Source organism: Myotis nattereri, assembly GCF_964212035.1.
Source record: "Myotis nattereri genome assembly, chromosome: 8".
Taxonomy (NCBI): Eukaryota; Metazoa; Chordata; class Mammalia; order Chiroptera; family Vespertilionidae; genus Myotis; species Myotis nattereri.
Genome location: NC_138083.1, coordinates 28,330,452 through 28,402,540, shown reverse-complemented (window position 1 = coordinate 28,402,540; position 72,089 = coordinate 28,330,452).

The window sequence follows — 72,089 nt, the reverse complement described above, 5'->3', positions numbered from 1 at the left end:
TTCTCAGGTAGGTACTCTTTTAAAAAACACAGTGGTGAATAAGTAAGCAAGAAAAATCCCATTCAATAAATAGATAACCAAATCAGTGAAATAATTTATATAATGGTGAATGCTCTGAAGGGTATCTCCCTGGGCAGGAGAGAGTGAGGGCTGCTCTCAAGATGATAGTTCAGCAGATTCTGAAAAGGACATGGAGATAGCCATGTGAAAACTTAGAGGTTCAGCTCATAGCCCCCCCCCCCGCCCCCCCCCCCCCCGGAATTAGTGAAACTGTTAAATGAACAGTGTCCCAAGAGAAACTCTGATGAGTGCTTGGTTTTTCTTGGTAAGGGGAAAGGGACTCGGGATCCAAGTAATATTTGTGGGCACCCCACACTCTAGAAAAGAATTGCTGTCTTGCAGGCAGTCATTTGTCATTGATGGTAATTGTATCCATCATAATGCATCTCCAAAACTAAGCTAAATCATGTTGACTCATCTTCCCTACTCCAAGGCTCCCCCAGCTTGTTTCAGTTGCTATGGCTGCATAACAAGTGACCCTAAAACTCAGCTGCCTAAAACAACACACACTTGTTTGCTCATGATGTTAGAATTGGGCAGGGCTTGTGGGGAACAGCTCATCTCTGCTGCACTCGGGGTTAACAGGGAAGCTCAAGAGGGGACCTGAAATGGTCCAAAGGCATTCTCATTATATGTCTGGCAGTTGGTCAGAAACCTACCTGTAGCCTCTCCTTGGGGCCTGGGCTTTCTCAGGACCTGGAGGCTGGTGAGCATGCTGAGTGAGAGAGCCAGGGTGAAGGCTGTATGGCTTTGGATGACCTAGCTTCAGATGACATATCATGTCACTTCAGCAAACGTTACCGGTCACAGCAGTAATGAAGTCTTTCCAGATTCCAGGGAAGGAAATACAGATCCATCTGCTTTTGGTAGTCACAGTGTAAGAACATGTGGATGTATATTAGTGCAGCCTTCGTTGGAAAATATAATCATCCATAAAGTTCTATTCTTTGAGCTTCTTATCCTTCTGTTCTTCCACCTTTCCTCTTGTTTCTATATAACAAAAGCCCAAAAAGAGCATAGTGGGCAACTGCAGAGAGGAGAGCATTAGAAGCAACTGAGTGGGGAAAACCCCCAAATCCTTGTTGGTGAGCAGGCCGACGGGAAAGCCTAGCCTCATTTACTAGTACCGTGTGTCCTGTCTTTGTGATAAGTGTTGAATAAAATGAGTCATTGTCTATCATACACAGAACTGTTTGAAATATATACAAAGGAGATAGTCCAAAAAGGAGGGTGGGTAATTAAGACAGTGAAATATTTATTTGCCCAATATTTATTAGAGCAGCTAGGAAATGAGAAACAATCCAAATTACCAACAACAAGTGAATAGCTAAGCACATTAAATTATCTTAACATAATATAATGCTTCTTAGTCAATGATGGTACATATATAATCTGTGTCATTACATAAAAATGTGTACAAAATTTTAAAAAATGAGTTGTTGTCAACTGAGTTTAGAAAGTGTTGATTTAAAGAAAGTAAAAGTATTTATCTTAGCGACTTTAACATGTATATGTACATTCTCCAAGAGGGTGACATCGTTTGAAATTTTTCCCCAGCTTGTTTGCCCAGGGAATCCTTTTTGCATGCCATCCTTGGACAGCTCGTGGAACCATTTAGGAAATTCCATTTAGCCAGTTTACCCTAAGAGAGGTTATAGTAGCCCCACAGAGTGGGACGCTTCATGAGTTTATAAGGGGATGGAAAAATTCTTCTCTTCCAGGCTGACCCTGTGAAAGGAATGCAATGTCTGCTTTTCAACTCTGGGAGAGTGTTGTACCTTATGGTGCCTGAATGAAATAGCCGAGCTGAGCATGTTCAATAAATACGTTGTTTCTAGTGCACTAGAATTCAAAACCAGAGCCCATTAGCAGGAGTGCTTCAAGGGATTACCACTGACGTAACCTTTCAGGGGAAAGGCTGGTTCATCTACAAATGACTCAGGGCGTGATCAGTGGTAGGAAGCCATGCTAGGGAGTAAGGAACCAACTTCACGCTGCCTCATTTGACCAAGTTCATTACCCATGTGTGATGAAATGAGGCGAAGGAGAATCTCCTCCCAGATCACAGAAACATACATAAGAACTGTAGGTTAGAAATCTAGACCAACCTCAGGATGCCAAGATTCCACTTAGAAAAGGAAACACAACTGTGGAAATTAATGAGAAACACAGATATTCCAAGGAAGTTCAGAACCTGGAAATTAGTGAGGCCAAGAAAAGATCTAGAGGGACATGACAGAAGGCGAATTTCATAGGAGTTTGCAACATGATATTTGAGTGGAAAGGAGCTTGGTTTGGTTTCAGCAGCAGGAGGAAAATCCCCATTTCAAGCACTCCCACAGGCACATTTTCACTCTTTGCAATCCTGGGGAGGCCTCACCTGGAATACCATCTTGGTATTTGGCACCTTGTTCCAGTAGGCGAGTAGGGACTGCACTCAATTTCAACAAGACTCAGAAGAATGCTTTTGGGCCTGGGTACGCCGATTAAATAAATCATATCCTTTTGGCCTTTGGGGCATCTTAATTTCCAATGATCACATTCAGGAAGACTATGAAAATCCTGGAAGATCCTAAGGGAAATGTTCCTGCCCACAAGTGTATGAAGATGAAAACAGCCAAGGAAGGGAGGAGAACACTGCTCTTGGAGAGAGTGCAGTTTCAACCAGAGAGCAGAGAAGACGCTGCGTACTCAATCCGCATTCAGTTTTATATGCGGCCTCTTGTGGACTCTGCTTGGACACATCCTGCCACTGGACACTTCAGATCAGCTGCAGGACTAGAGCGTTTGATGATCTTTCAAAAATACGAATCCTTCCTGACACTGGCAAGGAAGCTTGGAAATATGAGATACCATATGTGATTTAATAGCAAAATGATTGTTAAGTGACATTCTTCCTTCTTTCAGTCTGACAAGAAAAATATGTTTACAGAATAGAACATATGAAACAAGTTATTCACACTTAGGTAAAAGTTTTGGATTTGGACAAATCTTCACTGTGATTAGGATATTAAAAGCACTTGCAAAATTTCTAGTATTAATTACAAATCCTAACCAAACACTGAAATAATACGTTTGCTTCCCTTTTTTCCCTCTCTGGATCCACTTTAAATGATGTCTTTTCAACATCCTAGTTCTATATTGGTCTGACTGTTACCCTCTTCTAGTTTCCTACTCCTTACTTGTTTGCTGATTTTTCTTCCTTCTCCTCCTCCTCTTCCTTTTCTCCTTCTTTTTCTATACTTGTCACTCCCCCCTCTCTTCACTTTCTTCTCCCATCTTAGGCTCTATATTCCTTTTTATTCACCCCTTTTGCTTCAAGTTGTTTCCCTTATCACCGTGGTTATAAACCACACTTTATATGCAAGAAATTTCTTCTTCAAAGGAATTTTCTAGCAATTGTCTTCCCGTTCTGAAAGGATCTTGTGCAAAAGAGAAAAATACCTTTTTAGTAGCTTCTTTATGAACGAACTATTTGGTGTTCAGCCTAAATTTGGAAGGAGAAATTGATGTCTATTAACTCATTGACCTGTATTTTAATATTACTCTTTGTAATGTAGGTACTAGGAAGAAGTATAAAGATTGATCTCCTTTTCCCAAAGAGCTTTTCAGCTAGCAGAGTCCATTAAACCCAAATGAGAATGTGATTAGGAGTCTTAAGAACAGGCACAGATCACAGATATGGTAGCCCGGAGGGTACCATGTAATATGAGACCTGTTTAGAAGTTACTGAACAGGAAGGGGTAATAAATGGTGTTGGAAAAGGTGGCTCGGAGCAGTGCAGAGGGATTTAAGTATAATGAGAGGTGATGTACATAGAAATAACAGCACACAGTTTGGAATCATATAGAACTAACTTTGAATCCAGGCTGCCCCACACACTGTTTTACCTGATTGAGCCTCAGTTTCTGATCTTTAAAGTGAGATTAATTAATATAACCTACATTTCACTGTTATAAGAACTAATAATAACAAGTTGTAAAAATTAAGTTAGGTGATGAATGAAAAATCCTTTGCATAGTGTCTGGTACTTGTAAAAGTTATAAAACGTAAGGGCCCTCATTAATATTATCATCACTCTGGAACCTAGCACATTTATTGAGAAAAAGTGGCTTTCAAATCATCTTTTAGCAATGATAGATATTGTCTTCAAAAGGAAATGAGGTGATACACAAAAAAAAATATATATATATAGCTAATAACTCTCTTAATTTTCACTCCTTTTCAGGTTTAACTGATTTGAAATAATGAATGAATCTAGACTAAGCTTTGAATAAAGAAAATTTATCCTAAAGTGCCATTAGATTTTTTTATGGGAATACATAAAAGATAAACTTTATGGCACAAAACTGGCAACAGTCAATGAATTGAGGACACACAAATACTGACTGAAATGATTCTTGATGTTTGCTATTGCATTGCTTTGCCTTATCAGCAGTGCCTAGACCAGAGCAGTCATCAATTTGAAGACAGGCATTGACAAAAAAATTATTCATTTCTGTAGATCCTTTTGAATTTTGAAAATGATCTGTATGTTAATCAACACTAACTTTATAATAATTCAAAGTGTGTATACATTTTGGGAGAACACCCTGTATGTATAAATAAATTGCATTGTTAGTTCCAATTCTCTACCCTTTTCTATAACCATGTTCTCCCTCATACATGCAGCGCTCCCCTTCTGCAGGATGCCTATACTCCTCACTCTTGGTATTTTCTGTGGCCACTGGGAATGGTGACAGTTATGACATAAGCATGTTCTTGAAAAGTGCTGTGTGATTGGGTTTGCTTATTTTTCCCCTCAACCATACTCATGAGAAGAATATGCCAGGACAGCCCATAGGCCCCAAGAGGAGAATAAGTTAACTGGAGCAGGCACACCCCCAATAACCCAGTGGAGACCAGAAGAACTATCCATCCAACTACAATCTAGAGCTAGCTCTCCATCAACCTGCAGACATATTTGAATCCATAGAGTATGAATGAAACTTATTATGTAGCATTATTGTGAGTTGGGTACATGCAGATCCTATAGAACAGCTCGTGGCATAGAGTAAGTGCTCAAAAAATAGTGAAACTTTTAATTTCAAATATTTGAAACAAAGAAAAATAAAAATTAATCCCCCTATAAGTTATTCTTGAAAAGGAGTATTTTTTTGTTACATTTTGACATTTGAAATCAGCCTTTATTGGCAGGAAACTTTGTAGATTAAAGACAGATATTTTAGATGTTTCCATAGATTGGTTCTTAGGAATAAATGAAAACACAATTAAGTTGTGTCAATGGGAAGGTGAGAGCTAAAGATGTGTACAACTTTAGCAACCTTTGGCTTTAGAATTAATTGAATCATTTTTTTTTCAATAAAACTATATTTTATTTCATCTCATATTTAAACTTCTTTGCAGTAAAGGTTGGGTTTCCGAATTATGCTGAGGGACAGAGGACAAGCAGCTTGATAATGATAGACAGTGTGTTCACAGGTGACAGCTAATTCAGTATGCCAGCTTCCAACTACTGAGTAATAGAAACACCCAAGCCAGGAGGACATGTATGTGCTTTAAGACAAAAATTCTGATTGGTTGTGACTGGTCCTCATCTTATCCTCAGTGACTCTACCATTCTAAGAGATGCTCATGTTGGGAATTATTTACCCTCTCTGTGTCACCAAAGGTGCATAATAAAACATCCATATAAATCAGATCACATCACTGTTTTGCAATGATTCCCATACCCCGGCAATCTCTCTCAAGTTTACTATCCCGGACAGCTCGAGATTCTGCTAACATAAATCACGTGAACCACCTGTGGGGTAAATGCTAGAGAGAACCAGGATGAAATACCTGTTATCCAAACTAACCCTTGTTCACAAGTTATGCTTCTCAGGCCCGTTTCCTGGGGCCTGTAACATGGAGAGTTCACCTGAATTGCTCTTTTCTACTGAAAAATCAGGGAGTTAGGAAGGGGCTCAGATATTCTGACATTTGTTTAGCAAGTGAAACCGAGTCAGCCCTGGGTCACAGTGGACCACACAGAGCCAGAGGGAAGGGAAGCTGCTGTTCTTGAACAAAGGCATCATTTCCTGGAGGCTGAAGGGGAATTTCATCTAAAATTCCCTTGCTGGCCCCACAGCGAAGGCAATAAAAGTCACTAGTGGTGCCTGGCTCCTTTTATTCTATCCATTTGTGTACTTTTGATTAACATTATACATTCTTGTATTTATTTTGGATTAATTTTTCTTTTTTTAAATAGAGCCATCGGCTCCTACACTGGAAGCTGACAGGGAAGTAGTGATGGGTGCTTTTGATTGGATACCTCTTTGTACAGGGATTGGCACACTAGCACATTCCTTGTAGGTTTTCAGGTTGGTCGGTAACTTCTGAGATAAAAATGAGTCTCCCTTCTGCCCTGGTCGGTGTGGCTCAGTTGGCTGGAGCACCGTCCTGTACACAGAAAGGTTGCAGGTTCAATTCCCCGTTAGGGCATATGCTCATGTTGCAGTTCGATCCCCGTTTTGGGTGTGTACAGGAGGTAACTGATTGATTTCTTTCTCTCTCTCCCCCTCTCCCTTCCTCTCTCTCTAACTTCTATAAAAAACATAAAAACATATCCTCAGGTGAGGATTGAAAAAAAAAAGAAAGAAAGAAAGAAAAGAAAAAGAGTCTCCCTCTCCTGTCACTAAGTGGATTGGAAGCTACGTGGATATTACCGATCAGAAGAGAGACCCTGGACTCCACACTGAAGGCTGCAGGCAACTGGATAGGCTTCTCTTTTCCTCTGATGCCCTGCTCCGATTGCATTTGCCACACAGGATCCTTTCTGGCCATGCCACTTCTCTGCTTAACCTTCCCCCATCCCTTCCACCCAATGGCTTCCCACTGCAGTTAGAGTGAAATCCACACCTGATGTTGTCTTCCAAGATTCTACGTGACCTGATCCTTGCCTACATCTTTGAACTCACGTTCCTCCAGGTCAAGCCCACCTCAAGGGCATGGACTTATAGTTGCTTCTCCTTGAGATATTTTTCCCCATCTTTTAAAACCACATCCCTAATGTCACCTCTTCGAAGACACTTTCTCATCTTCATCCCTCTTATCTATGTCATTCATATCATCACATCACCTGCTCTGTTTCCTTTCCAGCATCTATTCCTGCCTGTCATTGTCTTACTTTTTCACTCATTTGCTTATTTATTGTCTCTCTCTTAACAAGCAAAACATAAACTCTAAGATGGTGGGAACATCTGATATAAATGGCTATATCCTCAGTATTTGAAATACCCTTGGGTACAAAGTCATCACTCAAAAAATAGATTTGTTGAATAAAGTAGCAGATAAATTATTGCTGTCATATTATTAATACACTGTAGCCAGAATGAGTGGTTTTAAGTAGCCTAATTTTATCTCTACGTCTACTAAAGTCTGTCCTCTGGGCATGTCATGTTGTCTGCCCCCCCTTCCCCTGCTGTGCCCACACATATGTACCCTTTGTCCAGCTAGCCCTTTGAAACTCCTTTTCTTACCATCTCCATCATCCCTCTTGGCCGTCCCAGAGAAGTGAGTGCTTCCTCTATTCTTCTTTAAGTTAGAGCACTAGTCACACTCGGTAGTCATGTCCCCTAGAAGCAGAACAAGTTCTGTTTCTCTGACTATCTAGAGCAGCGGTTCTCAACCTGTGGGTCGTGAACCCTTTGGGGGTCGAACGACTCTTTCACAGGGGTTGCCTAAGATCATCAGAAAACACATATATAATTACATATTGTTTTTGTGATTAATCACTATGCTTTAATTATGTTCAATTTGTAACAATGAAATTGGGGGTCACCACAACCTCATGTTGTGGTGATTGGTCATGGCATTAGGAAGGTTGAGAACCACTGATCTAGAGTGTTCAGCACAAGACTTAACCCCTTGAGAGACTTAATGCCTATCTGTTAAACCCATGAATCAGGATGTTTTCAAACATGTCAACTTTATTACCTTTCCATGTTGTACATTAAACGCCCATGACGTCCCACAGGAAAGGCATAAGTCATCAGCCTGATTCTTTTTTTTATCTCCCTGTTTAGCCTGGTAATTAACACCCTTAGAAGTGCGTATGTTTTGCCAGGCTGCAGCTGAGGCTTTTGCGTGGTTAATCTCCCTCTGCACTGCTCCAGGAGGTGGGAGGTGTTGGAACCATTACCATACATTTGACAAGGCTAAAGTTAAATTGCCCAGCAACACTCAGTCCCTAAATGTTGGGGGCAGGATTTGAACTCAGTCCAGATGGCAGAACCTTCACTGCTAATCTTATAAGGCAAGTTTGATATAAGTGCCACCAGCATTTTTTTGCCCTTTCCATTGTCAATATTTTACTTTAAACGTATGATTAGGTTTCTCCCCTTTATAAAACCTCTCTGACCTCATGAAGACCCAATGAACAAATTCTCAGCTCCCTGTTGCAGCAACCAGCACTCTTCCCACCGGTTCCTCGACCTGTGCACAGTGCTCCAGCTCCTCACAGCGTTTTGCTGGTCATTAAACACACCCGATTCTTTCTTTCTTTGTGTATTTATCTTGTCTGGGTTCTATTCACCTCTCTGGCACCAGCATATATTCTTTTCTTTTTTTAATATATTTTATTGATTTTCCACAGAGAGGAAGAGAGAGGGACAGAGAGTCAGAAACATCGACGAGAGAGAAACACCAATCGGCCACCCCCTGCACACCCCCCACTGGGGATGTGCCCACAACCAAGGAACATGCCCTTGACTGGAATCAAACCTGGGACCTCTTAGTCTGTAGGCCGATGCCCTATCCACTGAGCCAAACCAGCTAAGGTTAGCATATATTCTTTATCACCTCTTCTGAGGAGCTGGTTGTGTCCCCTTGATGCGTCCACTGCACTATATTTACCACTTTGAATTGTGTGTGTTCATTCCTTTCTCTGTCTCTCTTATCGGACAAATTTCTAAGATCAAGGTCTGGTTGTTTGTGCCTATCCCAGTGTTTAGGACATGCTTTGGAGCATGATATATTCTCAAAAACAAACAAACAAAACCCTTGCTAAAAATAAAGAATGCACCCAGCAGAACAGCTGACATGTAAAGGTGAAAAGCTCCAAGTGTACAGGCTCTTTGGAATACTGTCTGGCCATATCTACTGCAGCTGAACGTGCCACATGACTCAGCATTCTACTCCTGCGTATATATACTAAAGAAATGGGTGTTTTGATCATCAAAAGACTTGTTCAAGAAAGTTTATAGTAGCGTTATCCCCAATAGCCAAATACTGGAAATCACTCAAATACATTAATAATAGAACGCATAAATAAATGGCGTTATATATGAACAAAGGAATACTCTACAGCGATGAGAAGGAACAAACTAGAACTTGGATAACATGGATGAAGGACGTGGATGAATATTGCAAACATATCTTTAGCCAACAACGGCAACAAGCCAGATACAAAAGAATACACCTGTATGACTCCGTTTATATAGAGTTTAGAACTGGCAGAACGAATCTATAGAATTAGAAGTCTGGGGAGCAGTTACCACTGTGGAAGGAGCAGTGACTGGAAAGGATACAAGGGTGTTTCCTACGTGCTAGTAATTAACCTGGGAGCTGGGGATACAACTATGTCCACTTTGTGAAAGTTAATCAAGCTTTCAAACTTCTCTGTGTCCATTTTGTACTCAATGAAAGTAGAGACAGAGAGTACAGGAGGAAAGGAGTAGGGAGAAATGAGGGAAGGAGAGAAAGAAAAGGAGATAAATTAAAAAATATATATTTTATTGATTTTTTACAGAGAGAAAGGGAGAGGGATAGAGAGTTAGAAACATTGATGAGAGAGAAACATCGATAAGCTGCCTCCTGCACACCTCCTACTGGGGATGTGCCCGCAACCAAGGTACATGCCCTTGACCAGAATCGAAACCAGGACCCTTGAGTCCCCAGGTCGACACTCTATCTACTGAGCCAAACTGGTTAGGGCAGGAGATAAATTTTTAAAATATATTTTTATTGATTTCAGAGAGGAAGGGAGGAGAGAAAAACATCAGTGATGAGAGAGAATCATCAATCAGCTGCCTCCTGCATGCCACACTGCCCTCCCCCCAACTCCCCCCACCACACACACACTGGGTATTGAGCCCCCAACCTGGGCCTGTGTCCTGACTGGGAATTGAACCGGAAACCCTGGTTCATAGGTCCATGCTCAACCACTGGGTCAAGCTGGCCAAGTAAGGAAGAAATTTTATGAATAGTAAAGTTAATAAAAAGTTCTGCATTTTTTATGAAATCCTAAGTCTTACAATTTACTTCAACTCTTTATTCAGAACCACAAAATCTGCATCTGAGAGGGCACAAAATCCTATTTCGTTGGTTTGTGAGTCTTACCAAGCCTTGTTTCATATCTCAAATTATATACAAGTGAATTCCCCACATTTTTTAAGCACAGGGTGGTACCTCTGAGAATGGATGTGTACTTCTAAGCATCCACCAGCTACCAGGAAGCAAATGAGCAATTCTAACTCACTCAGCTTAAAACATAATTTTATTTAGTTTCCCAGGGGATCCCTGATTGTCAGTTGTACTTGAAGGAAGTGGGTGTGAACAGATACAGACATTTCTCCCTTTGCATGTAGTGGAAATGATAGGTGTGCACACCTCCTGCTAATTTGCAGTGACTGGATTCTATTCACAAGTTTACTATGATAATACACACATTGCAATGGCCACATTTCTTTGTAAGTCACAAGGCTATATTTCTTCCCCATGTCATAGAAGCCGGATTTGAACTGTATTTGTTGGCTAGGGTAATACAGGAAGATCAAATGCAAGCTGTGTCAAACAGACCGTAGTCCTCTGCTGAGGAAAATGACTCTTTTTTTTTTTCCTTTTCTGAAGGCAAGTACGTGAGAATTTTAGGAGTTATGATGGTGTTGAATTTCAGATCGGGTAAACTGACAAAAAAAGCCCTGCTGTGAATTGGAGTGCTTCATTTTGTATGTTTTGGCAGCTCCTTGAAAGCAGAAAGTAAGACTCGGACTGTCAGCCATCGTGTTTGATATTCCTTGATGTTGATACTGGATATGAAAGAACATTATGCATTTGATTTGAAAGCTCTGTGTGTGTGTGTGTGTGTGTGTGTGTGTGTGTGTGTGTGTCCTCGAGTTAAGAATAACTCGAGGACAAAGAACCACTAAAAAAATCACAGGTCATAAGTCAGCAAGTAAAAATATTTGAATGACATCCCCTAGCTGCTAATCTTTTCTAGAAAGGCACACACCTTTACTTTTATAGACAGTTAAAAGCAATTGTGCCTGTCCTATATGCTTATAATATGTATAATTATCTTTGTTGTGCATATGAGACTATGTGTTCATATATAAATTCAATCATCAGAGCCTCATCTATGTGATGGAAACATATTAAGCAATGTTTTATTAGCAGAATGCTCAACAATTGACCTGCCTCTTTTCCCTTGCTGCTTAAACAAAACATTTCTTCTAAGGTATTGAGAATTATTTGGATTCCTTACAGATACAAAATCTATCTCTTCTATTTTGTGCTTCAATAATACTCCAACTCAAAATGTCCCTGGGAATTAGTTGCCGTTAGTTATTATCAGTTAAATATTAACGTGCGTAATTTTAAAAAAAAATTCCTGTAGATTGGTTCAATTGCAAGGGGGTAATACTGAGAGATCTGTGGAAGGAGTGAGTTGCAAGGAGAAAGGGAGAAGGAGATTTTTAGAAGATTCCTTTTAGAATCTGATAAAGACCATGGTTCCTTCCTCAGGAAAGAAATGCATATGCCTGCATGTAGATATAAATGTTGATTACCATGTTTGTTTGGATTCCCCCAGAACCAGAGGCAAGGCAAAGCTTTCAGAGCAAGTACTGTACATGGGCAGAACAAGGAAGTGTACTGAGGTTGACATGGAGTAGGGGGAACAGGCAGGCAGTCAAGGGTGGAAAATTATTTCCGCAAAGGTGATTTAAGCCCCTGAGAAGTTCTGGAAAATGGTGCAACACACACCTCAATATTATCCCAGCCAAAGACCTCAACACTTATCAGTCATTGTTTATGAATTCACAGAGGCAACTGTTGGCAGTGTGCAGGGCAAAGCGGGTTCTTGCAGTCCAAGGGCAGACTCATGACAGAATGCAGGTCTTGGCCATAGGTAGTCAAGCTGGCGTGCACAGCAATGGTAAAACAATCAAGAGAGTGTGGGTAGATAGACTTTGCTATGGATATAGCTCATGTCCCCTATTCATTTGATCCCCTAAAGATCACCTTGGACCAGTTTTTTAAAGAATTTTCATTGTGGGGAAAGGGGCATCTCAAGGTCAGAGGGCCAATTTTGAGATGACTTCACCTATTAACATCTTTGAGAAGGGCCAACTTATATGCCCAAGAATATTTTCAACTTATAAAGTTGTTCTAGAAGGAAGGGCTTCAATGAGTCAGTGAGCACCTTCAGAAAGATTGTAAAGAGTCCTAGGGACTCTTTAAACTCCTCTGACTCACTGTTTCTCATAGAGGCAATCATGTGACCTGTCTTTATGAGAGAGTCTCGATCTAAGGAATGGTATAATAAAGGTCTTTATCATTCTGGGGAAGAAGGGTGCCCAAGCGCATGATGCCATGAGACCAGTAGCTTCAACGCCCCTGTATGACACTCTTCCTATTTGTAATCTCCTCTCCCCCAAGCAATGAGTTGAGTCAACAGGGCAATCCTATCTCAGACTTTAGGAAACTGAGGCTGGAGCATCAGTTGATGTACCAGAATCACCTGGTGAGTCATAGTAGGAATTAGGTGCTAGAACATCTCAATTCCAGGGCATCACCTGGAAATGGGTGTTGTTAATAATAGGCCTGGTCCTCTCAGGAGCCAGAAGGACTTATTCACAACCTGGGAAGAGAATCATCAGGGGAGGTGAGTTAACTCTTTCAGGCCACCATTCCATGACAAATGCCAGCCTAAAACCTTGGAAAATGGGAATAGAGTTTGCACTATTTCTATGTTCACCGCACTAGGATTGTGAGTTGTCTGACCCATTTTATACTCGTGTCATTGGCTTAATGTTGCTTAATGTTTTTGGCATTAATGGACAGAATCAGGAACCCTGCTGAGGTCTCTTAAAATGTTTAGATGAGTGAAGAAAATGGCAGATTAGCTTTGGTAATATTTGGCAATTTCTTATCATTTTTTAAATATATATTTGTAAACTTACTGTACAACCCAGAAATCTCACTCCTGGGTATTTATCCAGGAGAAATGAACATGTAATGTTCAAACAAAAGCCTTGTGACTATTTACAGAAGCTTTACTCATAATTGCCAAAATCTAGGAACAAGCAACTGATGAGCGGATAACTGGTATACCAATAATACATTGTGGTGCATCCAATCAATAGGGAACTACTCAGAATAAAAAAAAAATTATGAACTGCTGATACATCCAATAGCATGGGTGACTCTCTAATACATTATATTATGTGAAAAAAGCCAGATACAAAGGCTATGCATGATATAATTCCATTTATATGATATTTTATAAAAAGCAAAACTATAAGGACAGAAAACAGATTAGTGCTTGTCAGGATCTGGGGATTAGAGAAGAAGTTGACTACCAATGATCAGCAGGAGGGATTTTGTGGGTTTGTTTGTTTGTTTAATGAAGGAGCTGCTCTATATCTTAATTATACTGATGTTACATGACTATATGCATTTGTCAAAGTTCACAGAATTATATACTAAAAGGGGTAAATAAATTATATCTCAGTAAACCTGATTCTCCTTCCCCTCAATTAAGAAAGGAAAAATGGTAGATCCATGCTAGGTCACAGAGGTGGTGGTGACATAGGGGGAAAATTGGAAAGAGAGAAGTTTCATAAAAGCCATACAGAAGTCTGACAATAATATAATAATATGTCATGGTAATATTATATTATTACATTACTATATTTTCTCAAAAGCAAAGCCTCTCTCTCCCCCTCCCTTCCCCCCCCCCCCCCCCATCCTGCCACCACTCTCTTTCTCACACACACAGAATAACAAGCTTTGCAAAGTGCAAACATTTCCATTGCTGCCAAAGGTCAGGCTGAGGGTGAAGCTCGAAACCTCGAATTTGTCCAGCTGTCATCCCCCAGTCTCAGTCAACGCTGTGAATGTCCAGCTCTCTCCCGAACATACCTACAAATACATCTACTTGGAAAATACTGGCACATAAATTTAGAGAGGTTTAAAGTGGGAATGAATACCTCAACCTACGGGTGGAAAAAACCTGTGCCTGCTCCTTGTGGCCAACCCAACCTGTTTGAACTGCTAAAAACACTCAGGGCAAAACAAGGAGAGCTGAAAAAAAAATAAGCTTTTAAGAAAACAGCTCTCTCAATATTCCTAAGTTTAATAGCTCAATATTTAGCATGCGTTTCATAACTCCAGCTTTTTTGGGGGTGGAGGCAGGTAAGGGAAATGGGAATATAGTAAAGAGTTTTCAAAAACACTTGCTATTTGTAAGCCTTCTTTTTTTATGTACCATAACACATGCAGCCTTCTTAGGCATGGGGTCAGGATGTTTCCTTGCAGTGGAATTGAACACTAATGAGGAAAAGTGGGAAACTGGGTTAGGCTACGATGGAAAATATGAAGAGCCCTGAACGTGGCAGGCCAGGGTCTGACAATGGTTCCAGGGTTGGTGGAGGAATTCTTTTTCCTTTGCCTTTTTTCCTCCAAGTAGCTATCAGGGTTCCTGATGCTGATAATGAATTATCAGTGGGTTCTGCACCCAAGAAGCTTACAGTCTAGTCATACAGACAGACAGGCAGATGAATACTCAGTCAAACCAATGACCAATGGTCACGACAAAGTGAGACAGGGCTGCTGAGAAGGGGCAGAGTGGTCAGGAAGCCAACTGGATTGGAGACCATCCCTGTTCGTCTTTGGAACCATTGCTAGCTCTGTGGCTTTGGGCAAGCAACTTAACCTCTCTGCCTCTCACATTTTTCATCTGTCAAGTGGAGATAATAATAGCACCACCCAAAAATGTGTTTGAGGATTAAATGAGAAACATATGCAAAGCACTGTGAACAGTGCCCAGCAATAGTAAGTGGTCATGAGTGGTATTAGCTGTGACAGGGATTTCATGGGAGGGGAAGGGGCTGGGCAGAGGCCTCAAAGCACCAGGGGTGTTTAAGCTGAGTTTTCAAGGAAAAGTAAGCACAGGTCACATAGGTGCAGAGTACCTGCTTGTGGGGCTTAGGAGATGTTTCAAGTAAGGGGAGGTGGATATGGAAAGGGTTGTACGTGGGAGAGAGCCTTATATGTTTGGGTTAAGATCAGAGTAAGACCTCTGGGGCACCTACAGAGCGATGGAACCAGGGTAAAAGCCCCTCCCAAACGTAATGCGACATCAGTCAGTGTTAAACCATCAAGCATGGGCCACATTCCTGATTGGCCTTTCACAACTAGATTGAATGCTTCATTTTGAAATGTTAAATCTCAAATTTCTTCAACAGAGTGTTGCGTTGTTGGTGTTGGTGTTGCTAAGAATGCGGAATCTTCCCGTAGGGTCATTCAGGGACCTCAGAGTCAGCTATGGATGGTGTGACTGGGTTTTGGAAGACGAAAATGTGGGTAGAAGCCAATTGTGAATGGTTGGTCTTTGGGATCTTCCAAGGAGTCAGACAGGGAAAATTTGGTGAAAATTTTCACACTGGTTGAGTGACACAGAAAGGTAACTCTAGTGGCGTTGTCGGATGAATTTCAGTGGAAGTCCCCATTCAGAATGGGGGGTATTGGTGGGAGATCAAGCTACGTGAGAAGGCTTTTATTAATACAAAAAGACCCTTCGGTCTTAGAGGGACAGGGTCAGGAATGGGTTGGGAGGTCCAATGAGGAGATAAAATGAGAAGAAGCCTGAGACAAATTATTAGGAGGCTATTGAAATATTACCTCATTAACCTTCTTATTTCCCCCTGCTCACATTACTATCAGGTTTAATTTCACCTTGTCCCACTAATATATATAGTGGGAGGGGTGATATATCCATGTAGCAGCTGTTCATCTGGGAAATAATACAATGATTTATAAATAATAATATAAGAATAAACTGTATCATATATATGAAATAAGTTGAAAAATAGGTACAACTATTCTTAAAGGTTATTTTACACTTACATCAGCCCATTCGAAAGCCAGAAGCTAACCTCCTTTTTATTCCTTTTGAAGTCCAGAATTGGGGCAGGGTAGAGACAGAAGAGCCAGGTGAGGGTGGGAGCCTTTTGACTCTGCACACTTAGTGGTGTGGACCTTGAATCAGCCTTCTGGTCCCATGTGTACTTGGTGAGAATGTTGCAATCTCATCTTAGTTTGGAGCCAAATCTCTGCTTGTTTTTGATATCTAGAATTTCTACTTTGGTTTGTACCCCATGTTTGTTTACTAAGTCACACACACACACACACACACACACACACACACTTACACTCACTCTTATAAAACACGAGTGAAATAAGATTCAGGGGAGTGTGGCCACCTAAAGATTTCAGGATTAGGTAGAAGCTACCAGCAACCTAGTGTGTGTGTGATTTTTTGTAGTTGTTCATGTTCTTATACAGGATGTATCACCATTTAAGTTTCTAAAGAGAAGAATTCAAGACTTACATGCCTTCCAAAAAAATCTATAAGTTCATGTATGGCTATTTAAAATCTTAGGCAAGTTAATTTTTCTAGACTTCAGTTCCTTCATCTATAAAATGGGAATAAAAATTGCACCGAACTCATAGGGTTCTTGTGGGATTAACTGAGCTAATGCATGTGCCTGATGCATAGTAAGTGCTAAATAAATGTTAGCAAGTGTTATTTCTTTTTCTGTTTTTAACTAACACTTCCTCACAGGTTCACAGTCCAGTGCAGAAGCAAACAGAAATCTTTACAACATAATGATAAGTGCTGCAATAGAAGTTAGTGCAAAGAAATGTAGATAAGAGAGTGAACAGGGAGGTGAGGAAGGCTTCATGGAGGAGAAGTGAACTTTGATCCATTTCCTGGAGAAGAAATCTGGTTTCAACTAGGGAGGAAAGAAGGCACTGCAGGCCAAGAGAGTAGCCACCGCACAGAAAGGGGCTGATGGTGATGAGCCCACAGGGTCCCATGTGTAGTGGTGGATGGAGGGGAAAGAGATGTGGGTGACGGATGGGTTGGGGGCATGTGCGGTTCCAGGCAAAGAATGGTAAACCAAAGAGTGTGCATCTCCATGTGTTTGTGGATTTCTGAACCTTCTTCTTTCTGGGAATGTACATTCCAAAGTTGAACATTATTCCATTATTTATAGAAAAGGCGTCAGTAGTATCCCTCCACCCCACATACCCATTCCTGTGACATTGATAACCAATGATATGTCTCCAGGGGAAAGAGCTTCAAATGCAGTCAGACTACGTACTATGATATAAGTTGCTGTGATGCCATTAACATGGACAGCCAGTTACCTGGACATTGGCCATGAATTCAGGGCTCCCCAACCTCCAATGATCCTATGATAGTCAAGAATATGCAGTGTTGCTCCTTATGCATGTACCACCCAAGCTGGACCTAGGAAGAAGGTTCAAGGTCTCTGGACTCAGAAAGAACTGGGCTGTAATCCTGGCTCTGCTGTTTCTTTTTCATTTGATCCACAGACCCATTCTCTCATCCTACCTGCCCTGCTCTTGTATCATGAGGCTGACCCCTCTGGACTGTACTCCAGGCTCCTTCACCCTCTGGCTTTGCTTGGGTTCAAGCACTGAGAGGGCTTAGGACAGCTGTGGGCAAACTATGGCTCGCGGGCCGGATCCGGTCCATTATAAATGAATAAAACTAAAAAAAAAAAAAAAAAAAAGACAGTACCCTTTTATGTAATGATGTTTACTTTGAATTTATATTAGTTCACACAAACACTCCATCCATGCTTTTGTTCCGGCCCTCCGGTCCAGTTTAAGAACCCATTGTGGCCCTCGAGTCAAAAAGTTTGCCCACCCCTGCCTTAGGATATAGGAAGGCAAGAAGAGAGAGGGGGAGGGGCGGTATTTATTCCTCTCTCTTCTTCCCAGGTTCTTTCTGGTTCTGGTGGTGGCTGTGCTCCTCAGTGACTACAGCTCTTGCCAGGTGGCTCCTCTTGGCTCCTGCCCTCCCCAGGCTCCGGTGACATCCATTTCCTCCCCCGGCCCCCTTCAGCTCCCTGCTGTTGCCAGTCCCAGTGCCTGGTCACCATCCCCTGTTGGTGCTTTTAGTTCTACCCACACCTCCAGAAAGAGCCTCTTTATTAAATTATTCCCAGCTAAATCCTTCGAACATGTCATCTCTTGTCTGCTGAGACCCTGACCACATCAACTATGTACTGGTTGTACATGACTTTATTCAAGGACCTTAACCTCTTGGAATCTCAAATTCCCTGTTTGCTAAATCATATTAATAATGTTCTCTGCCTCATAAGGTTGTTTGGAGGAAACAATGAGATCATATGTTTTGGTATAATATTTTTAAAACTTCCAGTATGTTGCCTGACACACAGAAGGCCCTCAATAAATATTAGCTACTATTGCTATTGCAACTATTACCAAAATTATCACTATTAATATTCAGTAGGTTTGAGGGATGGCCGATCTGGAAAGTACCTGGGGCGTTGCCAAGGACAACCCCATTATTTTATATTTGAGGAAACTGAGGCGCGGAAGCCTGCCCAGATTCACAGAGCTAATTAGTGGCAGCGCTGAGGTAGCATCAGCCCGCACTGAAAGAAGGCCAGCTGTGTTGGCATCAATTCTATGTAACTTCTTTAATGAAGATGTTGATCCCTTCGGTGACGTCACCCACTTGTTTTAGAAAGGAGTTACATAAGCCTGGCTGCCTCCACTAACACTTTATTTGCTCCCTCTGAGAAGAGCATCGTACTGTCCCAAAATAAGCAAGAATTCAAGAGAAAACCCCTGTTTCGCTGCTCCTGCTTCCCGCTGCTGACTCACTGACTCCTGGGCCTCGGAGCTCTCGCACATCAATCACTCATCCTCAGAGGAGCGCGCTGCTGGGTGTCGTCACAGGCTCCGGCGCTGCCCATGCGGGAGCTGGGCAGTCCCCCCGCCCCAGAGGCTCCGGGGCACCGCGGAGGAAGGCCACCTTCTGCCGTCCGCTACCCACCTACTGATCACTTCCAGCTGCTGCCCGTTTGCTTTTTAGAAGCCACGTCAGGACATCCTGGTCGACGCAGAACCCAGCAGACATGCCTTTCAGCCACACGTTTTGGAAAGAACTAGATAAAAAGTGAACGTGTGCTCTAGGACCCTATTCCTGGCATTCGGCTCTTCCTAAGCTTTAAACAGATACACGGACCTTTCAGCTCGGTGACACCCACTCCCAGGGCCCATGGGGCTTTCCCTTCACCTATAAATGCTTCATTATCTTTCCCCCTCAAACAGTAATACACTTTAAATCACCTTCTTCCCTTTACTCTCAAACATGCTCTGCGCCCAGCCGGCGTGTCTGCCAGTGCCGAGCTGACATGACCAGGTCTTATTGCACAGAAAGCCTGTGCTAGATGCCCCAATAAGTGGTTGACTCAGGGGGAAAATATTAGTCAAACCATTTGTTTCACTGAATTAAGGAATCAGTTCGGGAAAGCAGAGGAGCTGGTGGGCCGGAGGGGGCCGAGCAGTGTGTCCTGGGATGATCCCTCTGCTTTCAGTACAAGGAGCACCGGGCCCTGAGGGCGATCCTGGGGGAGCCGCTGTGGCTGAAGCAACATTTCCCCCAGCAGCTGTTCTTCACATTTTAAAATTTTTTTTATTATTTATTTGTTTATTTATTTATTTATTTTATTGATTAAGTAATTACATATGTGTCCTTATCCCACGTTACCCCCTATCCCCCACTCATGCCCTCGCCCCCCCTGTTGTCCGTGTCCTTGATTAGGCCTATATGCTTGCATGTAAGTCCTTTCATTGATCTCTCCCCCTTACCCACACCCTCCCCTACCTTCCCCCTGAGGCCCCACGGTCCAATCGATGCCTATCTGTCTCTGGATCTGTCCTTGTTCATAGTTTATGTTGTTCTCTATATTCCACAAATGAGTGAGATCATGTGATCTTTATCCTTCTCTGACTGGCTTATTTCACTTAGCATAATGCTCTCCAGTTCTATCCATGCTTTCGCAAATGGTAAGAATTCCTTCTTTTTTACAGCAGCATAGTATTCCATCCTGTAGATGTACCACAGTTTTCTAATCCATTCATTTGCTGATGGGCACTTAGGCTGTTTCCAGATCTTAGCTATGGTGAATAGTGCTGCTATGAACATAGGGGTGCATATATCCTTTCTGATTGATGTTTCTGGTCACATTTTCAGTGGAGATCTGAGCCCCTTCTCAGGCCACCTTCAACCCCGCCACAAGCAGTTTTCATCTTATCATGCTTGACAGACTGAGCTTTCTCTTCTTTCTTTCCTTATTTGTAATGTGATCTTTTCAAGCAACACTTTTGTTAAAAACCCGAAAATATTGGGGGATATTTGCTGCAGCATCTAAAGGGCAGGAATGAAGAGAAAGCAAAAAAGTAATAACAATAATAATAATAATAATATAAAAAGTATTGAGAAAATCAGTGTGTGGAAATTTCAAAAGTGGCCCTGGCCGGTGGCTTAGTGGTAAGAGCGTTGGCCCACACACCAAAGGATCTTGGGTTCGATTCCCTGTCAAGGGCATGTACCTGGGTTGCAGGTTCAATACCCAGCCCCTGTCGGGGCATGTGTGGGAAGCAACCAATCGATTTATCTCACATCGATGTTTCTTTCCCTCCTCCCCTTTCTCCCTCCTTCTCCCCCTCCCTCCCTCTCTCCTTCCCTCTCTCCCTCCTCTGCCTTCCTCACTCTGAAAAGCAATAGGAAATATATCCTCATGTGAGGATTAATTTTTTTTTTCCAGAAGTAGAGGAAAGAAACAATCTCTAACATGCCTACAGTATGTCATGCATTTCACTGCATTCATTTAATGGTTATAGTAGTGACCCTGGGAGCTCTGTGCTATCAGAGCACCTGTGTGCAGTGGTGTAGGTTATTATATAGTATTAATAAGTCACAATGTAGCACTCACTGATCATCCTAAAAATACACCCAGAAATCTTGCACAGACCTAGTGTGGGCTGCTGCTGGTGGTATGTTGTGTTTGGGGGGGGGTGTGGGTCTGGATCCTTTCACCCTTCGCCCACCAGCACCACATGAAGTGCCAGCCCTATTAGCCCCTTGGAAGCCCCATATCCTGCATTCAACATGAAGGCCATGTAGTAGGTCCTGCTGCGGCTCAGAGTAATTGGGAATTCTCTGTGCCTCACCATTCTGCTCCTCGGGCTGCCAAATGGTGATTTGTAAGCTTTTACACTCTCGTGCTGTTTTGCTGTTTCATGTTGCTATGCCCAAGGCATTTTATATTCAAAGGGAGAAAAGAAGACACGAGAGAAATCAATTCTAATTTCAGTGAGGCATGGCGTCACTAGTAGCCTTTGGGGAAAGCTACATGTTAAAAGTATTTGAGTGGCAGTGTCTTATGGTTTAAGTCCAATGTCCCATTTTAGAGATGAAAAAAATGGAGGCCCAGGCAACTCAAGTGGCTTGTTAAAGTCACAAGGACTGGTCCGTCTCCTGGGTCTTTCTTCTGTACTGGGAGCTTGTGTTCTCTCTGGCCCCACCAGCAGAAACACCCTCTGCGAGTTTGGGAAAGTCACACGATGTCTCTGTATGTCCCCCAGATGCCGCCTCTGCCATTCTTTGTCCTGCTCTGTGTCCAGGAAGCTAGGACCCCTCCCTTTGCCCCCTAGCTTTCAGCTGATGTCAGGGCGAGGCTGGGGTATTTATTCTTCATGTTCCTTCAGGTCAGGTTATGGTTTTATCAGTGGCTCTGCTCCTGGGGAATGGCCATGGCTCCAGTCCTGTGGCCTCCCTCCATAGCTGTGATCCATGCTGGGTACCAGTCACACTAATCTTCCCTTCCACTCGAAGTCTGCGACTAGCGAAGGCTCCCACTGCCTTTAGTCCTGGGATGGCTCTTCCAGCTATTTCTCCATCCTGTCCACTCCTCTGTGTGCAGTCCCTCTATCAAAGTCTTCTCCATTCAACCATCTTAATGGGCTGGGGGCATCTTGCCAGACCAGAAAGATACACTTATGGCAGAGTTTTTCCCTTTGAGAAATGGAGATAAAAACTGTCTACTTGGGGTTTTGACAAGCATCAAGTAAGGTCATGTGTGTACACATGGTAGGTCTGGCCCAGGTCTGACACCTCTGGGCTGAGTCTTCCTGTGTTCATTCTGAAGGCAGGGCCTCACAAACGAATTCCTTGGTCTAGACATACGGCAGTGAGACACACCACATTCCAGTTTTATACTCCAGGCAGCTGCTAGCACTGATCGGCAAAGGATGCCCTGCCTCTCCGGTCTCCACCTTTTACTTGAAAGACAAACCAGAGTGACTCACTGGTGGCCTAATGCAGCAAAGAAGGGAAACAAGTTCTCAACAAGTGGGGTGTCACCAACTACGCTCCATTTAGGGTTCTGAGCCGAGGAGCCATGATAGGCCTTGGGGAAAAGACAAATGGGGGAAGTCCACTCCATGGGCCCTGCTCCACATTCCCCATCTGCTCTGCCAGTCTTCACCCTGTACAGCTGCTTCTCCTCGGCCTCATCTCTAGCATAATGACCCTCAGTCTTCCAAGGACTTCACCAAAGACAGCCCCACGCCCTTTAATGTCAGCCGATTAAACGCAGTGAAATGCCATTAACATCTATGGATGTTAACCACTCTATCAAGGTGTGGGGAAGACAAAAACGATCAAGACATTGTTATTTCATCTGTGCCAACAAATACCATTGTGATTATCTGTGAAATTACCTGATTAAGATAAACATTCCAATCAGTCTGCTAATCAGAGAGGGCCCTTCTAGTTGGTTCTGGCTGTGCTTTGTTAGTGGTTAAGAGTGTGGACTTTGGAGCAGTGTGGCCTGTGTTCAAAACTCTCAACCACATTCTTGCTCTGTGACTTTGAGGAGGTGACTTAACCTCTCTGTCTAGTGCGTGCTGGAATCAACTCAAGAAAACGGATTGTGCATAACTCTTTCCAACTCTGCAGTTACCAATATCAGGTTGGCAGTTTAAAAGCTCCCATGACATAGTGAAGATTTAACCCATAGAAACTGGCAAATGTTGGGACTTTTTTGCCCGGAGAGTCAGTTGTTGACAGATACCAGCACACTACTACCTCTTGCCCTATATTTCTTTCCCTCTAGAACTAAACAGTCCTACTTCATTGGGTTGCTGTGAGGATTAAATGATATTGAAGACATTCCTGTCACATGGTGTTTGCTACATATATATGACTGGGCCCAGTAATTATTGTCATAGTCAGTGGAGTTTCTCCTTGTGATTCCTTTGGGTAATGACTCAGCAACCGGGCATTCTAGAAGTTGCAGGCTGCCCTGGCCAAGAGAGATGAAGTTCCTTCCATTTCCCTATCTAGAAACCTCTAAGACGCCGTTTTCTAAAACAAACTAAAATAAAACAAAGCAAAAAAGTCATTCTTTGCTTGGGAATGACTCAGCTTCCTTTGAGGGAGGCACAGCGCTGCTTCCCAGGAATCCATAGTGATTAGTGGAAGAAGGAATAACCCTCCCGATGCCCCACCCCCCACCATCATCAGGCCTCTGGGGAAGGGAGAAGCTTGCTGATTAAGTGCTGACCTGCAAATCCGCCAGCACAGGTGCCCAACAGTGTCACTCTTGAGAAGCTGGAGTTGAGTTTCTGGGGTTCCTGGGGTTGGGAGGGTTCAGGACATACTGCAGGGTAATAGGAAGGACATGGGGTGAGAAAAAGGTTCCTGCCAAGTTACGGAGAGACACATGATAGCTCAACTGGGAATGGAGAGTCAGGTTTAATATTGTTTCTGCTCCACACTTAATAATTGAGGTCAATGGTTTATCAAGTCGTCACTGAGGGCCACAGGGAGGCCAGGCATCTGAGTGCAGAAAGGCAGCAGTGAAGGCTGAGGCTGCGGGAAATGTAATCAGAGATTAGAGCACTCACCATTACCTGCTGATGCGATGGGGAGGCATTCTGAAGACCTGTGGCCCTTGACTTTTCACTGTGCCCAAACTCTCACTCTTACATTAGCTCCTGAAGAAACTTGGAAACATGTGCATTCCCACCAAGTGAAGGCAAAGTTGCCCAAAAGACAAGTCTTCCATTGGTACAGAGGCTCGCATCTGATCAGTTGCCATCTGCAGGCCACATCTGGAAGCAGGATCTAGAAGCTGCACAGTGGATGCTCCTACTCCCTTTAGATGAGATGTGTGTACAAAGCAAAGTGGAAAAAGACTTGATCAAGAGTATGCCTTTGGTGCAGTAGGCAGCCAAAGTAGGGACCCTAGGAAGTCAGAGGGTGTGTCTTCTCGGGGGAATAAAGTGCTGGGTGCAGGGAGGGCAAAACTAGGCAGGAGCCTGGCCAACATGCAAAATGCAAGCTTAAGGCCACGGTGGGGCCCGCAGGAAGCACGAGGGACACAGCTGCTTGGTGGACCTTTTCCCTCCAGGCTAACTGATGAGTTAGAAGGCCCAACAGGAAAGAAACTTCTGATAGCAAATGGGTCAAAAACGGGAAGGGCACTGGGAGGGCAGTAACCATGATGCAGCTCTGTGGCCTTGTCGGCAGCAGGCAGAGTGTATTTTTGGCTTGTGGATCTCGTGAGCAGAGAGAAATCAGGAAAGGGAAGCTGAGCATTTTAATCCTATGTAGACCATGGACTAATCCTCCCCTATTTAGTGCTCCGAACTGAGAAGCTGTGGAGACTTTTTGAAGCCTTAAAACTGCAGACATCAGTAGGTAGATGTCCTGAGCTCAGAGGGAGGTGCATCCATCATCCACTCTGCCTATAACATGCTCCCAACTCTTCCCAAGAAGTATCAGTAATCAGAAGTGCTCATACTAGTGCTTTAATGTAGCTTATATCCTCTCTCTCTCTCTCTCTCTCTCTTTCTCTCTCAGAATCCCACCCTTCCTCTCTGAAGGACATATGCCATTGGACCAGAGGTTTTGAATCTTCTAGAAATCACTTTAGCATGCAGGAGAGAAGCAATCTTTCCTCCACCAAGTAAATATCTATTGGGCACACTAAATGTTGGGTATATGCCTCACACTAGGAAGGGGTTTCCTCCTATTTGTAGTACCTTGTGTCTGGCTTTTCCAGTAGACTTTAGAACTCGTCATCATAACTCCCTGAACCCACCTCCTTCTGTTTTTCTCCCTTGCGCTCTGAAAAGCAAAGTAAATTCAAATCCAAGGTATGAGGTATATAAGTTTCTTTTCTAGGGATTCAGTCTGTATTTTTTGCCCCTAAATGTGGCCTGCCACCCACTCCACTTTGAATCAACACCTAGGAAATATTATTTTGTCATCTGTGAAATGATGAAATCTCATGGATCACGCCTATGAGATCATATGAGGAAGCAATGAAACAATGCATAGAAAAGTACTTATAGAGTGCTTGGCACTTAGAAAGCACTTAGGAAATTTTAGCTGTTACTGTTATTATTGTTGTCAATGTTATTTAAAACTGACCAGAAATGTATTGAGTATTGGTCTGGGACAACAAAGTCAGGGACCCGTTCATACATATATTGATGAAGGTCTGAAGAAAGGTAACTTCCTTCTCATTTGCTTGTTCCTGATAGACAGGTCTATTCACACTTCAAACTGGATTCCTGACAAACTTCAGTGAATATTCAGCTTTTAGTTTTCTTTCACAAATCTACCTCACATGCCTGTGTTGGAAGGTGAAGATGGTATCGTTTTCATTTTGAGAGAAAGAAAAGAGTGAGAATGTGCAAAGGAACAAATGGATTTATTTCGGTGAACAATGTCTTCTCTTGGTCTTATAACCTGTGGCAAGATTTTTATGTCATTATAGAATTTTCAGGTTTTTTTTTTTTCCTTTTAAAGTGTACCTTCAGAGGAAGCAAATCTTTCTATTGACATTGAACATGAGTCATAAAAGAAGTGCTTTCCTTTTGAGGGATTTTTTTTTTTTAGTTTTTTTTCCCCATTGAGTTTTAGCAACAGGAAAATATGGACTTTAAGCATCCACAGGGATATGATAAAATGGAAACATACATCCCCTGTTTATCCATTACTGCAGAGCATGAGAAAACTCACAAATCACTCATAGACTTTCTAGAAAGTCTGAATCTCAAATAGCCTCTTGCTCCCTTTGTTTCCCTAAAACCAAATGGGTATTAGTGTTTCAAAAAAGTGATGTTGATAAAAAGCAGTTGATGGAAGGCCCATATTGAACATGGGTCAATTATTTTTATTGCAGAAACACTAGAGAGTGGATGAGAGACGAATCCATGTGCCCGGAAGCCCGCCTGCACCTGCACACGTTCCTTGGCCTGCACTGCCAAAGAGGCCAGCATGCTGGCAATTGATTGGAAATCCCTCCTCACCTTCTTTCAACCATGGTCACATTTGTGCAAATGCAAATTAGCAGCTGGGCATAGTCAATAACATATGAGGTAAAGATATTTATCAGCCCTTTGGGAAATTAGGTGTCTTGCCCAACTTTGTGGAGAATACTACATGCAAACCAACTTTTAGAATCATTCAGCCGTTCCTTCAGGGTCTTTGAATATATTTTGACAAAGTCAAAAATTCTGTTTTGTATCCTCAGCACCTACAGCATCAGTTACTGTTGAGTAGAGACATGACAAACACTACAGGATGGAGGGGGTTCCATCAGTAGCACAGGTACCCAATTATGTTAGGGTGCTCAGCTGTCATGGCCAAGATGCCTGCCTTCAGTTAAAGTAGTTGTCCCCCGAGGAGGTAAAACAATTTGGCTTCCCTGGCCCTCTATTTCCTCCAAGGGATTGGTCATTATCTGGTTATTTCCAGTTCAGTGAAGGAGAGAGGTCAAAGCCATGTTTTGTTGACAAGGGATTTCTTTTCTTCTGTGTAAGATAACTGCTTTTTAGGATCCCCCCTTTTTTTGTTTGTTTTTCTCCTGTTATTCTTTCTTTTTCATCGTTTTATACTTATAGTTGCCCACCAGAAAATATATGAAGGAAAGGGAAAAACACATTTCCTGCCCTAATTCTGTCTTTAGTGTATTCCCCAAAAGACCTCATTATACAAAGGCTATTCAGATGCTCGATTCCTTGTGGGTTTCTATTTTTTTTTTTTTTTTTTTGCTCTCTCTGACTTACATTTTCATGTTTATTTCAACTTTGGCTATAATTTCTTTTACTCTCCCAGATAAGGTGAAGAATAATACTAATATATGTTCTTTTAGCTGGGCATTACCCAAAAGCACCCAATTTCCCCTGAGATGTCTTGCTCCAGCCACCTTGCAGCATGGCTATTTTAACTATTTCATGGGACTATTAATCATGTACCTACAGGAAATAAATAAACCTTGAGACAATTTAGCTCAGCAAATGTGTACTCATCATCTCCCATGTGCCTGGCTCTGATGCTAGGTGTATGGAGGGTGCAAAGATGAGTATGGCAGAGGCTCTGATGGAGGAGCACAAGGTTAAGGTTAAGGTAAGAAAGGCCCAAAGTGCTTAGAGGATTTAAGCAAGGAAAAGATTATGTATATATGTGGAGGTGACATGTTTGTCAAGGTCTTTGGGGTTTAACAAAGTAAAGTCTTTTCATACCCTTGAATACTGGGTACAGAATTCAAATCTCCCGCTCTTGGCAATGGAGTGTCATGGAAGGCTTATACGCCAGGAAACCATGACCCCACTGGTGCTTGGTGGAAGATGAATCTGGCAGGAGTAATCACGGTGGTTGGTAGATGGGGAGCAGGGGGATGGGACCTGAAAGGAGCCTTCTCGGAGTCCTGCTCCTGGTTGTAATGCTTCTTTGCCAATCCCCAGTCCATGTGGTTGGAGCAGCTCACAGCTATAAAAACGTGTTGACCCAAGAGGTTTAATATTAACCAAAGTTATAGTCAAAGTCAATTTGGAGGATTCAAGAAAAAATCTGATGCTAATAGAGAAATAGAAGTCAATATTTGTAATGTGAGTCACAGGCTGGAAATAGAAAAGTAAAACACATCAGTGCTGCAGCTCCCCGAGGGCTGTGGGTTCCCCGGGGCAGCAGATCTGTGAACCACGCTTGACTCCCCTCTAGGGCTATTTTAACATTTCCTCTGGCCCCTTCCTCTAATTCCTAAATTCCAGAGCATGATATTCTAGTGGAATTTACCAGATAGCCAACCCCGATGAAGTCATGGCTTGTTTTGAGAGGGTCAATGGAAAAAGATTTTTCCTCCCAGCTGTGTATAACCTTTCTCTCTAGTGATGTGACATGGAACTAACTTATCATGATTTTATTTTTTAGTCCACACTTCATTCCATAGTGGTTATCATTGTTTAAGTCCTAATCTCTGTCTGTTGCCTATTTTGGGAAGTGAAGAGAAGATACAGCAAACAAATATATTCTGATATTTTAATATATATTTTATAAAATAATACGTATTTTTGTTTTATCAAAGGTTTGCTATATTAACACCAAAAAGGGAAGATGTTTTCCATTGAAGAGGTCAGGCAGATTGAGAAGCTCCTGGAATTTTTTTAATTAAGTATATTTTATTGATTTTTTACAGTGAGGAAGGGAGAGGGACAGAGAGTTAGAAACATCAATGAGAGAGAAACATCCATCGATCAGCTGCCTCCTGCACACCCCCTACTGGGGATGTGCCCGAAATCAAGGTACATGCCCTTGACCAGAATCAAACCTGGGACCCTTCAGTCCACAGGCCAATGCTCTATCCACTGAGCCAAACCGGTTAGGGCTGAAATCTTTTTGATAAGATGATCTTTCTGAGCATTGATCTGGATTTATTCTGGCTCTAATATTAATCCCAGACTGAGGCTTGTATGTGCTTTACTGAGAAAGTTTGGAAAACTAGAGGATTAATGAGGATAGAGGAAAAGGAGAGCATAATTCACATATATGTGAGTGAGATGTAGCAAGCATACCCTCTGAATAGACATTACTCTCTTAACACAGTGCCTTAGCCAGTTCATGGTATGTGATATGCAACAAGAAAGACAAAAATTAGCTGCACTTTATCCAATATATTGGAGCATCTTGGAGCCAGATAGCATCTTATCATTAGTGCCCACAGGAAGAACAACTCATTCAAAACTTAGTCTTCAAGGGCTACAGTGGGTTTGATTATAGTCTGATATTCCAGCCCAGACTGTCCTTAAAATGAATCCTCTGGGAGGCTTGAGAAATAAATGTGTTATACTCTTACTGTCCTGCTTCCTTTTTATTTGGTTTGCAGGAAGTTATAAAGGTCAGCTTGAACAATATCTGCTTCAGTGACGTGCTTATGATAGCTGGTTATGAGATTAAAGATGATCAGACAAGGAAGAAACAGCAAATGGTGATGATGGATGGGGCCAGGGCAATGTTAACTGGCAATTGATGACCAAAGCTGGGCAAGTAGTTTCAATGCTCTATCTCTGAGTTAAACATTTTTTCCTTCTTCCTATCCAGACCTGGTCAAGATTGGGTGGTTCATCGTAAGTCACCGATCCCTGACCCAACATCTGCTTCTTCATCAGCACCACGGTCATAACCACATCTCACTCCCAGCATGTTTAGAGAACTAATTAACGCTTATGAGGTGTTTTGAGATCACTGATAAAAGGCACTCTACCTGCCCAGGGTGTTATTATATTATTTTATTTTCCTCTTCATGGTCAGGATTGAGCCAGTGATAATCTAGAAATGAGACAAATTTGTTAAATGTGTAGTGTGAAGGCCATCTGAACAATTGGATTTCTATTGGACTAGACATTGCACTTGAACTATATATATATAAGAAGAGATGCTGAGCTATGCTTGGGAAGTCTCAAGTGCTTTCAGATTTGACTATCAGGTTACATTTCATGACTCTTCTTAGACCTCCTTTGAAATGGTAAATCATTAAGAGCACAGCATCTGCACACATTGCCCATAAAAATGAACTTAGTACTTGGCTTCAGAAATGCCCAAACTACACCTGACCTTGTGCAGATTTGTTTCTGTTCCCCTACAACAGTGGTTCTCAACCTTCCTAATGCCGAGACCCTTTAATACAGTTCCTCATGTTGTGGTGACCCCCAATTTCATTGTTACAAGTTGAACATAATTAAAGCATAGTGATTAATCACAAAAACAATATGTGTTTTCCGATGGTCTTAGGCGACCCCTGTGAAAGGGTCGTTCGACCCCCAAAGGTTGAGAACCGATGCCCTAGAAGATTGTGTGACAGTCATTCAAATCCTCCAGGATAGGATCCTCCTCTTACTAAACTCAGAACTATGATGCATGTGAGGTGAAGATTAAGAGGGCTTTTTTCCCTCCAAAGAAGGGGCACTGGCCTGAAAGCTTGATGGTTATGATAGGATACTTCCATCAGATGTTTTGAAAGAAAGGTGGAGATGACCAAAGGGCAGGAGGTCACCTGCGTAATAAGATCCACGTGAGACATTAATTAGAATGGAATGCTGAAGGAGAATACATATGTCCTGACCATGTAATTCCCATTAAAATTGCTCTAAGTTGATCTTCATCTTCCTTGAGATTTTTCCAAAAGGTCACATCCCACCTCCTCTGGAAATCTTTATAAGTTCATGGAGCTAAAGCTCATGGGATCAGCCAATGTTTTGAAATGAATACAAAATGTTATCTTTCTTTACATTTTTTCCTGGGGATATAGTTTATCCTTATTTCACTATATTCCTATCACGGTGTGTGACCCTTAGGAACCACTGTGCCATGTGAACTGGTATAGAGGATTCAGGTGTATTTGAGTAAAATACGGATGATATTTATATGGAGTATAGATTTGTCTCTATGTGCAGATTGGCATATTATTTTAAGATAATGTTTGTGTTTTCCTTGATGCCACATCCTGTTTTTTTATTGTCCTGTAATACTTATCCAATCACAACTTCTCAACCAAAGTCTGAAGTTGCGTACAAAGTATACGACCTTTTACTCACTCGGATATACAAAAAGCATCCTATGGGGTGTGTCCATCACGGCCCTTCTCAGTAGAGAGCAAAGATCATTTCTTGGAATTTGGCCTAAGGTTGAAGGGGGAGGGAACAGGGACAAAGGCTTAGTGTCAAGGTGGGACCAAATGTATACATTCTAATCAGTTTTCATTTTCCATTCTGCATCCCCCCCCCCCCCCATGCAACATGCCCCATAGGTATTTGAACCAAGAGGAAGACTTTAGGAAAAGGACAGGCAGTACAGGTTAGCTGTGAAGATCCTGGAACAGGGCAGGGACATACAGAGCCAATGAAAATAACACTTAAACTCTGAGCTGAGAGAGTAAGTTGAGGAAGACCCAAATGGCACATGGTCATACAAATGTCTCCAGGGTGATCCAGACCAAAGATCAGGGCTAGAGATAGGAAGGGAGAACGGGGTCACTTCTCACCACAGTTCTATTATGAAATGGTCTAGAGGTCTTTGGAAATCAATAGCTCCCAGCTCCCCCTCTGCTGCATGAACAGTGTATGTGCCACGAGCAAGTACACTCAGGGTATGCTCCAGGCCATGGCTTGAGTGGGTTCAGATTAGCTAAGGCATATTAGTTAGGTGCCTGGTCTGGTACTGAGAGAAACAGAGATGGGGCCGGGCAAAAATTTAGGGACTACCTTACATATCAGCCTTACAGAGAGCAGCAGTTTCTAGTGGTCCAAACCACAGGGTGTACAGAGACAACAGCTCACAACTTCTCCCAAGTCTGTCCATGTTTGCTACCTCTCCCATCAAAAGGGGGGATCTGTTTCCTCACCTCTGTAGTCTGGGCTGACCTGGGGATTCGCTCTGATCAGTTCTATGCTGAAGAAGGCATATTCTGAAACTTCCAAGCTCAGGCTTTAAGAGACTTTATAATTTTACCTTTAACTCTCCCAATTCTAAAAACGGCCAGACTATCCTGCTGGAGGGGAAGAGAGAGCAGGTGGAGACAGAAGCCCTGGAAGATGAGAAACCATACTGAGGTCCTGTGAGGAGAGGCCGAGAGGAGGAGAACTAAGGTGACCCAGCAGACATTTAGCATCAGGCCCTCTTGGGTCCTCCAGCCTAGCCCAGCCAACAGCTGAGTGCAGCTGCATGAATGAGTCCAGCCACATCACATGAAGCAGAGACAAGCTGTCCCACTAAGCCCTGCCTGAATTCCTAACCCACAGAATCATGAGCAATTAAATGATGGCCCTGTTATACCACTATGTAACACACAGCCGTGGGTTTCTACAACAGTGTCCGAGTGGCCCTGGAAACTCAGGCAGGATTTAAGATTTGTAACCTCTCGCATGAGTTGAGTGAGGTTTGGAAGTGGGAGATTTAGGCAGAAATGTGCCAGCAGTGTGGTGTTTCTGGTTTATAATGAGATCCCAGAGTTCCCAAAGTACAGCTCTTTGTGGAGAAGACTGGCAAATCTAGAGTATAAAGGCAGAAGAAGCCTTTAGTAAAATTGTGTAGTGCTATGGAGGTCAAGGCATGCATCCCCCCTCTTTGCTGTTGATGAAATTTCTAATAGGCCACCTGTCTTGGTCACAGCTGGTGAGGGTGGCTGTGCAGACTGGGGGAGCTGGTGGGGTTATCTTAACCAGCTTGTGCTTTTCATAAAACCAGTTCATGTGCCCACTATTCAGTTGAAAGTTGAAGAGAAGCCCATCCCTACCAACCAGACAGTAAGGAAGGTTTGAGGCTAGACAACTTGGCTAGTACCTTGAGAGACAAAAAGATAAATAAGACATAAGTCATTTGCAAAGAAGTCCACCAACTTGGGTTGTGCTTTTATTATTTGTCTCCCTCTCAAAGCTTCTCACGGTGTTAATGCTAATCAGATCTCTCTAGCAAAGCATGCCAGGGTGATGGGATGGGAAAGCCATTCCAGTTTCTGCTGACCTCTGGGACAGGAATTCAAAACCAAGTACAGACCCTACAGCCCTGTTTACCAGCATAAGAGGGCACAGAGCCACATGGGTTTGCATGTAATTCTGATTCCCACAGATTTATCTTCAGTGTCTCAGTGGATATGAAAATACCGAAATATTCAGCAAGAATCTAGTGAATCTCTATTATATGAGCCCCAAGCTAAGCCAATTGTGGGAGGATAGAGAAGAAGTCTTCTTGACATGTTGGCCTGGGCACAGCATGGTAGCTCTTAATTTGTTTTTGTTGTGTGTGCCGTTTCTAATAGGTTTTGTTATCTCCATGCTTTGTGTTGAATTTCTCAGAGGGGTGGAGAAGTTGAGGCAAGAGTAAAAATTATATCATGAATTTAATCGTGAAATAGCAGGATCTTGGTAAGAGAGCAAAGGGAGGAGGTGGAACAATAGGTTATCTACAAGCCATTCCCTCCCACTACTCTTTCACTAAAACCATGAAGAATGAGTCCAAGCTTAACACCCTTTCATGTCCTCTATCTTGTATTTGTGCACGTGACATTCGGGGGTTATAAAGGTGTTGTCACTGAGTTCACCATTGTTCCCTTAGAACCCTCAGTGCAATTCCATTAAGTCCTGATTTAACCCATGAAACAGCACCATAGATTAGGAACAATTTGCCTTCCTGGTATTACTGGGGCAGACTTTACTCAGATTAAAAATGGTTAAAGTTCCAAGGGAACCACTAATTCTCTTTTGATGGGAAAAGCCCTCTTAATCTGACATTTCCTCACATTCCACCCATACTTTATGCTGGGGGAACTAGGAGATTTCCGGGTCTATGATATATGACTTAATGATTTGTGGAAGGCAAGAATGTTAACTTAGTTGATTACTCAAAAGTGACTGATAAGGTATCAGACAGGTTAATTTGCTGCTTTTCTAACCTCTCCCAGAGGACTTGAGCCAAAGCCTCCTTCTCTGTAGTTCATCTTTATTGGGCTCCGCATGGAAGGTTATACACTTAGGAAGGGGACAAGCGTTGTGTTCCTTGTGTTTTCATTTGCTCCATCCTTTCATTCTAGGGCGATAAGCCTTTATTGGTGATAACCAAATCCTCTCCTCAGCAACCAATGGTGATGTCACAATTGGAATATTTTTGCTTCATAGAAAAAGAACCCTGTTTACATTGAGCAATAGGATTTAGCAATAGGAGTAAAGAGTAAGGCAGTCTACATTCTAGACTTCATTCCAATACCAACTGTTATCAGGGAGATAAACATCCAGGGATCCTGTGATCTAAAGGTTGCTTTTGCCTCATGACCTTTAGATCTTTACAGCCATTTCTTCTGTTGAATTCTAGAACCCCAGACCTAGAAGTATCCCGAAAGGAGCAGCTGGCTATTCCTTTTGCCTGCAGAGGTTTAGAAATATCCTGCTTAGCCTAGTCTGGAAAGCCTGTCTTATATGTATTCTTGAGAAGGTGATAACTTTTTGAAATGAGCCAATGAGGAGTTAATCCTTTATAAACACTTATTTCAGGAAATGATAAGGTTAAAATAAAGAAGTTTAAAAGTGAATTATAAATGGAGATGGTCTTAATTGCATCCTCGACTACTTGGCATTTAATATTCCAAAGGATGTTTCTAAATAATAAAATATCCTTTGGGAGGACATATGAAATTCCACAATATGATTCAATCTCATATTGGATTTTTAAAAAATATACCCACAATAAGATATAAATACATCTTATATTTATAGTAGCATAAACATTTATAGAAGATATACATTCAAGAGTATTTTAATTTAGACCCTCCATGAATGTTCATACAATTAAAAATGACCTACATTTTCATCTCTGTTGTGCAGTTTGGTTACTATTTATTACTATTAAACCACAAGTGCACCTGCATACTTTTACTTTTTTATTAGGAACACAGGGCATTTTTTATTTATTTAAATGAATGAGATACTATGACAAGTGAAAAGAGGCTTCACATATGGATTGAGTAGGAAGTAAAATTTATTTAAGTGTTATCACCTAAAGCATTATGTCATTAATATTACAACAGGTACAACAATGCCTTCACATTGAAGACCAGGGAAAAGTTGGACAGACTTTGGAAACAGTGGTGGTCCTAAAAGAAAGACATGATAAATATTTAACATCAAGTTGTGTAGACTTCAGTAAGAATTGTATTGTAATTCTGTACATTAAGCAAATATTATTCAATTTAGCTATAACCTATGGACACAGACAATAGTGTGGTGAAGGCCTCAGAGGAAGGGTGGGGGGGGGGTCAATGGGGGAAGTAGTAGGGGAACATCTGTAAATAATAATTTATATTTCAACAATAAAGATAAATTTAAAAAGAAAAAATGATAATCAGATAATTCCTTGATTAAGTCTTTGTAACTTAGTTTCCTTCTAGTTTCAGAGTCTAGAAGCAGTCTATACAGACAGGACAGCCTCTGGAGATGTGTGCGTTAAGTATACCATCCACATGTCACCAAGTAAAGACTTTCATTCCTCTTGCCTTATACCTGCACTGAGGACTTTCCAGCAGGGTGACATATGCAGGGCTTCTAACTCACTTACTAGAATTGCCCTTGGTCCAACAGTACAATTTTGCTATTGACAAAGGTAGAGAAGAAATGGTCAATAAAAGTACATTTCCAACTATCCCAAACTGCATTATCGTGAGTATGACCCACAGAATGCCTTGCTTCTGCAGAGTCCTAATTTTCTAAGGCAAATAGTGTTAAGTATTAGCATTTCACTATTCAATGATTATTAAGAAATGAATTCTCTCAACCCTTGGGCTTCTTGGAAGCAATCACTCTGCAGTGTAGATTAGATAGAGAGCTATAGAACAGAACGCCACTGACATCATAATATTTACGGTGTCCTGACATGGGTGGAGGGAGGAGGGAGAATGGAGGAGGGTGCTCAAGCTGCAGAGGCAAGTCAGGCTAAGGAAAAACATTGCAGAGGAGTAGGGAAGGAGAGACCAGCGGTAGGAAAGAGCAGCCAGTGGATGGAAGGGCAGTGCATGTGGTACTCAGGGCATGGATCTCTCAACCAGCCTAGCTAAGGTTCAGAAACTAGCTCTGCAACCTCCTGGTTATGTGACTTCAGTATGTTACTTAACCTTTCTGATTCTCAACTCTCACCTTTAAAAAATTTGATAATAGTATTGCTTTCAGAGTCATAAAGATTTAATGGCATAATGTGTGAATCATTTAGCATAGCACCTAAGACAAACTCAATAAAAAGCAGGTGTTATGTCAAAAACTGTATTATTAATATTATTATTATTATCTTTAAAAGCTGCCCCTGTGATAAAATGCATATATGCCCCCAAAAGAATTCTATAAAATGAAGCTATTTTGATCCAAGGTGACATATATGACACTATGTTCATTTTAAGAGCAATTCCTATTTACTCACTTATTTAACCAGTATCAATTTCTCAACCACATTATTACAAGGCACTGTTCCAGTCATTGGGAATATAAAAATAAAGTAAGAATTCTAGTCTTCAAGGAGCACCCAGTCCACAAGGGAGACAGCCACATAGATAATTACAATAAAATATAGGAAAGCAAGTAAGTTTGCTATGGCAACTCTAAGGTAAGATGACAACCTGAAAGCAAGGTGACTAACTTAGACTGTGGGAGTCATGAAAGCCTGCCTGGAGGCAGCACCCAATTTGGGTCTTGTAAGATTAGTGGAAGTTTTCCAGACTGCCTAACAATGAAAGAATATTCCAGTTAACAGTACAGCATCAGCAAAATGACCAAGGTATGACCCTGCCTAGTGTTTCATGAATGTGGGGCAAGAAACTGTGAGCGATGAGGCTGGAGAATTACATATAACAAGTTGCAGACCTGGGAAAAGGAGGGTGGAGGGAAGCAAAATGTGAAGATGAAGAATCGATGGAAGTAATTGATGTGAGCCTGGAAGAAATTCAATGATGAGCAGTGAAGAACTGATCAGCGCAAAAGTGATTGTGTCTTGCCTTAACAGAAGGAGAAATACCTCATCATGTAAGAATGCAGAGGAAGAAGGAAGTAAAGATGGGTGTGGATGAAGATAAGCTTATAAGATAGTGGAAGATAGAAGGAGTTCACCTAGGAGAGCTGCTCTAATTTTAATGTAATAGTTGCAGGTTCTCTATTGAGGCTTGAAATATGGACTGGATGGAACTGGAGATTTGAGGAGGGGGTAAAAGTCTGGAGTGGCTCAAGGAACTGGTCAACAGTAAATGAATGAATTGTTGAATTGTGCAAGGGCCCAGTGGAGGTTAATACAAGGTCTGTGTGGTGGCATCAGTCTGCATGACTGCGTTACTCTCTTCGGTCATGTGCAGCTTTCCAGGTTTAGGAAGAATAAGGGCAAATGATGCAGTAATTTATGGAAAGAAAGAAAAACAAAGGAGCACAAGGAATGTATTTGTAGGAGAAGAGGTGGAATGATCATATAGAAGATCCAGGCTACATACACAAAGACAAGAGGTCAGGAGACAGTGGAGACATCAAGGATGGAGGCATTAAAAGATCAAGGATCGGCACAGGTAGAACAGAGAGACTTGGAAGGACAGGAAGTCAGGGAATAGGAGATTGGGACTGAACATCTCTGATATATAGCCGTTCTAGGGTGTGGATCTTGGAGTGGTTAGCTGTAGTGGAATGGAAGTAAAGTTCATTTTTATTTTTTAAAAAATAGATAGGAAAATTGGGAAAGCAGGTATTGGATGGGCTGGCTATATGGATATTATAGACCCATGGTAGGCAAACTGCGGCTCGCGAGCCACGTGCGGCTCTTTGGCCCCTTGAGTGTGGCTCTTCCTAAGCCTTAGGAGTACCCTAATTAAGTTAATAACAATGTACCTACCTATATAGTTTAAGTTTAAAAAATTTGGCTCTCAAAAGACATTTCAATCGTTGTACTGTTGATATTTGGCTCTGTTGACTAATGATTTTGCCGACTACTGTTATAGACTGATCACAAGAGGTAGATTGGTGATGATGGTTATAATTCAAATGCCATCTCTACCAAATGATGGGATAGACTTGATCGCAAATGACAATGACAAGGGCAGGGAGATAGAGATAGAGCCAGACTTCAGAGGGATGCGCTGTTTTGGGGCAAGGGTGAGAAGTAGTTTTGGAGCCATGAAAGGGCTACCCAACAAGATGACATAGCACAGGCATCTGGAAAATGGGACACAGGACTGGGAGGTTTGAATGGAGAGTGGAGAGAAGAGGAGTACTGGCCAGAGGAGACAGTCTGGATGTGGTGGGGAAGGAAACAGCTGGGGGCTAGAGAGTGGAAGACCAGCAGATCAACATCGCCTGGTGCTTGTTAGAAATGCAGGATCTCAGGCCCCATCCCAGACCCACTGAATCAAAATCAGCATACTAATAAGGTAATCTGTGTACCAATTAAAATTCTAGAAGCACTCCCCTAACAATAGACATGATGATTACAGATGGGAAAGGGAAGAGTGACTATAAATTGTTTCCAATGATCCCAACTCTCTGTCCATGCTCACATGACAAATTAATCTTTTTCAAGGAAAAGAAAATGGTCCTCTCAACTCAGGATGTCAAAGTACCATACATATATCAGTTTTAATTCCCTGTAGGCTTCATGAACCAGTTCCTATCTTATATTCATTTATGCAAGGTGAAAGAGTGTCGGCAACCAATAGATTTCTTACCTTAATTTCAGAGAGAGAAAGAGAGAACAACAAAAAGCAATTGCCTATGGTTACATTGCTTTCAGACATGAAGTTGGTGGAGGAGCCAGGAGACAGAGCCAGGGCTCAGACTTCTCCACCACTGTGTGTTCTAAGCATCGAACCACACTTCCTCCTCAGCCGGTCTCTCCTGGCCAGAAAGCCAAGAAGAAAGGATGCCAGGGAACCGGTAATTGTATAGCTTTTCCAGTGGACTGCTCCAGATACACATAACGGACATGTCAAAGCCTGCTCTCCCCTCCGAACATTCAGCAGTGACCAAAGGGGCTGGAGGAAGTGGGAGAAATACCATGAAAAATCCTGGGCTGCACCTCAGAGACTAATAAATAATTACTAATGGGAAAGAAAACAGAGGGAAGAGAAAAAGCAAAGTAGCAGGCAAGACAAGCAGAGTGGATTCTGGCCCACAAGAGAGGAACAAACTGGAAGTTAAATGCAATCGAAAAAATATCCAACACACCAAGTGAAGTGACCCAAAGACAGCAAAAGACAGAGAGTAAAGCTCGTCAGGGAAACTTTCTGTTCTCCCATTTGATCCCTCTGCTCACAACATTTTAGTGACTTATTGAAGCTTAGAATTCGACTGCTAAATCATTCAGCATGTGAGATTTGTCCCAAGTTAAATGGATCGCTTTCCCTTGTAGGTTTTTGGATACTGGCTATTTTTAAGGAGAGACTTGGTGGGTTTTTGTTAAATTATTGATGCGAGGGAGACTTTAACCCAGGCCATAGGAATGACCGAATGGAGAAGCATGTGCAGGTGCCATGCTGTAATTTGTCCACCTCTTAAATTATGTAGCATATGTATCACAATATATTGAATTTAAAACCTGAAGTATGACATTCAGTAAATAATTTATACTGGCTCTTTCATTAAGTGTGAGCTGAGGCTTAGGATAATGATATCCAATTTACTGAGGCATCATTTAAATACAGATATGAAAAAGGGAATTTCTTTAGCTCTTTTGTAGATGACATGCATGGCTGTGCAAAAAACTGGAACTGAATTACACACACACACACACACACACACACACCCCTTCCTCAGAATAACTCAAGATAAAAATTAAAAAATGCATTACCTTTTTAAAAAATATGCATTTGTTCACTCTTCCCCTATCTACCAATTTCTTTAAGATACATAACCGAAAGGTGATTATCTCACTAAGAATACTATTTTCTCCTCACAGAAGACTTTGATACTGAGAAACATGCTTGGGATTTTAGGGATAATTCTGATTCATACAGTAAGTATATATAAAGCCCCTTCTCTAGGTCCTAATTCTCCAAGTCCTATAGGGAACCCACAGCACAGAGATAAATCTCTTCTCAGGCCACTTGTGATCCAGTTTTGGGAGACTTTGCATGCACATTTGAAAGTTGAAACAACCGTGCAAAACAACCATCCATGCAAACGTTTCAGGCAACATGCATCTTGGCTTCCAGTGGCTGGTACTGCCAAAACATGTCTTATGATTTTGCAGAAAGGAAGGAACTTGGGCTGATGTGACTACAAACATTTGAGCTAGAAAACTTGCTTGGAAGTTATTGCCCCTTCTCACTGCTTCTTACATCTACTGTTATATTGTTTCTTCTAACATTTTTATTTTATAAGCTGAAAAGCCATCATTTCAAACCCATACTACTTTTAAAATTTTGTGGAACTTATGGAGAGTATGATCAATAGGCGTAATTCCCTCTGCTCCCTAGTCCCTCCCATATCATGATTGAAATGATAAAGATATAAGCAAGGTCAATTGATGTAACTTTTAATAAGATCGAGTAGGGAAAAGATGACCATTAGTCTGTAAAGCCCCAAGGCAAGCTGTTTGTGGTTTTTTTTTTTTTTTTTTTTTGTGTGTGTGTGTGTGTGTGTGTGTGTTAAAATATATGTTTATTTATTTCAAGGAGGAAGGTAGAGGGAGAGAGAGCTAGAAACATCAATAATAAGAGAGAAACATCAATAATAAACATCATTGATATGCTGCCTCCTGCACGCCCCCCACTGGGGATTGAGCTGCAACCCAGGCATGTGCCATGACCAAGAATCAAACCATGACCTCCTGGCTCATAGGTCGAAGCTCAACCACTGAGCCACACCAGTCAGATAAGGTACACTGTTTTTAAAGTTAGAGTACCCAGATACATGATTTTTTACCTTGATCTTTATTAATGTTTTCATTTAATACATGTTTATAGATAGAATATAAAATGTACACAGGAGTGCTCCAGTCTTATAGTAGGAAATGAATCCCTCAGCTAATGTAGAGTGTAGAATTTGTTGATTTGGGAGGAACGGTAATTAGGTGAGCCTGTTAGGAGGCTAACATCATGCATTTCAAGTACAAGATAGAAGTAGTAACATGGTGATAATGGGAGCTTGCCATCTCTACCTTCTTGCCTCTAAGTCAATTCTCAGCCTACTGATAGCTGGCTTACTATACTCCATATCCCAAACAGAATTTATTGCCTTCCTCATAAACCTGCTTCTACCTTTACAGTCTGCATCTCAGTTATGACAACACTTACAGTGCCAGCCAAACCAGAAACTTCCAAGTTCTGCCTGACTTCTTCCTCTTCCTCCTTCATCCAATCAACCTCAAGTTCTCCTTATCTAATCACATAAAAATATACTAACTTAAATCCTTGTGACATCCACATTATCCCTACCTAGGTCATCTAATATTTTGCAGTCCCCTTCTAACTGGTCTCTCTATGTCCAGCTATAACAAATAGTGTAGTACTTCAGCATTTAATTTGATGTCAAATTTTCTGGGCTCACACTTCTTAGCTATATGGCCAGGGACACATTTCTTTATTTTTTCTGCCTCCCTTACTTCATATGTAAAATGGTAAATCATAGTAGCTCATATCTACTAAGGCTGTTAGAATAATTAAATGTGCTCATGTTTGCATAGCACTTAGAATGGTAGGTAATAGAGTGTTTCCTGTTTTAATTAAAATAAAAAATACTCTATCCTCTTACTGACCACTCCTCTCTTTGGTAGGTTGAACTTTAAGCTTGTGACATGCTGTACAAACTTGTCCATGGCCTAGACCCTGCTTAATTCTCCAAGCTCATCTCCTACCACCCCTAACCTCACAAATTCAGCCTAGATAACACCGAACCACATGATACTCCTAAAATACACCACACTCAATCATGCTTCCGGGTTATTCTCGAAATAGTCTATCTGATTGCCATGTCCCCATCCCCCTTTCCTCCATACTGCTTACTCATTCCTGAAATGCTAACTCAGGCATCATTTCCCCCAGGCAGCCTTCCGTGATTGCCCAGGTTGGGCTAAGAGCCTCTCCTCTCTACAAACAAGATAATTTTATCATAGCATGAATTGTATAGTGTTGAAGTCATCTTTATGATCCTATTCCCAGACCAGAATAAAGACTTCTTGAGGGCAGGGGCTGTGTCTTATTCATCTTTAAATCCCATAAATCCTTCAGAGACAAGGACCATGATATATCTATAGTAGGTTTTCATAAACATTTATTGAAATAAAGGGGGGATTAACAGGCTTGGTAATTAACTAAATGTGAAAGTAGTGAGAAAGAGAGAGATTAGAAGCTGATTTCAAGGTTTGAAGTCCAAGTTACTATGAAGATCAAGGTCATATTTATAGAAATAGGGAAGTCAGAAGGAGGAACTTTGAGGGGAAAGAAAATAAAAGCAAAACCTGATGAGTTAATTTTTAAGCAAACTAGATTTGAGATGCCAACAAACCATACAATTAGAAATATAGATTGTCTGGTACTACAAAGAAGCCATGGTAGATTTTAGAATGATTGTGTTTGCCATATTTCACTACATTATGCTGTGTAACAAATATCCCCCAAAATTCAGTGGCTTCTAACTACAAAAGTCTATTGTTGTTCATCTAACATGTCATCTATAAGTCAACTTCAGCTCTGATTCTGCCACTCTGTTCCAGTCACATGTGGACCTGGTACATACTGTTCTCATAGTGAAAGGTCAGAGTAAGAGGGGACACAGAACCAAACACACAATCATATTTAAAGCCTATTCTCAAATATGACATACATATAATTCACTCATATTTCACGGGACAAAGCAAGTCACATGGCCAAACCTGTCGGGAAGCATGGCAAGGGCATGAGAGAAAATAAGATATAAACAAGTAATGCAATCTAGCACAGTGGCAATAGTTGGGATTATGTATGTGTATCAGAAAATGCCCTCAATTTCCAATTAGAGGGGAAAGAGAAAAGGAAAAAAAAAAAAAAACAGAAGAAATGAAGTAGCTTGAAGAGACTCAGAGAGGTAAAGAGGAGAACCAGAATGGTCAGTTATAATGCAAGTCAAAGGAGACGACACATTGTCCAATACTGCAGTTGTCAACAAACATGAAAATGCCACATGACTATAAGGAGGAAACTGGAGATGTTTGAGAGAAGGGATGCATTACCTATGCCGAGCACATTTATGCACAGATTTCTGGCCAGGTTATACTTGCCTGATCTAGGTGAATGGTGGCATTCATAGGCTATTGCTTAAAATGGTTTTGAACTCTAAGTCCCATAGCAGCTGAGTTGCATGGACAAGATGATAAGAAATTGGAAGCACATAACACAGTACTCCTAATCCTCATCAAATATTAGGGATATTGTCATGAGGTGGTGGGGTGAGACCTCCAGGCCCGGGGTTAGTTTAGAGAGCAAGATTCCTAATGGTTGTTATGTGACTCTAGGAGGCAGAATTTTGTTCAATTAAGAAAATAAACTATGGTACATCTACACGATGGAATACTATGCTGCTCTAAAAAGGAAGGAACTCTTACCATTTGCAACGTCATGGATGGAACTGGAGAGCATTATGCTAAGTGAAATAAGCCAGTCAATGAAGGAAAAATACCACATGATCTCACTCATTCATGGATAATAGAGACCATTATAAACTTTTGAACAATAATAGATACAGAGGCAGAGCTGCCTCAAACAGATTGTCAAACTATAGCGGGAAGGCCGGGGAGGGTTGGGGGCAGGAGGTAGGGGGGTAAGAGATCAACTAAAGGACTTGTATACATGCATATAAGCATAACCAGTGGACATAAGACACTGGGGGGTAGGGGAGGCTAGGGGACTGTCTAGGACGGGGGGATAAAATGGACACATATGTAATACCCTTTGTAATATTTTAAGCAATAAAAAAAATAAATAAATAAAAATAAAAAATAAAATAAAAAAAAAATCTTCTACAACCTAGAAAATTCAACAACGGGATGGTAGCATTCACGAAACACCAATTGTCAGCACCATTTGAAATTTCCAAGCAGAATCTAAATGACCATATAGAAAATAAGCTGTGGAAAAGTATATGCACTGGATCATGATCATCATATGAATTATGTCCACCATTTACTTTTTTAGCTCTACAACTCCTTGCAAAAATGCTCAGCTTTCTTTTTCCTATTTAATAGGTGTTTTCAGGTATCTAAACGCTATGGTTTGAATTGTGTGCCTCACAATGTTATGTTGAAACCCTAATCCCCAATACCTCAGAATGTGACCTTATTTAGAAATAGGGTCTTTGCAGAGGTAGTTAAGATGAGGTCATATGGAAATAACATTGGTAGTTCGGAATTACCACACTGAATGACCAATATGACTTCTGTTCTTACAAGAAGAGAAGGGACACACAAAGACAGAATGCAACGGGATGATGGAGGCAGAGCTTAAAATGCTGCAGCCATAAACCAAGGATTGTGGGCAGCTCCCAGAAGCTAGGGGAGCAACAAAGAATTCTGCCCTACAGGTTTCAGAGAGAGCACAGCCTTGCCAACATCTTGATTTTGGACTTGTAGCTCCAGAACTGTGAGAGAATACATTTCTGTTGTTTTAAAGATTTGAGCTCCAATTTGAGGTCAATATTTCTAGAAATTCTCTGGATACTTCTTTGAGATGTTCAGTGGTTGTAACTACTTGAAGGAAAGAGGGAAAACACAGATTATCATTTAACTAAATAAAATACTTCTGCCCGTTGTGTTAATTGCAGGTGCAGTGAAAACTTTATACAGCAGTTCTGCCTTATCTGAGGTTTCACTTTCCATGGTTTCAGTTACCCACCATCAACTGTGATCAAAAATATTAGATGGAAAATGCCAGAAATAAATAATTTATATGTTTTAAATTGTGTGCTGTTCTGAGCAGCATGATGAAATCTTGCACTGTCCTGCTTCATCCTTCCTGGGATATGAATCATCCATTTGTCTAGCATATCCACACCACATATGCTACCCACCCGTTGGTCATTTAGTAGCTGACTTGGTTATCAGATCAACTGTCATACTATCTCAGTGCTTGTGTTAAAATAACCTTTATTTTACTTAGAAATGATCCCCAAAGTGCAAGAGTAGTGATACTGGTAATTCAGATATGCTAAAGAGAAGCTATAAACTTTATTATAGGAGTGTATGTATAGGAAAAAACAAGTATATGTGAGGTTCAGGATTATCCGAGGTTTCAGGCATCTGCTGGGGGGTCTTGGAACTTATCCCCCATGGATAAGGGAGAGAGGGGCTACTGTATTCCATTATTTGCATTTTTCTGCAAAGTGCTTGGCTTCTGGAGGTTACAAAACAAAGGACATTGGGCTTTCAATCTAATTGAAAGAGCATGTCTTCAAGAAAGGTGATCTGTGCTACAGAAAGTGTACTTGACTCTGTGGTGGAAGTCTCATCCAAGTATATGTGTGGGCACAGACACAAAGACCGTGGTACAGACGTCTCTGGAAACAGGAACGTTTGCAGCCATTGATGCTCAGTACCTGTATTTTACAAGAAAGGCCCAGAGCTGTGCCCAAAGCCAGCCCAACCAAGCATGGTCTAGGTCTAAATTCTACTAAACTTGGCAAGTGCTTTTTAAACATCCACTATGTGCACCTCTTGGCCACAGTATCCTGGAGGCTACGCATGATGGTATATTTTATAGTATTTGAGTCCATAGGTTTTTTTCTCACTAATTTCTAGATAAGACAAGCAATTCCAAGACAGGCACTGTTACCTTTCCAGTGTCTTGTAACAAATGAATAGCAGAAGGGGCTCTGGGGCTCAAGTCTCTTCCTTCCTAATTACTTACACTTACCCTATAATAAAAAATATAAACACCATGGTTTATTTTCATATATATTTATGTAAAAGACACATCAATTTGCACAATTTATACCCCCTCACTCTCAACAGGATAATCTTCAATCCTAACTCTTGTGTGCTGGAAATGTGTCATCAACAGTTTTATTTTCTTTTAAGCCAGGACTTTTCTTCAACTTTGAAATGCCACCATTAACTGTGTGATTAAAAGGAAAATCCATTCCAGTTCAACTGTTGTTATAAAACCTTAATCACCTTGGCAAGTGGCCATTTCCAAACTGCCTACATCTTGCATCAATACTTCCTTTAGGAATATACCAAGACCTGTATATCGATAGAGAATACAGAAATTTGCAAACATTTTGAGAGTTTGGAGGTAAATCAATGTACAGTCATAAGAAAGTGTTATTTGTTACCATGGTGCCAAGGATTCTGCGTATATTATTATTGCTATATCTTGGTACTGTGGCTGGAAGATTTGGTTGGTGGGATTCCTCCATTGCTAGTGGGAGTGAGGTTCTTATGATATCTTTAAAAAAAATGAATTTTCTAAGATTTGCACAGGAAAAAGAGTGATTTTTATTGGTGTAGAATTATATTTCTCAGTTTGCAAAGTCCCATGTCCCTTAAATCAGTTCTTGAAGATGTGTAGCTGGGGATCCAGCAGAGCCAAAAGTAGGGCCAGTGTCCAGAGTTCCCATTCCATGGAGGAGTGAGGTCCATGTAGCATCAAGCTAGATTTGACCCATCAGCGTATTGTGTGGGTTTCACATGGTCATGAGCCACATGGGTGAATGCAGAACATGCAAACTTTGAAAGCCAGGAGTCAGGCTGGAATAACAAGGGGGGGGGGGGGGAGGAACTCCCTTTGTTCAGGAGTTTAAATATCAAATCTCCTCTCGTTGGCTGTGGCCACACCTATTCTGGCCACTGACTTGTTCCCAGGAGTAACTGATAGGTAACCATCTTCCCATATCTCCCAGACCTTATTGAACATGTATCTATTGTCTAGTCCCTTCCCCCAGAGATCTGCAGGGTACATACTTGGAGATCGTTAACTGCAGCTTCCTAGCAGAGTTGTATAAATGGCATGCCTATGTTATTAGTCTCTCCTTTTCTCCTTTCCTGTTATTTAATAACCAGGTTAGTATAATGGTATCAGTACCATGAAGATCCATGATTTCCCTTGAATCTTTAGTTCTGCTCAGGAACCCAGTTCAAGAACCAAGAACCCACATGGATGTATGGTCAGTCATGAGAGTACCCTAAAGGGAAGATTTTGCCTGGGAAGAGGCCAAGATTAGAACTAACTAGCTAAAGATACAATAAAAAGAATAAATATAAAAGTTACTGGATATGGACACCCATTATATGCCAGGAACATTCTATACTTTATTGTTACAATACCACACAAATTAGTGATGCTTATCAACATTTTCCATAAATTGATGTTTTGAGTTTTATAACTTCCTCAAAGTCACCCAGCTAGAAAGTGAAAAAGCTGAGACTGACAGAGAGGAATGTCCAATTCTAAAATTCTGTGCTTCATTTTTTAGCACTATGTTGCTGCTTTGTAAAAACCTGCTTCCATGTATTGAGATTTAACATAAGAGAAAATGTTCAGCACTGTCCTCGTAGCACCGGGCTCACAGCCTTCCTGCTCACAGGCAGGCATCATCATTTTGCAAATGGAGACCCCGGCTGAAGAGGTTGTTTGCATGGTAGTGAGGGTGCTAGCATTCAGACCCAAGTCTCCAGGCCACAAATCCTGGCCTTCCTCCCTTTTTAGCCAGACTATTTCTCAATGGAACCATGGAAGGGGTGCTACGTGCACTAAGGACTGAAATTTCAGTAGTTAGGTTTCAGCTAGTGGCCTGAAATAATGATATGCCCTTATAAGATGCAGATTCTCTTTAAGCATGCCCTCTTTCCACTCTGACTTTCCTGAGCCCCACAAGCATGGGTGTTGACGTCCACAAATCGGCTCTGTCAATGGATTCCCTACAGCGCCATGGAGACCAGTGCCCTGAGAAATCATTCACATCCGAGACAGTTCTTCGGGATATCCAACTGACAAATTTTAATAAAGTGATACACATTTCATGCTTGGCATATGAAGGCTAATAATTATTCATCCTCCAACTCACAGCAGCATTTCTGCGTAGAATTGCCTACTTCTGTGTCAGATACGTGTTGTTTTCTCTCACCTCTTTCTTTAAGAGTGCTAGCTGGTCAGTGCTCAAAATTAACACCAGTAATAAGGCATCATCATAATGTACTCTCTGACATGATGCCTTGAGGAGGACCCAACATCATATTTTTGGTTTTCTTGACAAATGTTCATAACTTCAATCTAATTATGAGAAAAAAAAATCGGACAAACCCAAATAGAGAGACATTGTACAAAATAAACTGAGTGGTACTCTTCAAAAGTTAAAATATTATGAAAGACAAGGAAAGACTGAAGAAGTATCACAAATTGGGGGAAAGTAAGGAGACATAACAATTAAATGCAATGTGGAAACCTATATTTAGACCCTGGAAGATAAAGGGGGATTATTGTAAAAATGAGTGAAATTCAAAAATATCTGTAGTTTAGTTAATAGTGTACCATGTTAATTTCCTTGTTTTTGTCATTGTATCATGGTCAAGTTTGGTGTCATTGGAATAAGGAGTGGGGATGTTGGCTGGTTATAACTGGTGATTCTTTTTAAAAATGAGTCACATTTTTATAGATGAAAAGCCTTAACCGAAATGAATTGATCTATAATAGTGCTATTCCAGGCAATATTGGGGAAGATATTTTAAGGAATGAATACTTTGTATTATACTTCATATAGCTCTATTTGGCTTGCAAACATGACTGCAAACTCTTCGTTAGCTCTCCTGACCCCCTTAATTAACTTTCTGAAAAACCAAGACTGATGACCAACAGGTATGAGGAATTAGTGGAGACCACGAGCTGATGGGTACAATTTGCCAGATCTCCTTTTGCATGCTGCTAAAATGAGGCGCAGAACCCTCATGGATACTTCCAAAGATTTATCTGATTTTATGATACGTGATTATTCAGTTATCATCAGTATCTCCACTCACAAATAGGTCTGATGCCTTTCCTAGCACACCTCAATTTGTGTCACAATTATTTTGGCCTCCCTGACAGGCACTTGGACTGCTAGGCACCTGCTCTTGCCCCATGGCCCCATTTTATGAATCACAGTTGGCAGCATGCTTGACCAACAATTTCTCAGTTCCTGTGATTTGTACACTCGTGTGTGTGTGTGTGTGTGTGTGTGTGTGTGTGTGTGTGAGAAAGAGTAAATGACAGTGGAAGTCTGGGAACATAAAAGTTGTCCTGCTCTTTATTGAATAACACACAGAAAAAGTGCACAAATGATTAATTGCATATGTCAATGAATTTTTACAAACTGAACATACCTGAGTGATGAGTCAATAAACAAAACTGTCAGTGCCATGGAAGCTGCTGGGGTACTCTCTTGTTGTCACTACTCCACCAACGGCAACCACCATCCTAACTTAACACTATAGAAGAGTTTTAGCAATGTATATGAATGGATTGTATGGTATATACTCGTTTTCATATGGCTTCTAATGCTCAACATAATGTTTATGAAATACCCATATTTTAATGTATGTGTTATTATATGCATAATGTTCACTCTCATTGCTCTGTAGTAGTCTATGATGTAAACATACCACAATTTATTTACCCATCCTACTACCGATGGATACTTAGATGACTTCCTGTTTAGGGTTATTATGAATAGCATTGCTATGAGCATTTTAGGACATGTTCCTTGGTGCACATATGTATGTTTCTATTGTGCCTGAACCTAGGAATGGAATTGCCAGATCACAGGTTTGTATTATGTTTTGGTTCAGAGTGCCAAGCAGTTTTCAAAAATGACGGTATCAATTTATAATATGCTAAGCACAGCATGAACATTTTGTTTGCACTACATCCTTGCCAACACTAGGTATTATCAGTGTTTTTCATTTCAGCCCTTCTGGTGGGGATGTGACCATAACTCATTTTAGCTAAAATTTGCAGATGTCAGATATTTGTATGTTGTCTTTGTGACGTGCAAATTTGTCTTTTGCCCATATTTCTATAACGTTTTTACCCTCCCCTTCTGATTTCTCTACCCTCTTCATTCCTTGTAAGACTGTATCTTATTTCCATTAAAAATAAACAAATATCCAACAGCATATAAATGGATAAATACACTGTGGCATACTTCATACACTGGAGCACTGCCCAGAAATAAAAATAAATTATATCCGGATACCCATAACGTCAATGAAATTCAAAAACATTGTCCTAAGCAAGAGAAGCCTAATGCTGAAGAGAAGCCTAAAGAGTACATACTGTTATGATTTCGTTTGTATGACATTCAACAAGAGACAAACTCATCTATAGTGACAGAAAACAGATCAGCAGGTTCCTGGGGTTGGAAGGCAGTATTACAAGGTGCATGAGGGAAGATTTTAGGGTGATGAAAATGTCCTATCATGATTTCAGTAGTGGTTACATGGATGCGTACATTTTTCAAAACTCTTTGAACTGCACACACAAAATAGGTGTGTTCATGGCATTAAATTATACTTCAATAAGAATGATTAAAAGTAAAACTTGTACTGAGCCCTACCATGTGTAGCCCATGGAATATGATCAAATTAGGGCTTTTCTTCAACTCTGGTCCGGTGATCAATCCAGATGCCCAAAGATCCATGTGTGCTCCACTGGAGGGAAGGAAATGCAGGGCCGCCAACATCTTTTGAAATAACTGTTTTGATTGAAGACATCACAAAAGCCTGGTTCTGGCTACTTTGGCCACCTCATACCCCACAAATGGTTTAGTTTCCGCTCACTGACGGCTCTCTGCCAGTCACTCAACTAGCCAGCCAGCACACTTCACAAGCTGGCTCATCACCACGTTCAAAATATACAAGGAGAACGCAGGCATGTCCAACCCTGGGCTGGGAGAGAAACCTCCCCGTTAGTTTTCCCAACACTTAACCTTACAGGAGTCAAACTGCAGTCGTTTTCTTTCCCTTTGACTCTCAAGGGCAACCTGACAGGGACCATGTTTCAGAAAGCTCCTCTGCCGTTCGGCACCAGAGCTGTGGTATTTTAACAGCCTCTCTCAGACCCTCCCCTGGGAACATATTATTATGCCATCATTAGTGATGGGCAAACCTCACTGGGTTTCCAGGTTTTAGTCTGTGCCAGAGTGGAGAGTTTCCCTTTTCTAACAACTCCAAATCTCCCCCATTTCCCCTTATTTGTTGTTTGTTTTTGTCTTCTTGACTTGGTTCCTTCTTATTGACCTGGGCATGTTCTCCAACTCTTTACCTACTACTAACCCTAGAAAGAAGAAAGGGAAGAAGATGGGACAGGAAGCATGAATTACCAGCTGATCTCTCGCATGGCTCTCATGCCATCTCTCTATGTTGATGTGCCCTGTGCCAACAGAAGTGTAATCAGGCCCCAATTATTGATGTAGCCAGGAAAGAATGACTGGACATTCACTGTGTGCCCACGACAACACTTCCAGGAGCGTCCAGTGAACTTGTGGGTGAGTAGAGATGAGGCCTTTCAGAAGGGCAATAGGTGTAATTCACAGGCATGCAGCCATCACTGACAATGGTGCCCTTAGGACTAAGTATTCAAGGCTATCGGAAAGCTTTAAGAAGCTGTGAAACATGTATGCACATTCATCATTTGAGGCAACAATTTCTGTTTCTAGAATACAAGAATAATCCATTAATTTCACTAGATCTCTACTCAAGCGCTTCTATCAAAGATTCCTCTCTATGTTTTTCTTCTTTAGGAGGCAGGAGTGTTACTATTTATTCCATGAACTACTTTGTCACTTAAGAAGCTGAGCGGTGTACTGAATTTATAAATTAGGGATACTATTTCATTCAAAACCATACAGCCTTCATTTCAGGGCTGGAAGTCAAAGCCTGCATTTGTAAACTGGATCCACCAGCCAGGGACTCATGGGGTCATGAGGTCAGTGGGGACATGTAGTTTCAAGCCCTTCCCATCTTCCTTTAGAAGAGTCCCAGAATACAGCATGTCCTGTGACCTTGTAGAAGGCTGGGAATGTCCAGGTCAGAGGCAGCAGCTGGCCTAGGAGGGCTGCCAGAATTTCCAGGACACTGATGCATTCAGAACAGGAGAAAAGGGAACATTGGAGGGAGTGCCTGGCAGGGGGGAGAGGGGAAGGAAAGCATAGGGAGCCCTGAGCTGATAAATTCAGATTTGTGTATTTCAGTATGAAAACACTGATGAGTCACTTATGCTAATATGTGTTTTCTCTTTAACACATTTTCTCCAGTTGGTCTGAAACTATACTGTCTACTATGAGTAATCTCACAGTCACAACACAAAATTTGGTTTTCTGCCCAAAGAACAGTCACTTTTTTTTTGGACCAGATCCCCCCAATGAGTAGCTAAATCTGGGAGAGCATTTCTGCCATAGTTTAAACCTTTCCACTGCTTTCTGTGAAACTTCAGTAAAAGTACCTGCTTGTGTAGGAATTTTTCTAACAGACTGAGGAGATCCGTTCCCTATTATTTTCTTGGTTCTCTTTAAGCAGTAGTTTTGATTCTCCCTGAGCCTTTGTTTATCATGTTGTATTACCATCTTTAGACAATAGCAGGTCAAAATAATGGAATGTGTATTCAGAGCATTATCTATTTTCCAGTTTTTCCACTTGTGATTGCATGGATTTTATTTTTAAAGTGGTTTTATAAGTTCTCAGAAGGTAGAATGAACATAGAACAGACGATGTCAGAAACGCACAAATTCTCTAGGTAAAGCAAGGTAACTAGTTGCCCTCTCAGGTGCTGACTTCAGTGAATAGGGGCTGCTGCTAGCAGTGTTGTCCTAAGGAGGAACTGAGGCCACTTCCTGGCTGAGCAGGAAAGGGGGCCTGGAGTTGATTAGTAATGCCTGTTATGGCAGTGTCTTCATAGTAAGTTGGGAAGGGGATGAGCAGTGAGTGTCCGCATAGACATTATGTATTTGCCTTTTCTGGTCTTATTCATTCAAGCAACTCACATGTCAAGTGGAGTGCTGTAGTAACTGATTAAATTCAATAGAGACTTGAGCATTTCAATGTAAGTGTGTAGCTGTATCAAAATATAACCCAGGGCACTTCTAACCCAAAGATTCCTTATTTATGTAACTCTATTTTTACTCCAACAAAGAAAAAAAGGACTTGAAGACTGTCTTATAGTTTTAGGCATACAGAGTGGAAGCACATTTATAATTTGTTTCAGGAACTGCAAGTCCCTTTAGCATAAACACATTCGACATACTACCTACCCTCCCACACCGTTCAGCATTCTTTCTAGTTCCATGTTCCTTGCATGTTCCATACTGAAGTTGTATGGCTGGTGTGCAGGGAAAAAAGGGCTTTTAAATGAGAAAATGATGGTGTCTTGTTGACTTGTGCCTCTTTATTTACCTAGAAACCTGATAGAAAATTGAGCAAAGAGATCTTTGGTGTTAGGCAGCACTGAGAAACCAAGCCTAGTTAATGAGTCAAAAGAGGAATAGTGGCCCTTCTTTGCAGCATATAATCCATAAGTACATGACCTTATGAAAAGTCCTTGGACAAGTCTTAAATATTGAAATTTTAATAAATGTGGTTGTTGGTCTTTAAAAAAGAATTATAGTGTTTTTACTGTTAAACAGTACCCCTTTTCCCTCACATGTGATAAGAACCTCAATTTCACTAGTCATAGAGGATGTAAATTATATTTTGGGCTAAAGGGGGAATTATGTACTTACATGAGATAAAAATAATATGCTGTGTTAAATGTTCATAATAGTTGCTCAAAAAGTGCAGGTGTATACAATTGTGCTAAATAGCAAAACACTTGCCTTTCAGCACTGTATTAATCAGCTCTTGCTACAATAAAGCTACATAGCAAACCACTCTGAATCTCAGGGGCTTTCAACAACAGCGTTTATGTTTCTCACTCATGGGTCTACAGACCAGCTGGGCCTGTTCTGCTTCAGGCAGAGGGTCCTAAGCTTGGCTTGGGCTTTGGGTTGGGTTCATATCTATCCCATGTGTCACAGTTTGGGGCTCAGGATGATAAGACTGTTGCTTTGTAGGTAGTGTTTTTCTCGTTGCAATCTCAGGAGTAGAAGGGGGTGAGTGGAACAACCTTTTTTTGGAACTGGCACACAATCATTTCAAACCCACATTTCATTGATTGAAGATAGTCATATGGCCAATTCTATTATGGATTGCTAGAGAAATTGACTAATGAAATGCAAAGTTACATGGCAAAGGGGGTGAGTATATAATTCTAAAGCGGGAAGCACATGGGAATTGAGAACAATGAACCGATTTACCAAAAATACTATTAAGTTCTATCTAACACAGTGAATAGGAAAGGAATATAACAAGGTTTTTAAAAAATTGGGCTTTAGAGCCAGGGAGATCAGAGTTTTCAATGTGGCACCATTCTTTTCTGACCATGTGGCTTCGACGACGACAGGTCTTACAAATGCTAGATCTGGAAAAGTGTTCATCAGCTGGACTTTGTGGATATCCCTCCCTGTGCTCTGCCATGAATGGGACTCCATTTCATTTTGCTTGTCCATTTCTCCACCTGACTGCCAGCTTTCCATATCTGGCAATTTAAATTCCTCAAATGTGGCATGCTTTTGAATCAGCTAAAAGTCATTGTGCCAGTTGGGGCATAGATTTTTACTATAGGCCACATGTGGTACCAGTGACCAGTTCCTGGTAAGGGTAGGTGATACTCGTGGTTCAATTAGCCATGGCTGAGGGGAAGTCATATGAAATATAACTTCTACTGGGAAGTATGGCTAGTTGTCCACCAGAAAGTCACGCTTTTAAAGCAAAGCTGCTATTATGTTGGTAAGTCTCTTTCTAGAGAGGGGCCACAATTCCCAGTCCCTCTTGAGTCTAGGCTGGGCTATGTGACTAAATCTGCCTAGTGGATTACTAGCAGAGATTATGTATAACATTTCTAAACAGAGGGGTTAAGAATCTGGTGACTTTCCACTGTCTATTTTCCCACTTGGTACTTAAACGGTGAAGACACCACGACCCCTAAGAAGGACAGAGCCACAAGATGGAAAGAGCCTGGGTTAATGACTGATCAGCGGAAGGCTTCCTGGGAGTGAGAAATAAGCAATTAAGGATTAACATTTAGGGGGTTGTTTTTATATCGGTTAACAAAGACTGTCCATTCTGCAGGATTGGGAGAGAACATTTGTCCCTAAAGGGGGTTGATGGCATGATAACCATTGGGATTGGGATGTGAAATGTACCGAAGCAGAAAAGGCTAATCCAGGGGTCCTCAAACTAAGGCCCGTGGGCCACATGCAAATACAAATATTGTATTTGTTCCCATTTTGTTTTTTTTACTTCAAAATAAGATATGTGCAGTGTGCATAGGAATTTGTTCATAGTTTTTTTTAAAACTATAGTCCGGCCCTCCAACGGTCTGAGGGACAGTGAACTGGCCCCCTGTTTAAAAAGTTTGAGGACCCCTGAAAAAATCAATGGCAAAGACTTCAGCTGGAGAGGTCCCAGTACGCCTCCCTGGGATGGTGGGATACTATGCTCAGCTGATACTATTGTCAGGAAGAGTGGCCTTTGTGAAGAATGAGCCCCAAATCCAAACCGTTGACCACATTTCAGCTCTCGCTCATGAAGGACAACTTTCATTCAATACAGGAAAGGGTTTCCTTTGTGGGCATGTCACCCCCTTGGACATGGTTTCTGATATATCTTTCTTAAGGTCTAAGCTTTTCTCTCTTTTCTGAAGGGGCTTTGCTCACCCAAATCAAGCAGTTTTAACATAAATTGAAAATTCATTATCTTTCAGGAAGAGGCACACTGCCCTCTTGGCCTCCATTAGTAACTAGCCTTGGCACCAACTATACTTAAGCTCACTGATGAGAAGGAGGAACAGGGAGCTGTTCCCTCACTACTAACCTTGAACCCAGCCTCAAGATTGGGACTTTGGTGGGGAAGGGGGGAGGGTGGGAGCCTGGGCCAGAGGACTTTGCTAACGGAAGTGCATCTTGATTGCAGCAAGGTGTTGCAAGGCCAAATAAGAGTGGTGAAGAAGAAAACTCAAACCCTTGCAGTTCTCCTTTCTCTCTCTGTCTCCCTTCCACCCTCTCCTGCTCCCCAACCCACCCGTTCTCTCTCTTTCCTGACACAAATCCACTTACCCAGTTGCTGCCCGCCTCCAGCTGGCACATCAGCCACAGGAGTTGAATTTACTCTACGCTCCAACACTTTCTCTGTGAGCTGCACTACAATTGCTTCTGCTTTCCTGGTTAAATAAGGTTCCTGTCTTCCCTTGCTGGATCTGTGTTGCTCAGTAATAGAGCCCAACCTCAGCCTGTGTGTTTCCTCCACCTACTCACCCAGCTCCTCTCCTTTCTGCTGTCGGGTATGGGTATGTCTTTATACTGTGGGACTGACTTCCTTTTGGACCCAAGGGTCTGCTAGGTTGGTAGTTCCCAATCATTAGAACAAAGGCAGAGACCCCCCCTTTTGGATCTCCATGGCATAGTCATAAACAAGAATCCACAACCTCAGTCATGGAATAGGAGCCATTCAGCTGTTCAAAACAAAGGCTTTATTCTGAATCTTCCTTTCCCAAGTGATAACCAGGCTGTCACTGCAAATGGGAAGGCTGGGGGTGGCAAGGCATTGAAGAGAGGAGAGCAGCAAGCTTATTAACTTTTCCAAGAGGCTTGTGATTCAAGCTTCTGGAGCTTAACATTTTTTTCTTTCCCAATTATTTTAATGATGCTGCAGAAAAGTCCTAACTTCTGCGCTGAGACTGTGTTGCTGCCGCAATTTGGGCTGATCACATGGTAACATTCCGACGCAGGCTGGGTCACCCGTTAGAAAAATCAGCTTGGGAAAACCACTCCTCCTGCTGCGTGCGTCTCACCCTCTCTCTTAAGGGGGGAAAAAGCCTCCATTTTAAAGGCTTTAGAGCTTAAGTCTCAGATGTGAACTTTGCTTCAGAGTTTATTCGTTGTATTTTTATCCCCATTCACCGTCCTCCCTCAACAAAAGTTTATGTTCACTCAGAATGGCAATTGTTTGATTCTAATTCAAACCACTTTTGTGTCATTTAGATCCAGGCACATGGCTTGATCTCAATAATAAGGGAACCAAATATTTTTGTTGCTAAAGGAACTGTAGTCATATAAGCCAGTTCATCAATCATTTCTTTTCCTTTCACAGTCTTAATGTATTCCTCATTTCATTTTGAGCAAGAAAATCAAGCCTATAACATAAACTTTAAAACCAACTACTGTAGTCTGTACTTTGAACCCAGATACAAAAGTAAACATTCCTTCCTATTAGGTTTAGATCAAGATGTATTGATTTAGGAGGTTAACTAATACTTAGCTGGAGGCTGATTGGGGGTTGGAAATGTGGGAGCAAGAAGGCGGGGGAGTAGAAGAGGAAGTGACTTCTCTTCTTATATAAGCACATGCAACTTAACTGGAAGCATTGCTAGGTTTTCAGTAACCCGCCATGAACATCGTCATGGCCGAGGGGATCCCAAAGATGGAGAACATCTTTCTGCAAAACCATCCTCCCTTCCCATATAACAAGAGCAACTAGACACTGTTGAGGATTAGAGAGAAGTCAATTTTAAACCGAATTGTCACCACACATATGTTAATTTTTTTAAAAAGTATTTTTTAATTGATTTCAGAGAGGAAGGGAGAGGGAGAGAGAAAATAGAAACAACAAAGATGAGAGAGAATAATTGATCAGCTGCCTCCTTGCATGCCCCACACTGTGGATCGAGCCTGCAACATGGGCATATGCCCTGACCTGGAATCGAACTGTGACCTCCTGGTTCATAGGTCGATGCTCAACCACTGATCCATGCTGGCTGGACCATATGTTAATTTTTTAACCTTTTATTGACATATCATCTACATAAAAAGAATTGCACTTACTATGAGTGTACAAATTTGGGAGATTTTCAAAAACTGAACACACTTTTGTACCAAGCATCCAGATTATGAAATAAAACATCACTTATACCTTAGAAGACCCCCTCTTAACCCCACCTAGTCATTATTTCCCTAAGAGTAACCACTATTTTAAATTCTAATATAGATAGTTTAATCTGTTTTGAAACTTCTCTAAATGGAATAATATATAATGTATTCTTTTGTGTATGGCCTATTTCACTAAATATTATGTTTGATATTCAACCTGTGTTTGTGTGTATTGTAGACTGTGCACTCTCTTTGCTATTACTATGCCATTGTGCGAGTACACCAAAAATTATATATCAATTCTACTGTCACTGGGTAGCCAGGCAATTTCCAATAGGGCTATTCTAAGTAGTGATGTTAGAAACATTCTAGTACATTTCTTTTGGTGAACATTTGCCCATATCTTTGCTGGGTTTATTTCTAGGAGAGGAATTGCTGTATATAGGGTGTGCGTATGATTAGTTTTAGTAGAAACTGAACAGTGTTCCAAAGTGGCTGTAACCGATGGATACTCCCACTAGCAATGTATAAGAGTTCCTGTTGCTCTACATCCTTGTTAGTATTTGATATTTCCAGTGTTTATTTCAGTTCATCTGGAGGGCATGTATTGATATTACATTGTAATTTTACTTTGCATATCTCACACTCATTAATTTCCATTTCTGTGTTTTCATTTCCAACCATCCCTTAACCTAACAAGAGCCAACCTGACCATCCATGTCTTCCCTCTCAAAGATGATCATTTCAAGCCTTCCCTCTGCAAGGATATCCTCACATCACCTCCTCCACCCATGACATGTACTTTTTCTTTTGGTGAGCACTTGCACATGGAGCCTCCCTATTTGTGCTTGATTAGCCACTGGGTAGTGTTGTGCTCTAAGTGTTTCTCCTGTGTTATTCTGTCTTCCCAACTGGAGGCAGAGTCCCTGAGGGCAGAGTCCAGCTCAGCAGGCCTTGTTAACCCACACAAAACCACTGGGCTGAGTTCAGATGAACATGGGCTATATCCTGATTGGACTGGACTTTACACTTTTTGCCCAATCATTATGATGCCCAAGAGCTTTAGCCAGATGCCTGATGTTGATTAAAATCACTCAAGTGTGGTGCAGTGGTTTGACCCATGTACCAGGAGGTCCTTGGTTTGATTCTGGGTCAGGGCACATGCCCACATTGGGGGCTTGATTCCTCATAGGGGCATGCAGGAGGCAACCAATCGATCATTCTCTCTCATCATTGATGTTTCTATCTTTTCTCTCCCTTCCTCTCTCTAAAATCAATAAAGATACATTTTTAAAAAATCACTCAAGACTCAAGAAGTTAAATAGAGCAGGAAACTGAGTAATGTGGTTTAGAAAAAGGAAAGTTTCTTGTAGTTAGAGCTGGATCTGAATCCCACACCTACCAGTTTGGTTCTTTGTAATTTTAAAAAGTTATTTGATGATTTTGAGACTTAATTTCTACATATACAGAAAGAGAAGAATAGAGTTTTGGTGAGGCTTCAACAAGAAAGCCTAGCAAAGTGTTTGGCACTTCGTAGATGCTGAAAAACCCCATTTCTTTCTCCATGCCCTTCTTGTTCGGAAAGGACTCCATCTCTCAGTCTTATAAGAGGAAGAAATGCAAACAGCTTTGTAGATATTTAGTTTGGTCTGTAATTAGCAATCCGCTTTTGCCAGCCTCTCTGAAATCAAGCTTTATCCTAACTTAGGTGGTGATTTTTGAAATAAATTTAATAATTAAAAAAATTAACTCTTTTGAGATAAAATTGAGGTCTTTGCCAACATCTGACTAGATCCCTTGACAGCAAAATCTTCCTTGTGGCAAGGCGGGTTAATAGCTTTCTGTGTAATCTCTCTCTGCCTGTGTGCTCAGCCCACTACGACTTAAGGGAGGTGCCTTAAGTGCAAATGATGCAGGTGGCATTCATCTCTGCTCTTACGTATGTGACTAAAGTTCAGACAGCTTTACTTCCAGAAGGGCTAAGTGAGTAAGAAAGGGATTTGTCTTAGGGCTTGTTGCTCTTCTCTGGAGGTTTCCGGCAGCCTTTTCCAATGAGCTGGCAAGCTCTAGAGTCACAAACTGATTTTTGCCCCTTAAAGTGACTCAGGACTTGGAATGGTGGCCTCTATTTTTCTTCTTCTTGAACACTTGACTGTGCCGTGCCAGGGTGGGTTGGTGTGTCCAAAACCAATTTGGCAGGTCATTCGTTTGTTTCCTCTGATAATGCTACACTGGAGGCAGGGTTACAAAACACATTCCAGCTGGCTGGACTTCTGATATGAGTATCGCAAGAAGGTTCCACGGCCTTTAGTTAGCTTTAGTGGTCAAGATTCCAGTAGGCTTTGCCTTCTCTTTACTTCTTAATTTCCAGCCAATTTCTGAAGAACCAAATTATAGTAAAACTGAATGTACTATATATATATATATATATATATATATATATATATATATATATATATATATCATATAGTAGCAATTTTGGATGTTAATTCTGTAACCAAATTTGCTTACAAAGTAATTCCTGTATAGGTATTTCCTTCTTGCACCTAGTAGGAGAGGAATGAGTGGGAATGTTAGAAGGAGAGACTTGGAAAATGCATTTAATCATGTACCAATGGAAGGTGAGAAAGGAAAGGATGAGAAAGCAAAGGGTCAGGGTGGTATAACATCTGTTTTCAAGGTCACATAGCCCTTTGAATTTGGGATCGGAATCTTGGGTTCATTTAGTTCCATAGCCTGAACTCTTCTTTTCTCTCCTCTCCCATCTAGAATCCACATAACCCTGACACAAATCTTTGAATATCAGAGTTAGACATGACCTAGGAGAACAACCTAGGTCCTATTATGTACAGAATTCCCTCTATGTCAGTGGTTCTCAACCTTCCTAATGCCGCGACCCTTTAATACAGTTCCTCATTTGTGGTGATCCCCAACCATAAAATTATTTTCGTTGCTACTTCATAACTGTAATGTTGCTACTGTTATGAATCATAATGTAAATATCTGATATGCAGGCTGTATTTAGGCGACCCCTGTGAAAGGGTCATTCGACCCCCAAAGGGGTCGCAACCCACAGGTTGAGAACCGCTGCTCTATGAGATCCACAACAGCTCATGGAACTTCTGGTGACCTACAAAAATAAATACTTCACTCCTTCACAGGCAGCTGCTGGCCATTTTGGATAGCTCTTTCTCTTATTTAGACAAAATTCACTTCTTGAGACTTCTACTCAGTGATGCACTGGAGAGGGTCCATGCCTACTCACACCAAGTCGAGAGCTGACTGTGCCTAACTCCACACTTGGTGACCTCAAGTTGGCACCTTCCAATCAAGATGGTGGGTGTGTTTATGGCACAGAAATTGCCAAAAGCTACAAATCAGGGCTTCTTCCCCCCCCCCCCCACCACCCCCCCACCCCCACCCCCACACACACTGAGAGCCCACTGTTAGACATTTATCAGCACTGACTGCCTTAACCCTTCAGGACTGATTTTGCCGTTGTGCTTACATAGGAACAGGTCAAATCTTCTTCTGCAGCAGCCCCTCAGAGGTTGCAGACAGCTCTGTAGTTCACTCTGTCTTTCCATAACAGCTTCAGGGAGAGCAGAGTTTGAGTCTTAGGCCTGTCCCTAAGTTGCTGTGGAACCATGAATAATTATTTAATCTCTCTAGATTCAGTTCCTCTGTATGCAAAATAGTAATGATAAAAACAGACCTCTGGGGTGGGTGTGAGGCTTAAGTGAAACGTTGCCTATAAAACATACTGCCTGACCTATGGAATGCTCTCGATTTTTATTATCAGAATGATCACTATTGTTGATCATAGTTCCACACACATTGAGAGTTACCCAAGACCTCTAGCAAATGAAATTATACCTGTCAGGATTTCAGCAGGAGCAGCCAGCCCATATAAAGGGCTTGATTTCAGAGAGTGTAATGGCCAGACCAGGTGCAGAAGAGTAAAGATAGTTGAATAGTTAAGGGAAGTAACACAGATTGAGACGCCAAGATATACCAATAGCAAATAACTGTTACCATCCCAATTTTGAAAGTACAAGAGAAAGGAGCAGTATTGCCCAGAGGGGCAGTTACACAGGAGTGTAGCATGGGTATAGCGACATACCCAACCTCAAACATGAGGCCCAGCAGAAAGAGGGGGCGGGGGGAATACATACTGTGACTTTCCCATCTCTCTCCTTCCCTCCATCCTCTTGCCAGTACCTGCCAGAAGCCAGAAGCCAGAAGACACAAGGACTGAGGATTCCATCCATAGTTAGCACCTTATGAGACACAAAGCAAGATAGAGTAGAGGAGTGTGGTTGGGAGATGGGGTGGGGTTGAGTGGGTATGGAAACAAACAGAAGTGACCAGCCAGCATTTGAATTTCCAGTCTTATACATAATTTATTGAATTGACTTCTGGCCTCTTTTTTCCTGTAGAAGATCCAGACTAAAAAATTGTACAAAAATTTAACTGTCAGAAGTGTGGGGGGAAAAAATCTCAGTGTGAGGAAGTGTGTTTGGTTCTTGGGCTTAATTATGCTTTAAATTTGACATAATACATTGGAAAAAAAAATCCAGACCTGGGATTGTCAGGATGCCTATTATCCTGTGATTTTAAAGTTCCCCTAACCCAGCCAGAGAGTACATTCCCATGTTACCTGATTGATTTATATTATCCCGTACACTAGTCTTATCCAGTGTTTACTTTTGCCCTTATTTTGTTTTTCTTTGAAAATGAATCTCTTGGTAGATGTCATTGCTGTTTTCTATGCATACATGTGTTTCATATTTTAGGATTCTTTAATTGTTTCATTCTAATAACATTTTCCTTCCCTTTGAACTATCTCTGTAGTCTATTTAAAAAGAAATTGCGGGACCTAAAATGTCAGTTCCCCAGTATAACATTTCTATCTGTATTTTTTTTTTTTAAGAGTCATTTCATCGCTCTGGGAGAGCCGCTTAAAAATCTCATCTACTGCCCTAGCCGGTTTGGCTGCAGGGGTGGGCAAACTTTTTGACTCGAGGGCCACAATGGGTTCTTAAACTGGACCGGAGGGCCGGAACAAAAGCATGGATGGAGTGTTTGTGTGAACTAATATAAATTCAAAGTAAACATCATAACATAAAAGGGTACGGTCTTTTTTTTTTTTTTTTTTTTTAGTTTTATTCATTTCAAACGGGCCGGATCCGGCCTGTAGGCCGTAAGTTTGCCCACAGCTGGCTTAGTGGATAGAGCATCCGCCTGCGGACTGAAGGGCCCCGAGTTCGATTCTGGGCAAGGGCACATGCCTTGGTTGTGGGCTCAATCCCCACTAGGGGGCATGCAAGAGGCAGCCAATCAATGATTCCCTCTCATCATTGATGTTTCTATCTCTCCCTCTCCCTTCCTCTCTGAAATCAATAAGAATATATTTTTAAAAATCTCATCTACTGAGGCAGCACATGCTGAGAAGTCTTGATTGATAGGAATAGCTTCTCCTCTCACTTGGGTCCCTCTAAGCCTGTCACATTCTAAGAGAATGATTCTTTCCTTGAATCATTATTTATACAAAATTCTGTGGTCTTCATACAGTTCATTAACGATCATATCATTTAGCCTTTAAAAACTATTTCTAGGAATCATTTCTTATAAAAAAGGTAAGGGATGGTTTACTGGTTTAAATAAATTCTAATAATCTGAGCAGATAGATTCTTAGGACTGGTCTTCTCAGACATTTTTTATGTTTATATCCACATGACTATCTACAGAACGAGGAGAGAAATCATTAGAGTCTCCTACGTGATCATTTTTGTACCACAGGTTGACCACTCTCAAACTCACGGTCATTTGCACCCTTCTCTGATAAATAAGTCTAAGTCAGGCTCTCAAACTTACCAGTAAGTGCCTATAGCAGCCATGCAGTTAGTGCACCTAGTGAAGTAAAAGAGCTGTAAGAAAACATTCCTTGGTGTACATAGATGCTCTAAGTCTACTTCTGTTTCCTACATTTGACAGAGATATTCATATAAGATATATTTTACTTATTGTGTCAAGAAAAACTTTACTGTGAGTGTAATGATAAATGGCAACAGAGGCCAAAGAGACAATAAGGAGTAGTGGGGTCTGTGGAAAACTAGAGCGTACATATACCACCTGGAAAGATACCCCACTTCTTTGCCCCCACACACTGATGCTATGTGGCAATGAAGACACCTAGTATTGTCAAATCTCTCTCTCTTTCAAAAAGTAAAAATTCTTTTAAGAGAAAATTTCCAAATTTTAGATACCCATAACAAATTTTAAAAAGTTAAAAAGCATTTTATAAGCCGAATCTAAGCTAGAAATCACCAACTAGCCACCAGCTGGCAGCTGCTGGACTCGATGTGTCCTTGAATGAAAGTGCACTGGGCAGCGTTTTATATGGAGTGAGAAGAAGATAAAGACTGCTCCAATTTCCTTCTATATTGATAAAAGAAAAGAAACTGTAGCCTGTTCTAGATGCCATGCCACTAAGAAGGTAAGAAGGTACTCAACTACTTTGGGCAGCAAGTTTGGCTCCTGATGACTTTCTTCTTGCCTGAAAGAATCACCTCTTCTTCATCACCCTCATGCACAGACACTCCCACTCTTACAGTCTCTCTCTCTCTCTCTCTCTCTCTCTCTCTCTCTCTCTCTCTCTCTCCATGGCTATCTAAAAATTCCCTTCCTTGATATCCACTCTATGTTTAGATGATTTAGCTCCCTTCTTGTGTATTTTGCTATTGAATATGAAAATATCTCCATAACTACATTGCAATTTCACCAAACTCTAATTTATCCTTGATTTAATGTCATCTAGGCCCTGCCATGAAAAATCCCTGGCTCATATGATCTTTCTAAGCATTTTCCAGGTGCTTCTTTAGTAGAAGTTTAAGCTGATCGCTGATTCATAAGCACTTACCTGGATCTCATTGAGAACAGCATAATGTTTGCTAAACGCTAAGGAGAAATGTTAGGATTGCAAATTTATTGATCTGATGAGAAAATCTGCCTAAATTATTGCTCACCACTGTGTGAATAAAGGCTCCACAAACAAGGGATCAACATAAAGATCTGAGTATGCCACAGACATCCTTCTGTGCTTTAAGGCATTTCAGAGCAACTCTGTGGCTCCTGCTCCTAGGAGGGGTACTGCACAACCTTATGCTATTTGAGTGCCTTATGGAAACAGGATAACTCTGAAGTTAGGCCAGGGTACACAGAAGAAGGACACTCCCTCTCAGAGGCATCCTTCCTGTGAACTTAGCTCCCTCTTGGCTGAGCCCACCTACAACCCATGAGCCAGTCTGCTGCCTCTTTCTGCCTTCTCTCTACCTCTGCACTGTCTGATCGGGGCTGTCATGGTTCTGATGTTGACCTGCTGGCTGGACTCACATCCTCTGGCTTCTGAGATGGTCTGTCTCCTGTTTGCTGCATCTTCTTTCCTCGGGTTCTGCTGTCAGTGTTTCCAACTTAAGTTCACTAACATTGAACCCTTGACTCCTTTGCTGAAAGGATGCTGTCCTTGACAGCATGGGGCCAATTTCTCTCCCGCTCCAAGAGTATCTACCTCATGGAAGGATCCACAAGCTCCTTGCCCTGACAACAGCCCTTCTTGGCAGATGTTGTGCCTTGGAAACCTTCCTTATGTAAACGTGAACATTGCCCATCATTTGCACTGGCTGGCTACTTGTGCCCAGGGCATACCCGAGTCACAGCATTGGAATTATTTTCTGTCGTTCCCTCTAGTTTAAAAAAAAATTTTTAATGGTTTCATAATGAACAGAAAGCATGACGTTATTGACCTGAAAATAAAAAAGCAAATGCTTATTAAGGCGTGTTGGTCACTGTGTGTTAGAGGACAGGAATTCCTGGTGATGCAATCTGCCTCATCCAGAAACTCAGCACAGAACACCTTTTCATATGTGCTAAGCTTGCAGCTGCAATGAAACCTCTGTGCAAACAGTCAGCTCTGACTGCAGATCCTGGCTTCTCTACTGGGGTTCGCATCCCCAGGGCTGCACTGACAGTTCCTGATGGAGCCGGGTACCCAAATTCTCTATCCAGGCCCTAAAATTGATAATGTGAAAGCAAATAAAATGGTTGATAGGGAAGGAAATCTACCGTGTCTTGGTGGTCCTGAGGTCAATACAAATGATAATTGAGGAAAAGAGTCATCAGTGTTAAAGATTAATTATCTATTGCACAGCCAGCATAGCTCAGTGGTTGGGCATCAACCCACGAACCAGGATGTCATGGTTCAATTCCTGGTCAGAATACATCCCAAGTTGCAGGCTCAATCCCCAATGTGGGGCATGCAGGAGACAGCTGACCAATGATTATCTCCCATCATTGATGTTTCTATCTTTCTCTCTCACTCCTTTATTTTCTGAAATCAATAACAATATATTTTAAAAAGATTAACTATCTGTTAAATCATGGCAGTGTGAGGAGCTTTTTCTAATGAGTGACAAGTTTTTATGCATCATGATTTTGACATATGGCAAGTTGATGTGACAAGAACAGAGAATGTACAGTAAGGAGCTCATAGGAGGGTGAATTAGAGAGAATTTTATTGCATCTGAGTAGATAATTCATTCTCTTGAGCAACTCAACTCTCATGTCTGCTAAATCAGCAACTGGAATTACTCCCATGTATATCACAAACATAGCTCAGGAGAAAATACAAGTCAGAATGTGTGTCATAATATCCTTAATATAGGTAACTGGTACAGTTTGTGCACAAAATGTCAGGGTAATGAAACAATACTACTTCTGTATATTTTAGTTGAGAAATACTTTTTAAAAACTTCTCATGGGTATCACACAAGGTATTTCAAAGAGAAGCAACTTAGTAGAGAGGTTTGATGAGGAGGAAATAGAAAGCCCTACAGGAGATAATGAGGCAATCCAGAGATTAGTAATAGCGAGAAGCAGATACCACCCCCAAGCTTAGCAGAAGGAAATGTGGTTCCCGGGACCAGAATCTGGGGGCATCTCTTAGAAGCTATAACAATGGGGAATCTTCCCAGTGAAAGTTGAAATCATAGAGAAGATGATGTAGTCTGAAGAAGGAAGACTAGAGGAGAAATCCTGGCTTCTCCATTTCTTCCTTCTCCAGTCTTCCATCAGAGCCTCCTTTTGACTGAATCTACCAGAAAGTCGGGGTGCAAGAGAGCCTGGGAAATGGAGCTCCCACAGCAGAATGTGGGAAGTATTGCAGACTGGCTAATGAGGAGCACATTTGGCATCTCTGAAGACATGGATATTTGTATATTTGCATTAGCTAACTGACCTATATCTTAAGGGGGCTTTGAGCAGAAACTTTTAGCTCCCTTTTTCACTTACTTAAAAAATGAATGAAGAAAACCCACAAATAACCAGGCTGTGATGTATTTGCCAATAATTTACTCTGCGAGTTATCTAGTGAGGTCTCTCTGTGTCCATATATCTTCATTTCTTCTTAAGTGTTCTTTGCTGTCTCCCCTGCTCCTCTTTTAATTTTAGCTTTGGGATTATCCAGTAAACAGGAATGATGATTTCATTCATTTTTATAACCTAATCCCTCACCGGGCGAGGCAAGCTGCAGAGTGGGGGCGTCCACTGGTAACTATTTTAGACTTGTAAATTTTATAAGTTCAAATATCCAAATCGATGCTAGAACACGAGCAGGGAAATGCCTGGTTTGATGATGTAAACACAGCAAACATCAGCCTAGAATGTAGGAAGGGAAATACAAGCAGAAGCGCTTTTTCAGAAGCAGCCCTGCGTTTTGGACAGGAGCGTTTTCTTTGGTCTGAATTGCTCCAGTTCCTCAGAGCTTTAAACAACCTTTCCCCTTGCTGCCATGGGGATCTGTCCTCTGAAATCCCCAATGCAGAATGGTTTGCTCTTGAACTGTCTGGAGTGCAATCTGCTTCTAAACCTGTAAGGCACATCTGAAAGCACATGCATGTTTTATTTAACTAAGACTTCCATTTTTGTCTGTTACTTGCTGGCACTCTTCTAAGCCATTAACACATTTGATTCTTTAAACAGCTGTGTAAGATACAGGTCAGAGGACAGGTGGTGTACATCATTCTATTATCTCTCCCCATTTTATAAATGAAAAAACTGCGGCACAGAGAGGTTAAGGGTAACTGTTCTGAGGTTAAACAACTCATCGTTGGTGGAATCAGGATTCGAACCCAAGCATTCTTAACTTGTAAACTAGTGCCTGCATTCTTAACTAATAGCTCTGCCATCCTCTTCAGGGTGACAGTGTCAGGATAGACAATCCAGGGCTCTGGGAGTGAGCATTTCAGTGAACGAGGTGGGAGCTACCTGGCCTTTTATGATTTGGCCTCAGAAGTGACTTAGTGTAACTTCCTCTGTAATCTCTTGTCGGAAGCAGTGGCAAGCACGCTTGAATCCAGGAATGCAGGAGGAGTATCCAAAGTGTCAAAGTATTTGCAATCATGCTTTGAAGCCATCACAGTGAACAAAATACCAGCAGCAATAACCGCAATATATGATATCCAGAATGGTGGGTTGGTTTTTATTTGCTGGAATGGCCTTATGGTTTCCTATATTTGGTCCTCATTTATCTACAGCAGGAAATGGAAGGAAATAGAGTCTTTCCTTAAGGCAGTTCTCTGTTCCAACTGGTATTCTTCTAACGCCTCCCTTAGCTCTGACAACCTTCTAAATGGCTTCAGACAGGACTTCCACTGACTCAGGTTTCATTGATGTAGTTGTACCCAAATAGAAAATGTTCTGTTGACTATATTCAAAACACATTGCTAAGCCAATTTTCTTTAAATTCTCCTGAATTTCCTCCCCTGGGAGGATTATACAACTGCCAAGTTTGAATTTTAAACTTTCAGATACTTTTGAGTAATAGGCAGTGGAGAGAAACAAGAGTATTTTGGTAAGGTGGTGTTGGTGTGTGTGTGGGTGTATGTGGTAGTGGTGGTGGGGTGTGTGTGTGTTGTCCTCAGAAAAGTGTAGGTTTTCTATTTTAACTTAGCTGTAAATGCTGAACTAATTTAGCTCAAATCGTTTGAAAGCAGGTTCAATTTATGGGGCCAGTGCCTATCAAAAATTTTAAGCTGAAAAATATTGGAAAAACCACTCAACTCACCAGAATTCTGTTTTTGATTAAAATCTGAGCTTGTGACCAATGTTGCTTTTAAAAAAATAGTTCTGGTGAATGCCACAATTAGAGTAGTCAATGATGTCTTTTTATGATGTGTCCTAAGGGAACAATTTGATTGGTACACAGGGAAAATTTTCAAAAGAGGAACATTTCCTTCTGTATCATGGTCTATGACAGGAATTCCACTTGCCGACAAGCAAATATTGGAGTGATCAGGCTGGTTCATCTGTCACACCTTCATGGCCAAGGTTAATTCTAATTACATGGCTGGTTGCCAAATGTGTTCTTTCCTCTTTCCACATGGCATAAGCAGTAAAATGACAGCCTACTACAATATAACAGTTCACTGTTGCATTTCTGTGACAACCTCTAAATGTGCAGACAAAAAATGTTACAGGGGTATCAATGAAATTGTTTTTATTGATTAAGGTTGAGCCAATATGAAATCAAATCATCCAACCAATTCAGGAAGAACTTGAATAAACCCAGTCATCAGGAATATTGTATATGGCAGTGGTGGCGAACCTATGACACGCATGTCAGAGGTGACACGCGAACTCATTTTTTTTGGTTGATTTTTCTTTGTTAAGTGGCATTTAAATATATAAAATAAATATCAAAAATATGTCTTTGTTTTACTATGGTTGCAAATATATAAAAATTTCTATATATGACACGGCACCAGAGTTAAGTTAGGGTTTTTCAAAATGCTAACACACCGAGCTCAAAAGGTTCGCCATCACTGGTATATGGAGTATCTGAATGAATGGGTAGTTGATAGCATTGACTTAATTAGAAAACTATCGTAGCATTCCTAGGACAACCAAACTTCTTTTCATGTCCACATGTGCAATACAGAAAGCTTAATGTAACTTAGACTGTTTTTTAGCCAGTATAAGGTAAGGGTTAATTTTTAAGAATACCACTTCTGGGATTGGACCTCCAATATTTGAATCTTATTTTTACTCCTTGAAGCTGCGTGGCTTTGCACATATTCCTTTACCATCCTCTGCTTTTTATTTTCCCTCTGTAAAATGGGGATAATTACTTCATGATGTTGTTGTGAGGATCAAATGAGTTAATTTATGTTCAGTGTTTCAAAGAGTGCCTGGCACATTATAAGTGCTCAACAAACATGACTATCGTGTACCAGTCAGTATGTTATTGTCTGCTTCTAATATTCTTACCAATTTAGCAACATAATTTCTCTAGTCATCACAACTGAGCAAGTGAGATAAGTTCTAGCTTCAACATTATCATCTGGGGAAGTCATCAGTGCCAATGGACCTTGTAGAATTGATTATAGGCTATTCTTGCATGGTGGCATCTGCTTTTAAACCAAGCTAAGTAAAACACATGAAATAGCACCCAGCAAATAAATAGTTGATATGCATTGTCCAAAGTAAAATGACAGAGTGAAATAGAACAATATATATAAGTAAGTTGTTGTTGATTTTTTAAAGAAAAGAATAAGAAAAAAAGATGGAAAGAAATAAATATACTGCTAGGGATCAAATAAAGGGAAGAGCACACTACTCAACTCAACACCTTTGAAATATCACAGAGAGAAACTAGAGACTCCAACATCCCTTCCTCTCACCGGGCTTCCCAAATGCAACCCTCGCTTCCATTCTACCATGAACAGATGGAGAAAAGACTGTGGGTGAACATCTATCTCCAATTTGAAGACATGTGCATTCCAAGGGTGTGGGAAAATTTCTCATAAAGGAGTCATGGGAATATAATGTAGAACATGGTGGCTATAGTTAGTAGTACTGTGTTGCATATTTGAAAGTTGCTAAGGGAGTAGCTTTTTAAGGTCCTTATCACAAGAAAAAAAATTTATAACTTTGTATGGTGACAGATGTTAACTGGAGTTATTTTGTGGTGACCATTTAGCAATCTATATAAATATTGAATCATTATACAGTATAGCTGAAACTATATTATGTTATCTATTATATCAATTATACCTCAATAATGTTTTAATTTAAAAAAAGGATCCTGCCCTAACCAGTTTGGCTCAGTGGATAGAGCGTCAGCCTACAGACTCAAGGGGCCCAGGTTCGATTCTGGTTAAGGGCATGTACCTTGGTTGCGGGCACATACCCAGTAGGGAGTGTGCAGGAGGCAGCTGATGTTTCTCTCTCATCAATGTTTCTAACTCTCTATCCCTCTCCCTTCCTCTCTGTAAAAAATCAATAAAATATATTTTTTAAAAAAGGATCCTGACAAGTAATCTTAAATGAAAGGGAAGGGGGATTAAATATATAATACAAGAACATGTTACCTGAATGAAAAGGATTTAAATAAACAAATCATGTGTGCTATTTAATGTATTCTAAGATAAACTAATAAATAATCACACGCACAGATAGATCCTGCTAAAATTTCAACTTCGAAGGTCAAGGTGTTTTTCAGGAATACAGGTAGAAGCAGCAAGTTGCGAATAAGAGTAAAAATCAAGCTGGCCTCCAACTTCTCCACAGCAATATCCATTGTCTGAGGCAGTGGAACAATGTCAAGTTATTTGGGATAGAGACTGTATAAAGGGAGGTTGACATAAAAATCCTAAACTAAGCTAAGAGGGCATATAACTTTAATGCAATTGAATCATCTGCAAAGACTCAATAACTAGAATTTTTAAATTAATAAATTGCTTAATATTTGTAAAGCACTTAAAATAGTGCCTGACATATAGGAAGCAGTATATAACTGTTAGTTCTTTCATTTAATGAGTAAAGTGAATCTCATGAAACCTACCTTAGGAGAAGCCCCGATAAGACTACAGGGAGAGGCACTGAACTCATTTACATGTAAAACTAAAATTAAATAAATGTGCAAAATGTGATTTCAGAAAGTTTATATTCTAATTATTAAACACTTTTGATAATAAAGCAATAGGAAAACAGGAGGTGAAGGACAGAGCTGAAAAATGTGTCTGTACTGATTTCCCTATTTCTAT